This window comes from Lissotriton helveticus, chromosome 2_1, assembly GCF_964261635.1.
Source record: "Lissotriton helveticus chromosome 2_1, aLisHel1.1, whole genome shotgun sequence".
Classification (NCBI taxonomy): domain Eukaryota; kingdom Metazoa; phylum Chordata; class Amphibia; order Caudata; family Salamandridae; genus Lissotriton; species Lissotriton helveticus.
Window position 1 is genome coordinate 233,236,254 of NC_136059.1, and position 72,089 is coordinate 233,308,342.

General features: G+C 43.9%; 1 protein-coding gene and 1 long non-coding RNA gene across 2 annotated transcripts; one reads left to right on the forward strand and one right to left on the reverse strand.

Moving 5' to 3' along the window:
• Positions 1-34,998: 34,998 nt before the first annotated feature.
• Positions 34,999-38,058, reverse strand: LOC144819285 (zinc finger MYM-type protein 1-like). The gene is made up of 2 exons (XM_078677249.1): positions 37,929-38,058; positions 34,999-37,228 (listed from the first exon to the last, which is right to left on the reverse strand). The coding sequence occupies exon 2, from the start codon at positions 37,191-37,193 to the stop codon at positions 35,082-35,084; it is 2,112 nt and encodes a 703-aa protein (XP_078533375.1). The 5' UTR covers positions 37,194-37,228; positions 37,929-38,058; the 3' UTR covers positions 34,999-35,081.
• Positions 38,059-60,775: 22,717 nt separating this feature from the next.
• LOC144819286 (uncharacterized) lies at positions 60,776-65,013 on the forward strand. Its single transcript, XR_013607261.1, has 2 exons — positions 60,776-61,843; positions 64,187-65,013. It is a non-coding gene; the product is annotated as an uncharacterized LOC144819286 (long non-coding RNA).
• The last annotated feature ends 7,076 nt before the right edge of the window (positions 65,014-72,089 follow it).

Below are 72,089 nucleotides of genomic sequence, written 5' to 3' on the forward strand. Positions count from 1 at the left end.
AGGGTGCGGCGGTCCTGCACTCCTGATTAGTATGCACCCACCACACTGGCGGGCGCATGGAGCATCTGCAACATTGCGGCGGGCGGTGCAAAGAGCACGGCCTGCCGCAATGCCACAGAGGCAGGTTGTGCGTCTCGATGCACAACGTGACAGGCACCGCGCGGTGCCTTCCACATTGTTCATTGAATGGCATGGGGGTACCTTAGGTACCCCCCATGTGCACCCCCCACCCCCCGGAGTCCCTGGGGGCCCGCAACAGGCCCCGCAAGCAGACTCTGCATGCCTTTCCGTGGCAGCAATGCTGCCATGGGAAGGCATGTTCCCGCCCACATTCTAATATGGTTGGCGGAGTCTAACACTGCATCATATTGAACCCTTTTCCGCCCGGTCGACTTGTTGACCGGGCAGAAAAGCGGCGGACGGTCTTTCTGTCCGCCGCAGACCCCCCCAGCCATTGTAATATGGTTGGGGGTCTGGCTGCAAAGAGTGCGGACGGAACGCCCCGCCGGCCCGGCGGGGGCGATCCGCCCGCCAACCTAATGGGGCCCCAAATGTCTTGCGATTCTGGCACTCGAGAGCTTGCAATTGTTTGGTGCCTGAGTAAGATAATACAATTCTGAGTCAAAGGGACATGAGTGTAAAAGTAAGAGGCCTGGGGGCATATTTACAAGAGCTAACACTGCGTCATTTATTTAGCCGCATCTGTGGCGCAATCAGTGACTCCATATTTACAAACTGACTTATCGGTATCAATCAGTCAGTTTGTTGAGGGCTGCATCACATTATACATGCACCCGGTATAATGTATGCAGGGTAGGCATTCCCACATTAAAAGCAACTTAGAACTGAAACTGTTAAATTTACCACTTTTCTGTGTCACTCTATGACTTACTTGACTCCATCAAAACCCCTATGCCTTCTCAAACCAAGCGCAAGGATTAACACAGGACTTTTAACATGTGATTCACCTCTGTGTTCTGACGCATTGCTGGAGTTGTGTCATTCTTATGACCAACTCCAGCAATGAGTCACTTTAGCACCAAAAGATGCATCAACTTCTGACGGATCTGTGAATCCTTGCGCCATGAAGCACTTTATTGGAAATACAGTACATCCCTGGCATCGGAGGGGCATTTTTGGCAGGTGCAAGAAATCAGAAGCAGTGATGTCAGTTCTTGCAAATAGGCCCCTTGATTTTGAAATTGAAAGACAAACCATGATTCTGAACTAGTGATCAAGCCATGATTCTTAAGCTGGTGGACTGAAGAAAATGTCCTGTCTCAGAAAGCAATAAAGATTTTATTTTTATGAAATTGATTTTGAAACCTTTGGTCTGCATTTACTTGGAGTGGCATTGCATGTTTCTGAAACTGGAACAGATGTATGTTTCTGATACAGGTGGACATGCCACGACTCTGAAACTGGTGTTCATTGCACATTATTGAAATGCATGCATATCTTTAATTCTGAAAACTGCTGCATATATTGTGATGTAGTCAAGTATTTATTTCTTAATGAATTTAATGTTGTTCTATAACACATTGAAGGCTAAGAGCAACAGGGCTCTAGTAAAGTGCAAATTAGTGGCGAAGCAAAGCAGAATGTAAGAGTAGTGTTCATCATCAAATAAAGTAAATAGCCATCATAAAACTAGGTTAGGACTATTAACCTAAAACAAGAAGGTTGGATTAAAGAGTGAGCAATTGATACTAGTGAGAATATGACCCGGTTCCTTACCAGTTATCTTCATTACTTCGAATCCTGGTCTTTGTCGTCACAGTCCAGTAACCTTACGGCCCATCACTAGGTTCATTGATCTTCATTTTGAGATTGATTTTTGTTAGCTGCATAGTTATTTCAGGAAGTTTACTTACCTCATATCGGGCCAAATGTACTAATGTTTTTTGCGGGCGCAAATGGGTTATAGGCCAATTTGCACCCGCAAAAAACATGTGGCCCATGTACTAATCCTATTTTGCGAGTTTCCTAATAGTGGCTCCTTAAGCTATATATGACTGTTTTGCGACCGCAATTACGATAGCAAAACAGTTGCAGTTTACCATCCTTCAAAGAAGGGTGGTAAAGCACTCGCAAAAGGGAGGGGACCCCTTCCAATTTGTGAATGTATGCACAAATATATTTTGAGGGCAGGCAGTGGTCCCAGAGACCACTGCCTGCCCTTAAAAAATGAAACTGGAAAGTTTCAGTTTTATTTTTTACAAGCATCCCGTTTTTCTTTAAGGAAACCGGGCTACATATAAAAAATAAAATAAATCTGCTTTGAAAGCAGTCCCAGACATGGTGGTCTGCTGCCCCCAGCAGGCCACCATCCCTGGGCGTGCCAGCCATTCCCAATGGAGATGCAAATTGCGCTTGCCTCATTAATATGCATGAGGCATGCAATTTGCGACCCCATTGGGAATCGCAAACTGTGTCTCAGACACTATTGTATATCCCAATTTGCGAGTCGCATATTGGCGGGTCGTACATCTGGCCCATCATCCTTTATCTTCTTCTGGGGGTCTGGTGGCCATCTTGGAGGTAGGAAAGTGTGGTTGGGCTAGATAATAATGTCTGGAGGTCCAGAAAACCTACTCATTCAGTAAGGAATGGACGAGAAAGATGGATGAGGTTGTAATAGGAAGTTACACAAGAAAGTTGTACGCTTGTATGAAGGGTAGAAAAGTTCAACACAGCTAGAGTAATAATATTTACACAGTAAAAAGTTTACACCAGTAGCCATCATATAGTAAGATAAATAGTAATTCAGTTATGCCCATTCCAGAACTCCATATTCTGCCTTAGGGTTTAAGACAAAACAGCCGAACAAGAACCAGTGAACATGACATATTTCTGAAAAACTTTGGACATTTTAAGATTGTGGAAGGGTTTAAACAGAAGTTGGTGGTAATGAACTACATGTGCATTTATTTATTCATAGTTCTTTATTTTTGCAGTTTTACAGTTTTATTTAGTTCTACTGTCCCACTGAGAGCATGATGGTGCTTTACAAAGAACCCTTCAAATTGCATAGTAAAGCAGTCTGAGAGAGACCGGTGTAAACGATATCAAGCAAAATAATAATTTAATTACAATTATAGCTTGATTGAATGAATGGAAGGAGATCTGTTACAGGTGAAGGAAGAGCAAGTGATAATGGTCTAAGGAGACATTAAAGTACATTTTGTCTCGGGCAGCCACAGGCTTGAGGAGAAATGAATTATGGCAACAAGTTCAAAAGGGACAGTGCATACCAGAAAACTCAAGGTGTAGACAGCAATGCAATACTTGGTTGAAGTTTGGATGAAATGAAATGAAATGAAATGAAATATGAAATGAAATGAAATGAAATAAAACTTATACCGCGCAGACTTTGCCCGAAGGCATCAAGGCGCCTTTCAAAGGTTTACCAGCGCCTTGCAAAGGTTTACCAGCAGCGGATGGCAAAGGTTTACCAGCATTTACCACTGTCAGACATGGTGTTATTCTTAAAAGCTTAATCGTTTAGTAAAATGAATATAGGAAAGGTAATTTTAACCATGGGAAAGTTTTGAAGTTATAGACAAGGTACGTAGAACTTATTCGAAATAGGTACTGGGATTCATGTATTACTCTCTGCAAAATGCCAAATAAAAACAGATGACATTTGTGCCTTTCGTTACTGTATTTGTCAAATGCTGCATTAAAACACTACTAGGCAGATGAATATAGAACCACCAGCAGTTGGCAATAGATTGCTAGTAGAACAATAAAGTGTAGACCCTTTTAAAAATGGCAAGAAGACCTACTTTGGGAAATGCATATAAAAAACATAATTGCCTTCATATTTTACAATAAATGAACTGCCCTATTTTAGCTCACTTGAATCTTGATATATATGCAGGTTATAATACAACAAGACTGAAAGTGTGTTATGTGAATTGCATGAAAGATATCTGAGGCCTAGAGATAGCTGCCTGGAATTCAGTCATATGTTCTAAGTGTGTTCAGTTGGAAGAAAGTAAACATATCAACCACTCTCACAACTCCTTGTATTTGAATGCAGCGCTAACCTTAGGCTTCTGTGACCAACATTACCTCTCACGGATCACAATACTATTGCATTCATCCCTACCTGAAGTAAGAAATTATTTTTGTTCATAATTCACAATCTCATGACCAAATTCTACATGTTTATTATAACCCCTCTCCGCACCTACAAACATTTTGTTTTATCAGTCTGTGCCCAAAATCAGATGCCTGACTGAGGTCTTGTGTTTCTTTTACTGTGCATTCTTCATTGTGTTGGGGTAATACATTTTCAGACCAAGCTCAGTTGGTTGATTCTTTCTGTTGCCTCCATTCAGAGGGCTCTATTCCATGATATGGCAGAGCCTTTCTCATGGCGTTTAAGGATCCCAGTCAGTCTGGCACCACACATCTCTGACACCTGCAACTTCATAGGCGGAGTTCTGCGAGGGCCCAACCTGATCCCAACTCTCTTCAATGCAGACATGATCCCTCTAGCCAGCATCATCCGCTCTTACAATATCAAAGTCCTCTGCAACACCAATGGCACGCAACTCATTCTCTTCCTCACTTACAAGACGCCCAGTACCTGGATCAAGTTCAAATCCTGCATGACTGACATCGTCCACTGGATGAAGACCAACTGTCTAAAGCCAAACACCAACAAGACCAAAATCTTTATCTTTGAGAAGGGCACATCAGCATGGAACTCCACCCGGAGGCCAGAAGAGCTAGGACCAACACTCACCCAAACCAAGAACCTTGGGATCATCATCGACAGCAAACTCAACATGATCGCCCAAGTCAATTCCGTCAATGCCTCATGCTTTCATACCCTGAAGATGCTGGGGAAGATTTTCAAATGGTCCCTAATCGGAACTATCACGCACACCCTGGTGACGAGCAAGCTGGACTACGGGAACCACCTCTATGCTGGGATCAATAAAAAAACTCAGCAGAAGGCTGCATATCATTTAGAACTCAGAGGCCAGAATCATTCTCAGCCTCCCATGCCACACACATCACACCACTCCTGAAGGAACTCGTCTGGCTCCTCATTCACAAATGAACACAAATGAAACTCCTCACCCACCTTTTCAAGGTACTACATAGCAGTTGCCCAGTAGCCCTTAACAATCGCATCTGCTTTCACAAGCCTTCCATACAACGTCACTTGTCCTGATTCCTACTTGCTTTAAGCGCATGCATATGGAAAACAAGATATGGCAATTGCACCTTTACCTACATCTCTCCTAAAGTGTGGAATGACCTGCTGCTACACATAAGAGCCTCCTCCTCACTTCTTCAGCTCAACACAAAACTGAATACCTGACTTTTTAACGAATTCCACTAGGCCCTAGGTGTGCCTAGACTCGCACCTGCTTAACTCCAGGAAACCTCCGTAGTGCTGCGCACATCCGTTGGCCATCACGGTCCCGCCCACTGCGCTAAACCGCTGCACCGCAATGGAATTGACTCCGCGGTTAAGCGGCTAAAATATCTGTGTTTGTTATTATTTTTACACAAATGTTAATATTGTTTTTTAATTATTTGTATTTACTTTAGTATATAATGTAATTATATATGTTGTAAATTGTTTGTAAAATTATTGTTAGTGTTTTTTCATATAGTTTTTACATTTTTAGTTGTTGGTATATATTTTATTGAATAGTCTATTATAATTTGTAGTGCCGTACTGGGTTGTGGGATTTATAGGGGTACAAGTTGGGAAGTAAATTATTTATAATTGATTAATATTTACATTTTAATTAATATTCATTATTTAATTGGTAATTATGTTAATCGTGTATCTTTATTTACTATGTTAAGATTTAGGTGCGGGTTGTGAGGTTTGTGGGCGTAAAGGGTATTTAATTGATTACTAATCATGTTAGTTGTGTAATGTAATTCTTTATTTAGAGTTTTGGGATGGGTTGCAGTTTCTGTAGGGGAAAGGAGTGTGAAGGAAATTAACGATAATAACTAATAATTTAGGGTAATTATTAATTATTTAAGTAGAGCACTCCATTTGGCACCATTTTATATTTATCTTTATTATCTATTGGCAGTATCGGCTGCGTGTTACCAAAACTACAAAATGGCGGCCCACATGATTACCTTTACTGTGGGGTCCACCTCCAACTTGCTGTTGCTCTAGGGAAAGTAAAACTTCGAGCCTAGTTGGAAGCTAACAATAATAACTGAAAAAGGACCAAAGAAAACCCAATAGGAGACACAGAAATTGAAATAAGACTTCTTCTACACAGCCCGATTAATGGAAATAGACACAGGACTACTCTGATGGATATAATGCCCATTCCAAAGAGATGGCCATCTTGGACTGTCTCCATCTCTATCTATACAGATATTCTTGCTCTAATGCTGCCAAGTTGGAATCTGGCTGTCTAAAAAGGGCCGAAAATCAAAAGGCAGGTGTCCTTGAGCAAACAGCTGCAACCTGGGCCCAAACTACTGCAGATGCTGAAACGTCTGCATATTGGCAAGCTACAGATGTTCACACTGGCAATGAGTTAAACTTGAAGATCGATCACTACCTCTGCCTCAATGCGCTCTTCCCTTATCCTCACGTTCTCTCCTCCCCTACCCCCCCACTACTTTCTCTCCTCCCCTAATGTATTGCGGACTGTTTGATTTAATGTTTACTTGTTGTTCTTTTTCTGGTACATTGTTGAATCACATTGTTGCGCTTCCTTTCGTCTCCCCTGTCTTTTCCTCCTGCATCCTCCCTCTATTTATGTCTCTCCTTCCCTCCTCTCTCAATGTATTGAGACCGAACTATTTTGTCTGATGCCCGATGGATCTACCTGGTTTAGCTATAGGGGAGATGGGCCGTGGATTCCCTCTTTGGTCGTCACCTGCCCAGTTAGTCTTTAGACAGACTTCCTTTCGTATCTACAGTTGTATCTTCCCTTATCTTCACTTTCCCTCCTCCCCTACCCCCCACTACTCTCTCTCTCCTTTCTCTCCTCCCCTAATGTATTGCTGATTGTTTGATATATTGTTTACTTGTTGATCTTTTTCTGGTATATTGTTGAACCACATTGTTGCATTTCCTTTCGTCTCTCCTGTCGTCTCCTACCGCATCCTCCCTCTATTTATGTCTCTCCTTCCCTCCTCTCTCAATGTATTGAGACTGAACTAATTTGTCTGATGCCAGATGGAGCTACTTGGTTTAGCTATAGGGGAGATGGGCCGTGGATTCCCTCCTTGGTCGTCACCTACCCAGTCGGTCTTTAGGCAGACTTCTTTTTGTTTCTCCTTATTGTCTCTTCCCTAGCTCCTATCCCCTCTCCCCTGAACACCTCCCCTTGCCTGCTACTCAGCCTACCCCATGTCCTTTGTGCCCTTTGACTAAGCACTCCTCCTCCCCTTGTTGGGGAAAGATCCAATATTTATACTCTGGAGTCTCAGCGAACCCACTGAGTGAGTCCACTGCGCCAAGGCAGCCACTCACACTTGAGGTATGGTATGGCACCCCTTGCCAAAGCACTCCTTCTCCCCTTTATGGGGAAGGATCCAGTGTGTAGGCCTTGGAGTCTCAGAGACCCCTCTGAGAGAGTCCACTGCGTAAAGGGAGCCTCTCGCAACAGAGATAGGGAAGTGATACCACTTCCCCTGGGATCACAGCTTACTGGACTTTGGACGTTGCCTTGACTCGTCTACCGGTTTGAGTCCAGGTCACCCTTCCCCTCCTCTTCCCATGCTGTGTCTCTCATCCTCCCCTCCTCTTTACCGCCTTCATTATCTGTCTACTTACCCTGCTCCAACCTCCACTCCCCTGAATCTCTCACCTTGCCTGCTGTTCCCCTTACGTATTTGTGCTTATTGTTTATCTCGACCCTACATTTAACTATGTTGCCATGCTCTAAGAACTGTGTAACCTTTGTAACGATGTTACCTGTAACTATGATCTGATGCTCATGTAAAGTGCTCTGATACCTCCGGGTCTAGCCAGCGCTATATAAAACTTTAAAAAAAAGATATGTAAATTGGGTAATTATGATTTTTTTTTGTTATATATTATGTGCAGGTTGCTGGGTTTGTATGGGTAAAGGGTGAGAAGTTAATTAAATAACATTAATATATTTTTTGTTCATTGTTTAATTGATAAATATTTATGTAAATAAGATTTTTTCATTTGTATGATAGGTGCACATTCTTGCATTTGTAGGGATAAACGGTGGGAAGTTATTTAAATGTAAATATTGTATTATTAATTAATGGGCGTGTGTGTGAAAGTGTGTGGTAGTACGGTACATTCATCTCTGCCTGGATTGCTGTTGACGGTGGAAGCTAGAGGGAGCTCGCGAGCTGCGAACTGCGAACGCCAGAACGCCACTGCCTCGCGGCTGACACAGTCCTTACCGCCGCCGCCGCTGAGCTGACTGATAACAGAGCAGATTGTCGGCTGCTGGGTCCTGCCCAGTCCCTGCTCGGTCCGTTGGTCCGTTGGTCATCAGTTGTCGGCAATCGGCTCGCAGCCGGTGCTGGCGGGGGCATGGGGCCGCTGACGAGGCTGTTGGACTGTCGGGTCCCTTTGAGAGGCGGCGTGGGTCGAGAAGAAGCTGACAAGGAGCGGCCGCTGCGGGCTGGCGGGCGCCGAGCAAGGCAGAGTGAAAACGGCAGAACCAGAGCCTCGCCTCGCCTCACCTCTCCTCTCTTCTCTGCTCCGGTCTTTCCACAAGACCATCAGTCTACCATTTCCTAGGAGCAGCAGAAATTGCCTCTGCAGCAATAAGGACAACTAGCCACACGCCACACATTAGAGAAGCAGCAATTGCAACAACTACAGGTGAGTGTGAGCGCTGAGTGCATAACGGTAAACCTGGTGTCTAACGCTAAACCTGGTGTCAAGCGCTGCGATAACAACACCACCGTAGTTTTTGTACCATGACGATAACAACACCACCGTAGTTTCGTACTGCGACGCCTGGCCCCCCCACCAGTTCCACAGCTGACGACTCACAAAAACTCAGGGACAGGATTTCTCGAGAGCAACGTCAGAATGTTCAGGGGAGTGTTCCATCTGTCATAGTCCTCCCAGTCCTCCCAGTCCTAGTGCAGTTGTGCAGTTGTAATTCTCGGTTGCACTGCATTACCCCAACGAGTACTGAGGGAGGAGGCACGGACGGAGCACAGAGATCACATACACCAAATACAAACACCAGGCGGGGGCGGGCTCGCCGCTAGAAACCACCAGATACCGCGGCACAAACCAGGCTTAAAACCGCGCTGCATCTATAAGTTACTATGCGATCAGGCAAAGTGAGAAGGGCCCCAGGAGATAAAACCAACGTCCCAAAGGGGCCTGCTAAGCGTAGGAGGATTGATAAATCTAACGATAACAAGGCAAACAACCCCCGAAAAATCCACTTATCTCGCCAATCGCATCCTTATTTGAAAAATAAGCATCAAGGAAAGATACAGCAATGAGTTTGCGATTTCAATTTTTAAAGGATCCAGGATCAGTACTGTTTTCATCAACAGGTGACGTTGAAGGGCTATCGTCCCCCTTAGCCCCTGTTAAAATATTAGTAGCGAAAGACCAAAGCGAGGCGGATGCAAGAGATGCACCCCCTGCAGAGAAATCACACCTCCATCACAGCGACACAATAACATCCACAAAAGGCCCGGATCAACAAGTCAACACAGCCAACAAAAAAATTCTCCTGAAGCTGACAGGCTAGTTACCACATCAGCAATGGTTCACTCAGCCACCGGTGATTTCAACTCCACCTCTATACAACCGACATCACTCACAAAAGCAGCGGATTCAAGTGCAAGCCAGGATCATATACAAGTAATGCACTCGAGCCTCGACGAGCTCTCTCACCAATGGCCTGACCTTAGCCAGATAGATTGCCACAGCAAAGAGAATGATCGTTCGGCCAATATAAAGTATATTCAGGAGGAGGAAGACACTCCAGCTGAAATCAAAAGCAGCGAACCGGACCCGCAATTTCCCAGCCTGGGAAACAGCGAAAATCACGCGTCTACATCAAATGAGAGAAATGCCAACACAGATACCAATAAACAGCTTAATAAAGATAATGGACCTTTGGCCCTTGCAGCGCCTCTACTACAAGCACTTCAAACTTCTACAACAGCACTAACAATGCAATCCGATAAGCTGGATATTCAAATAGACCTAATGAACGTATTAGCTTCTTACATAGCCGGTATTAACACAAAATTGGATAACCTAAATATTCTGATTATTAGAGCACAAGCTAATGCTTTCCAACTCGAATCGTCATGTACCTGTGGTCCAGTACTTGATAAATTAAGTACATTACATACAGTCTTAGACCAGATTCTTACGTTAAACAAGCGTCTCATCTATCCAGCCATAGACCAGTCTGGCAAAGGTAACACTCAGAGCTAGGAACCTAAAGATGACAACCTCTCATTAGAGAACGCCAGTCCAAAAAAATCTCAATCACTTAAGAAACTCATAAAGTAATTAAAACTGATGTAGTTCCTACAAAGCTAATGATGACAAAGCGACAAAGGAAAAAAGAACGGAAAGAAAGGAACAAAAAAAGTGAAGTTGGTTCACAGTCAAGCCTCAACATATATCCCATTTTTGTAAACTCTAATACAAAGGCACTAGAACAGGACAGCACTATGGAATCTTGTACAGACGAAAGGGCCAACGCTGACATGTCCACCAATACATCACGGATGACGACTAAGGCTCTCAAAGGCCAACAGCCAGTCGATAGCCTGACAAGTTCGAAACAAATGACTGATAAACTTTATAATATACCGCAAACAACAATCAATGGGCCAACCACAGGAAGCGAAAATACTTCTGAAAAATCATCTCACAGTGGAAATGACAAAGAATCCCATATAGATCAGAACCCTTACCCTCATCAAGAAATCAACAAAGAAATTATTACATCGCAAGTCACCACTTCAGTTTGGGCGAATAACAACAAGCACAGTCACCTACAAGCTCCGGGATCAAAAGGAAACTGCATTTTCCCTAATCAGCAAGACGCAAACCTCCCAGCTGGAGACAATAGGGCAGTAAATGATGATACCATTCAAGCACAAACAGCTGCCCGAACAGATCTGGAGGAAAAGGGTCTTTTCGCTTCTACTTTTCAGGCATTGTCTGAAACCGGAACACATAATTTAGAAGTTAAAGTTTGCCACGATTCTCAAAGATTGATACTCGAAACCCCAGTAGCCTTAAATCAAGGCAAACTAAGTATAAGTATAACAAACAAGGACATTAAACATACAAATGGAGAAATGAGCAAGAACAGTAGGAAAGGTCCAAACGAGCCTGTAGATGTTCACTGTCAACTAATTTTCACTCCCGAATATAAGACACAGGGCAGGTATGATACACTAAACAGGAGTAACATCTTGAAACTCATGGCAGAAATTAAAGAACTAAGTAACATAAAATCCACAGACCTGGAACAGGTACAATTTCAGAGAGAGTCAAAGGATATAAGCAATGAGCAAACATTGACCACTTGGAAAACCCCAGGGATTGTCCAATTAATATTAGGGAGCTCAGACCGGTTCCTATCATGGGGCATACAATTATCACAACCCACTGCCCCGCGTTATCCGCTGCCATTAAAAAAAGAAAATGGTGCACGGTTTACCAGGAAATTTACAGACCATGCAATCCAGAAACCAGTCTACTCAATCTTACACAACGCCAAAGTTAGAAGCAACCTAACGCTTAGGGAGTAATAGTTGAGGAATTTCAACACTCAATGGATCATTGGAAGTGGCTTTCCAGTATGCTAAACGACAAGCAGAGGTATTGACCAAATAAAGAAAGGCCGAACCAAGATGCATACGGGGGAATACACGTAATATCATGGAATATCGCCGGAGCAAAAAGACTGTTGGAGGAAGGACAAGCATTAGATGAATGGGCAAACTGCGATATCATCGCTTTGCAAGAAACCTGGTTGCAAGAAGATATCGCATTGGTAGGTTTCACCTACTACACAAAACCCATGGACGAGCCATTGGAGGCCTAGCAGTTTACGTGTCAACCGCCCTAAACATTAATTCTGAGCAGCTTAATTCTTCCGACCCAAGCATTCAAATAATTAAATTATCAGGACAAAAGGCAACCAACAACAAGACAGCAATCCTGATTAATTATTACACACAACCGAACTCAAAAGTCAAAAAGGAAAAAAACGTAGTGCTGTGCAACGCAATAATGGGACTTCGCACCACTGAGCCCTCATGGTATATAATATTAACTGGCGATTTTAATTCGAATTTGATATACTCCCCTGAGGAAGACGAAATATTATCTGCAGACAACATGTACTGGAGCGTTCCACAGCAATTATGCAGCGTGTCGAGAGCTCGTAAGGATCTGCTTGGCATACACCTTGTGACAGAACTAGAGTATCTAGGTATGCGGGTTTTGAATGGCAGGACCAACGAAGATCGTCCTCCGAAAAAAACTTACTACGGTCCACATTCTCATTCAACGTTGGATTACACAGTTGTAAGCCTACCACTAATTCATTTAGTAGAATCCTTCTACATTGAATACACGCCCTTGAGTGACCATGCGATGCAGCACATTAAATTTAACCTCCGTACGGAAAGATTCCAACCATCACATATACTGGAGGGTCACCTAAGCACAATTAACCAAAAGCGCATTAATTGGTCGGAAGCAAATAAAACGGTCTGGTTTTCAACAATAAAGGCCACAATGAAAGATGTGGGTGACGAGCCAAAGAATAATATCCAGGCATGGAATCTCTTTCTGGATAAATTGATGACAAAAATGAAACTACCGGGTAAACAGGCTAAAACAGTAAGGCTCAACAATAAACTACCGAAATCACTCCTAGAACTAAAGAGGACATTGCGAAGAACTCAAAAGAAGCTACAGGTGCAGGATAAAGACGCGCAGCATTGGGACACTTTTTACGCGCAAAGACGACTATATAAAAAGATGGACTGGGAACATAAAAGAAAGTCTAACGAAAATTTCTGGACTAATTTGCTGTTTAGCTCAAAGCTTCCGAATTCGAACAAATTCTGGAAAATTGTAAACGAATTAACAAGACCGCGCAATGTATTGACCTCAAATGTCCAGGAATACGAATGGGTCACCTTTCTCTCCTCCAAGTTTAAAGTTCACCGAGCAATAGCCATCGGGAATACACAGCTATCATTGCATCAACAAATAGGGACATTGGAAGAAGCCTGCACCAGTCAATCACCAATTACTAGCCAGCCTAAATACCCAACTTCTGTCGCATCACATGGAAAAAAATCTGTTGAGGAGATAATGAAAATAATCAAAAAGGGCAAAAGTAACGGGGCCCCTGGGCCAAACGGTATACCGCAAGCTGCTTTCAAACATGCACCGGAATACTGGGGCCCATTGCTTGGGAAACTCTTTGCAGACATCCAAACATACAACTTAGTGCCTGAAAGATGGCACCGATCCAATACAACGCCAATATACAAGGGCGGTGAGAGATCCAACCCTGCTAACTACAGATTAATCGCCCTGCAGGACGTAGAGGCCAAATACTTTGCATCGCTATTATTACTTAATCTGGTAAAGTGGTCAGGAGAGAGGGACTTGATCCCACTTAACCAAACAGGATTCAGAGAAGGGATCGGAACTATAACAAATATTTTATCCATCTCCATGATCGCGGAAAAATGTAAGCGCATCAAACAGGATCTGAATTTGTGCTTCATTGACCTCCATATTTTTAAAGAAAATGGAGTTAGGTCCTGGGACATACAGTGGGTTGGACCTTTAGAATAATAAGTAACTAGTGAGATACCCGCTGTATTATTTCTTTTCGACTCAACGCTTAAGAAGCACAAACTAGTTTAGTATAGTTTATGCGGTATTATTTATTTATACCTTTTTTTAAATTTACTTTGTCAAAAATGTTTTTAAATTCATTAATATCTGATACCAGATACTGTCACAAACAATTACAATACAATTAACATCACAATTCAACATACATATTTACAAACACATTTATATACAATCAGTAAATCGAATTCAATTGTCTTTTCGGCAGACATTCATTAAGGTAAGAGTTATTTGATAACATTAGTGACAATGCCATGCAGCATTAACCTGAACAGTCCGTTACTTTTGAACCAATATCAGTAAATCAAAAATACATGAAAACAAAATCTATTTAAATTTTCAGAAAAAATCAAATAACAAGAATTATTTGTTGAAGACCACAAGTTAATTTCTTGGTCAACTGGACACTCTAGGTATATTTTTTGAAATGCCGACGCGTTTCAAACCCTGTCACTTCAATTATTGGGTTCTCATCAGGGCTCTTTCCTTTTTAGTTGTCTGTGGAATATATGGAAAAGAACTTAGTTTTAGTATTTAGTTCTCCTAATCGCTTCATCTTTTTGCTTTTACCTTTAGCCTACTGAAATTTACCTGGCTTCCAACTTTTGCCAGTCCGAGGGCTCTCTCAGTTAAAAAACGGTTCAACCTTCGCGCTTCCTAAAAAACAAGTATTTAGGGTAAGCCTTCACTCTTAGGGCGAATAGGTTGATCATCCAAATGTTTTAAGCTCTCTTATTTTTAGAAGAACATACCTTCCTGTGTCCTCTGATTAGTGTGGACACTTTTGAGTACTTGTCTTTTGTTTTTCTGGATTATCGGCGGTTTATAGCGACTTTTTGCCACCACCTGCAATTCACAATACGAAAAATATTTTCAGTCAGATTTCCGTATGTTTAAACTTGCCGCGCTTGCGGAAGGAGAGACATACCTTCTTTCTAGAAGAGTGAACACCTCGTCTATCGTCTTTCCACTTTTAGACTGGAATTACTTTCTCACGCCCGTCAAGGCCATCTTTCAAGCTTGCCTGTGTATACAAGGACGGGCGTTTAGTTAAAGTCTTCCGTTTCCGAGTGTCTTTCTGGTTTATCTCTAACGCTACGTTTTTGCTTCTTACCTGTTCGATTCTTGCTCCGAATTCAACTGGATCGAGCGTTAGGTGTGGCGGCCATCTTTTAGTGTGTTTTTATACTCGTTAGTTTATTAAGGCAAAAGTGGCGGCCATCTTTTAGTATAGTATGCCGAATTAATAGTATGTCTACAGTCTTGATATTTCAGATAAAGTGTTCAACCCAGTCATGGCGCTATCGAATTTTAAAATTAGATAGGCTTCTGTTTTCAACAGTAGTGTTTCAATATCTGTGCTTTTTTTCCGATGGTCGGTTGTGAACAATATAGACCATTTGAAATCATTTTCTCCGTGTTGGTTAGCAATAAAGTGCTCGACCATTGGGGCAGATGCAACTTTATTTTTAATTCTCGATCTGTGCTGCGTTATTCGCACGTTTATTTGCTGAGTAGTTTTGCCTATGTATAGTTTTTGGCAGGGGCATAAAATACTGTAAACCACATTGCGTGTCCGGCAATTGGAGAATCCAGTATGTTTCCATTTTATGTTTTTGTGCTGGAAATCTTTTCCCACAATTGAGGGAAAAGATTTCCAGCACAAAAAAACAATTGAGGGAAAAGATTTCCAGCACAAAAACATAAAATGGAAACATACTGGATTCTCCAATTGCCGGACACGCAATGTGGTTTACAGTATTTTATGCCCCTGCCAAAAACTATACATAGGCAAAACTACTCAGCAAATAAACGTGCGAATAACGCAGCACAGATCGAGAATTAAAAATAAAGTTGCATCTGCCCCAATGGTCGAGCACTTTATTGCTAACCAACACGGAGAAAATGATTTCAAATGGTCTATATTGTTCACAACCGACCATCGGAAAAAAAGCACAGATATTGAAACACTACTGTTGAAAACAGAAGCCTATCTAATTTTAAAATTCGATAGCGCCATGACTGGGTTGAACACTTTATCTGAAATATCAAGACTGTAGACATACTATTAATTCGGCATACTATACTAAAAGATGGCCGCCACTTTTGCCTTAATAAACTAACGAGTATAAAAACACACTAAAAGATGGCCGCCACACCTAACGCTCGATCCAGTTGAATTCGGAGCAAGAATCGAACAGGTAAGAAGCAAAAACGTAGCGTTAGAGATAAACCAGAAAGACACTCGGAAACGGAAGACTTTAACTAAACGCCCGTCCTTGTATACACAGGCAAGCTTGAAAGATGGCCTTGACGGGCGTGAGAAAGTAATTCCAGTCTAAAAGTGGAAAGACGATAGACGAGGTGTTCACTCTTCTAGAAAGAAGGTATGTCTCTCCTTCCGCAAGCGCGGCAAGTTTAAACATACGGAAATCTGACTGAAAATATTTTTCGTATTGTGAATTGCAGGTGGTGGCAAAAAGTCGCTATAAACCGCCGATAATCCAGAAAAACAAAAGACAAGTACTCAAAAGTGTCCACACTAATCAGAGGACACAGGAAGGTATGTTCTTCTAAAAATAAGAGAGCTTAAAACATTTGGATGATCAACCTATTCGCCCTAAGAGTGAAGGCTTACCCTAAATACTTGTTTTTTAGGAAGCGCGAAGGTTGAACCGTTTTTTAACTGAGAGAGCCCTCGGACTGGCAAAAGTTGGAAGCCAGGTAAATTTCAGTAGGCTAAAGGTAAAAGCAAAAAGATGAAGCGATTAGGAGAACTAAATACTAAAACTAAGTTCTTTTCCATATATTCCACAGACAACTAAAAAGGAAAGAGCCCTGATGAGAACCCAATAATTGAAGTGACAGGGTTTGAAACGCGTCGGCATTTCAAAAAATATACCTAGAGTGTCCAGTTGACCAAGAAATTAACTTGTGGTCTTCAACAAATAATTCTTGTTATTTGATTTTTTCTGAAAATTTAAATAGATTTTGTTTTCATGTATTTTTGATTTACTGATATTGGTTCAAAAGTAACGGACTGTTCAGGTTAATGCTGCATGGCATTGTCACTAATGTTATCAAATAACTCTTACATTAATGAATGTCTGCCGAAAAGACAATTGAATTCGATTTACTGATTGTATATAAATGTGTTTGTAAATATGTATGTTGAATTGTGATGTTAATTGTATTGTAATTGTTTGTGACAGTATCTGGTATCAGATATTAATGAATTTAAATTTTTTTTTGACAAAGTAAATTTAAAAAAAGGTATAAATAAATAATACCGCATAAACTATACTAAACTAGTTTGTGCTTCTTAAGCGTTGAGTCGAAAAGAAATAATACAGCGGGTATCTCACTAGTTACTTATCATTGACCTCCAAGCAGCCTTCGACAGCGTGGATAGGAACCTATTATGGGCGAAATTAAGAGCCTGGATGATTCCAGAAAACTTACTAAGGGGTCTGCTGCTATTTTACTCTGACACCTGGACGCAAGTAAGGCTAGGGGACGGGTCACGACTATCAAAAAAAGTGCGTACAACATCTGGCTTAAAACAGGGATGCGTCCTGGCTCCGCATCTGTTTAATCTATTCATTTTGGACCTCTCAGCAAAGTTAAACGGATGTAACGCCCACCCGCCAAAACTAGGCGACTTACATTTGACACACTTGGCTTACGCCGATGATATCGTCCTCATGAGTCAGACAAAGGTTGGCTTATCAAGACAGCTATCGGTTCTATCAGCTTTTCTGTCCGCAAACAATTTGGCCCTTAATTTTTCAAAATCTAAAATAATGCTAATTACTAATCGGCATATAACATCACACAATGTTTGGCTAGAAGGACAACAGCTGGAAAGGGTGACAAGTTACAAATATTTGGGATATTACATCGACGACAAGCTCACCTTAAAGGCCCAGAAAACGTATTTAACATGTAGATCAAGAGCACTAACATTTGCACTAAGAACTCTATCGAAAAAGCTGGAAGGTCTCTCTCTAAAACCTTTACTTACGGTGATTGCCAACAAAGCTCTTCCAACCCTAGCCTACGCTAGTGCAGCAATGAATGGCAAGGACTCCGTTCTCCTAAACAGTTTAATTACCAAAATTTACAAACAGGTACTACAATTGCCGAACTCTGCTTCACCAGCGCAAATTCGCCTAGAGTTTGGACTAAAGAATGAAAGCTTGGAACGGCTTTACTCATGCCTAAAGGAGTGGTATCGGATCAAAAAGAGAGCCGCAGCTAATAATTTGAACAAATATCTATGGCAGGAACTAGAAACTCAAAAAAAATCAGAAGCAAACAAATATCTGACTAGTGCACTGGAGATAACACGTACCGCTAATCTTTGGGACAAAAACTTGCCATTTTCATCATTCAAACAGGCATTAAATAAGGCCGCAAAACTTCACTCTCTGATTATGGACAAAGGCATTTTCTCACACCGCTCACATTCTTGGACCCTGATCAATAGTTACAGATCTTTAACCCCAGCGGCTTATCTGGACGCAACATACTCTGTCTTTATCAAAAGAAGGCTGATGGCACTGAGGTTCGGTAAATTTCCAACATTGGCCGACGAGCCAGCCTGGAAACATACAGAATTGGCCTCTTGCCGCCTCTCTGGGCATGTAAAAGAAGATCTTATTCATATAATATGTATCTGCAAACCATTGACAAGGGAGCGAAGGCGCTTTCTAAGGAACATATTTCAGGCAAGGAAACTACGAACTTGTAGGACTGCAGTAATTGGATGTCTGGACGCAACGTCACCACAAACTAATTGCAAAATTGTAAAGTTCTTGCTGACTTTCGAAAAACTTGTGAACGCAACGTAAAAAATAAGTTTTTGTTTTATTTTCTTTGACTAATTTTCAGTTATTTGTTTAATTATAATTAGTAGGTTTTAAAGAAACGACTAAGCTCAATGATCAAAATTTTAATTTAAGTTGACATGATAATGAAAATGAGCTGTATCTGACCTTATTCAATGATTACATTTTATTTATGCTTAAGTCCGATAATGGGAATTTTTGTTATGGTTTTAATTAACTGAACAATAAATAATAATTACAGTATTATTAATTAATAATTTTTAATTGTTTATATGATAATTAAGTATGTAAACTGTGTACTTATACCTGTTAAGATATAGTTTAGGCATGTTTTAAGTTTGTAGAGGTATAGGGTAAGAAGTTATTCAAGTTATAATGAATGTAAAAATATAACTATATTTTTTTAAGTGTTATTTGTTATGGTATGTGATAATTGTGTTATGCTTTTTAATTGTAAATTACACTATATTTGTTGTTATGATTGTTAAATTACAGTGTGGTATTTAATTAGATTAATATTTTTGTAATGTAAAATATTTATTAAACATTGTAATACATATGTATAAATATTTTATATTTAAATATATATATATGTCTTGCAACTTAAACGAGTTGTTAAAATATGTTATTTGTTTGCAGTGAACACTGTCTCTCTACTGTTACAAAGACTGGAGTTTGAATATAAAATGTTTCCCCTCCTGAGTCCACCTTTTCCCTACTGTTGCACCGACTGGAGTGAGAACAGTGAATTGTTACCCCTCAATCATCCAACTCTTTCCCTACTGATACACCGACTGAAATGGGAATAGCAATTTGTACTCCTTCTTGCCCAACACTTTCTGTACTGTTGCACAGACTGGAGTAGGAATAGTAAAGTGTTACCCCTCTTCAGTCCAATGATTTCCATACTCTTGTACAGACTGGAGTGGGAACAGTACCTTTTACTCCTCCTGAGTCCAACCTTTTCCCAACTGTTACATAGAATGGAGTGGGAATAGTAAAATGTACCCTTCCTGAGTCTAACCTTTCTCAACTGTTGCAGAGATTGGAGTGAGAATAGTTTGTGTACTATTCCCACAATTTTAGAGTTCTCTTTATATTATGGATTTAAAATTATATTATTTTTATCTAGTAATGTTTGTACTATGTACTATATTTTTAGTAAAATGCATTTTTTTATATCGTTTCTCTTTTAAGTGTAATTAAATCGGTCTGGTTTTCAATGTTTATTACAAATAATTTCTGATTGTTTTTAATTATATATATATATATATATATATATATATACATATATGTATATATATGTATATATATATATATATAATATTTTATAGAATTTTAAATTCTTATTTTATTAAGAGTTGTAAGTTATGTATGGTAAAGTAAACATTCAAATATAGATACATATGAGGTTTTAAAAAAATATATATAAATATATTTTTTGTTTCTTATTTTCAATTGTATATATGTTAAAAACAATATTTTTGTCTTGGATAATTGTGTATAATGAAAATTTTTTTCCTCAATATTATTGTTATCTACATTATAAGTATAGGATAACAACTTTTTTGTGTTCGATATATTTTACCCAATTTTTATTTCCCATAATATATGTTGTTTCGATATTTTGTCACTGAATCCCTCATGTGTGAAATTGCACTCTACAAGTCTACATAACATATCAGCCTATGTGACGTGATGTTTACTTGAATACATTTGAAGTTCCTAATCTAATAGCTAACTGTTCTGTTCATTATGTTCACTGTGGGAAGACTTATCTCTCCCATTGACTAACGCTGGGTTACCTTATTACAAATAATACGTGCTAGATTTGAATTGGGAACAGATAGAGATATATTTTGTGTAATCAAATAAACTATCATTTAAAATCTTCTTTAATGGTAAAGTCAGATTATAAGTCACAAGTCTGAAAATGCCACTTTTAGAGAGTTGAAAAACAACAGCAGGGGGTTGGGCCCTTATCTACAACCAAAATGGACCTCTATATACAATCAAAAAACAAAACAGTTGGTGATTGTGTTTCTTTTCTTTTTTTTTTACTTTTCTCACAAGATCATTCTACTTAATAAAAATGACTTGTAGATCAATTGTGACATAGTAGCATCCTGACATAAATTGCTCAATATCATTAAACAGAGAGTGATACTAAAAAGAATCTCAAACCTATACACAATTATTCTATTTCACAAGATAAATGACACATTAATAAAAACAGTGACACAAATCAAAAAATTGAACAAATCAGTATTTCAACCAGTCCAGAGTTATAAATAAACCAGAGCGATCCCTCTTAACGCTCCTGGTGTTAACAATGGGTTCCAAAGTCATTCAAAATGGTAAATGAAACAAAAATAATTGCATTTCATATTAGTGTAATTTGAACATGGAAACCTAAATGTCTATGCCTTTTGAACCATAAACATTATAGGTTCTCCTCAGGACCAGGGCTGGATAATTTCTGGAATTAAAGAAAAGAAAAAAGAAAGCTTTCTTCATATTTACAATTATTTACAAAAAGAGTGAGGATCACACTTTTGGGAGAGGACCCTCGATTGGAAAGAATGTATCATACCTTAGATGTTCTAATATGATGTAAGAAGAGGAGTCTCTTTCATTAGTGTACCTGCTTTTCAATTTAGATATGATACTGTAACAAAGTAGAAAGAAAGAACTACATAAGCCTTCAAATAAAAAGACACTTCTTATTAAGCCTGGGCAGAGTTCGCAGACTTCCCCGTAGCGGAACTCCGCAAAGTGCAAAAAAACCTCTGCCCCGCTACACAAAGCTCCGCAGGTGGCAGAGTGGGTTAGATATATGCTGTTCGCAATGATTTTCAATGCCAGATGCTTGTCCGCCCTGTGCAATCATCGCAAACTGCACCATGCACAGCGCAAGTGGGCGCAGCTTCCTTTCTGCCACTTGAGTAGATTACTTGAGTGGCAGCTTTCTCAAGGCAAACGGACAGTTTCTCAGTGCGAATGGTCGCAAGCATACGCGACCACTCGCAATGAAAAATCTGAATGCTGGCATTGAGAAATCTCACATGGAGATTTTCCACGCCTGCAATCGTCAACTTGATGTTTGCGATCGCAAACGAGGAAAAAAACTACGCTACGCAAAGCAGAGTTTTTCTGAACTCCGCAAACTCCGCTTAGCGCGGTAAACTCTGCAAACTCCGTAAACAGAGCTGAGTTCACCTCCTAGACTTACTGCTTATCTGCTTATCTAATCTCTACTGCATTTTTAAGTTGTACCTGGGTAGCAGCGAAATGCAGTCCTACATATTGAATGTGTTTCAATCCTTCCTGGGGAAATCTTTTCTTATTGAAGAATTTAGGTCGTTAACTTTTAGCTATTGAAATGAAACAGGGCTGAATTAAAATATGGGCAAAAAGCTAACACAACACTTTTTTATTACGGTTTCAACTCGAGGCAAGGACATTCCTACATTGTTTACAATCCAGCGTGCACTTCTGATTGATTTCCAGCAAGCATTTGCATGTCATACACAGCGGAGTAGGTACATTGTTGCAAGCGTCTTTAAGCAGTTCAAGTCATTTAATATGCGGCAAAGACAAGTAAATAAATAACTTGTTGCCGGTCGCAAGAAACAGACAGCAGAACTCTTCAGAAACATTGCACTTTGGAAAATACTCTGTATTGTGGCAGTGCTGTACAATTGCAAAAGCCTGAAGTATTCTTTTTCAAATCGCCGGTTGCAACACATATATTTGCCAAACAATTAATTTCACAACACGGAAGCCCTCGCGCTTTAACCAATATTTATGACGCTGCTGCAAATTTCTTTTATTCAAAATGCTGATAGCGGTGCTTTTGTTACCACACAAATGCTTGAACAAATGCAAGAGACATGGTCAAAGGGGACAGTTGCTATGGTCTCACTGGTAGTGCTTTTTAGGATGTAAGTCTTGTACATTTATGCTTACTTGAAAAACGAGTGGGCGCGACATTAGTCTGTCTTCACTCCAGCTTCAGTTGAGTTTGAAAATGGCGATTTGCTGTTAAGGAGAAGAGTGGGTCAGGCATACTAATCAATGCCAGAGTGGGACCCAAAAGGATTCTGGGATTTGTAGTGTCCATAATTTGAAAAAGCGAACCTTGGAGTATATATAGATGTCACAACATATTTAACTCAGCCATTTCATTAAGGCCCATACTTGTAGTGTTGAATTTAAAAATTATGTCAGCTTCCGTTCGCATGAGTCTTTTTCGACATCACCTCCTCTAGGATCCATTTGGACTGTGCGTAATACAGTCCATTGCAGATCCTTTTCTGAATGCCCCAATTCTTGGAAGTGGTTAACCTTGGGAGCTGAGACAGTGTTAGTTTTTATTCTAGATTTATGTTGAACGATGCGCTGTTTCACTTCCTGATAGGTCTTGCCAATATATGTTTTCTTGCAAGGACATATTACTGCATAGACAACGCTTTTAGTTTTACAAATTTATGAATTCATTGTGAGTCCAACATATCTTACCATCAGCGGAAATGCGTCCTGCAATTGTCTGACTGCAGACGCTACAATGTCCACATTTGTTCTGGCCTTGTATCAGTTTTAAATTCCATATTGAGATAAGGTCACACTTTTTCTATGGTTGAATAAGGCTCGCTCTCATTATCTGCGAGCCAACACTTATGTTTTTTTTCAAGGCAAACATAGGCAGATCGAATCCGCACTCCAACTTTTTTTATCAGATGCCAGTTGTGTATTAGTTTTTTTTAAATTGTTCATGGGAGAGCAATTATGTAGAGATGAATACCAACTTGTTATTTGTCTTTCTTGATTTTTTCAGGAGCAGACTCTCTCGTGGTGTGAACCAGGCTCTTTTCATTGATCTTTTTAGCAACTTTTCGGGATAGCCTTGTTGTTTTAATTTTTTTAATAGTCATCTTTATTAGTGCAATTTCAGCGAATGTGCTAGAATGAGAGAGTTGGCATTTTCTTGTACCAAGCATTTGTTCCTTTCCGGTACTGCCCCGGATCATATGACTGTGATTTGCTCTTCTGTTGTGGTTTGTGTTTCTGTTGTGGTTTACTTCCACACACTAACTCAAAGAGGGATTAGGTGTGGACAGGATGGGCCATCTTGGCAGGATGACTGGGGAGGGGCTGTACCCTACCACAATTACACTTCAAAGGACTTTGCCTCCTGCACATACAAAGGAAGCTGACACTAGATCTGCTATTTGTCACCCACAGGCAGTTTGGAGCCTTGACAGGGGAAGGGAAAGAACTTTACAGAACCAGATGTGGGCAAAGGGCAGAAGCCCCTCACACAAAGGCTGGAATAAATATTAGACCTTCAGAGCCACTCATTGGAACACTCCTAGACCTGTGGAAGTTACAGAAGAAGGCCAGCCTTGCTGCCGGAGTAGTGCTTGCTGCTTGAAGGACTGCCTTGATGTCTGGGAAGGAAGACTGGACCTGCTTGCCTTCATCCCAGATTAACCAGAATTACTCCATGATGCAGTTGGCAAACCTCCTTGGTGAGCTGCAGGTATACAACAAGCTTCAGAGGCCTCCTTGCAACTGCCTAACTGACCTGCTGCAGCTGGACCACCCTGAACCTCAGATTGCACCTGCCTGATACCTGCTGGCCTCTACTGGAGTGAGTCCCTGATTCCCAAGAGGTGTCTCCTCAGGTCCTGAACCCTTGGCTTGCATTTCCTGAAGTAAAAGTGAAAATTCTGAGGTTTGGCCTCCTCTATACTGTGAACAGGTCAGTTTGTACCAAGTCCCTGCTGCCATTAACAACCACTAACGGAAGTTCTGGTGAGACATGCTTCAACCCAACAGCAAGTGCCAGTGCCGATCCGCAACACAAGCCCTGCACTTAGTGTTACAGAAATGACAACTCACAACTGCCAAAAAGAAACTACAGCAATGACTATATGCATTGCTAGATCGGTTCTTCATGCTAAAACAAAGACCATTTGCGATGATCAGCCTCTTTGTTGCTGTTTCCTCAAGTGTGAACAGAATTCTTCACATTGCACTTCTCTTTTGAAGGTAACCCTTCACTGAAACTGGTCTGGCCGCTGTATCCAACCTGCTGGCCAATGTGGTCAGTTTAAATGTCTGACTTTCTTCTGCTCTAGCGTGACCAGTTAACTGTGAGTGGCACTTTATGCTTTTAGGTGCTATTTTCCCTCAGACCTTTATTAATTGAATATCTCTTGTTCATTTTATTTATTAACATGTAGTCTATTTCTTTAATTTGGTTTGGGATTTTTCTTGTCTTATATTTTCACTTCACTACTGGTTGTGTGCTTTATAAATACTGTCCACATTGTCTCTGAAGTTTAGCCTGACTGCTTTGTGCCAACCTACCAGAGGGTTAAGCGAAGGCTAATTTACTGACTTTTGTGGTTTCCCCAACAAGAATTGTAGTTGTTGTCCTAGTGGGTCTTCTATCCCCCTCAACCAATAACACAAATTCTTACAGTTAGATGCATTGACTGCGACCTTTGTGCCAGGGGACCTAGAAAACTGAACCCTGAATTCTAGAGAATTCTGGCAACAGTAACAGCCCCAGCAACAGCAAGGTTGGTTTGGTAGGTGTCCTTTTCATGGGTGGAAAATCCTGATAACCCCCGCTCCTTTATGCTACAGCCACCTAAGGTGTGACTGTGCTTGTTAGTCCGGTGCCCCAGTAAGTGGATGTTTGTAGTGGTTTGTGATACGCGGCAAAATTTATGTTCAAGATGATTTGGTTCTCCATGTGGTGGACTTTGGCTATTAAAGAAGTTCCAGTCTCTCTGACCTGAACCTTGGTTCTAGGCCATCATCTGGCCAACACAGGTGAAAAGCCAGTGCCTCTTATCGAGGGGGTGCAATGGTCCATCTGCTGCACCATCAGCTGGGTACAGACCTGTTGCTGAAGCCTTTGGTCCATACCAAGCCTTCAGACAATGCCAATTATGGACTTAAAATGTTTGAAGAAGTTTATCCATCTGGTGACTTTCAAGACAACATAATCACAGACAGGTTTTTCCCTTCTTAACCCATTGGACTTTTTGTTGACTCTCGGGATACAGGATGCTTATCTGCAACTTCCTGTATAACCAGAATCCCAATGGTACCTTCTGTTGCAGTGAGAAACAATCATTATCAGTTCATCAACTAGCTGCTCAGATTACCTTCCATTCCCATACCCTTTAAAGAGCATTTCGCCTCCTTGGATAGCTTTTTATAGGCTCAGGGGATTTAGTTGGTTCTATACTTGGATAACTCGCTGATTTGTGCATTCTCTTTTTTCCATGTGTCAGCTGGACATATCAACAGCGTGTCAGGATCTGCAGGCCTTCGGACAGTGTCATCTTGTACCAACAAGGATAACTTGTTCATTGGACCTGGTTCCAGGTTGATCAAGGATTGGGTTTTCTGTCTCATAGTCATATTGCCACAGTTCCATTTTGCTTCTACACCCTTTTGACCAAGGATTGGAAACCTGCTAGAGTGTGGCTATAGGTTCAGATAATTACATGTTCAACAATGTAATGTAATATAATGTGTATATTTGTAAAGCGCACTGTTGCCAGCCGGCGTCCTGGCGCTGTATACCGCTGGGGAACCCGTCCTGGCTTTCCCTGTGGGATGGTCCCTGCTGGGAATCCCCATGGTGGAGCCAGGCATCCCCGGCGTTGATGGCGCCGTTGTGGAGATTAGGCAAGCTAATGCCCAGAGTTGCCGAGTGCGACCCCTGGTTAGAGTAGGCACCGGGGCGAGAATTATCGAGTCCGCTGACCCTGGTCCACGACCCTGCCGCGTCGGGAATCGAACCCTGGTCGCGGGCCAACCTCTGCTTCCTGGCCTGCCGCCTCTAACCAGTGAGCCACACCACTCCACTAGAGTGGCAGTGGCAGTGGCAGTGGCAGTGATTCCTTGTGAATATATACACTTTGAGCCCTTGGTGTATCTCCTTTTGTTTCTTTAGCACCATGATTGCCTACACCTGAATGCTCTGGTGTTTGTATCACCTTGTATTTGGGAGGAGCTGGCTTAGTGCCTGCTGAAGTGAAACCTTCTGGTGGAACATCCCTTGATTTCCCCCTCTTTCCTATGTTGTCACTGCAGATTTCAGTGCCCTAAGATGGGGTTCAACTCTGAAGGACTCTGGGGCAGATTTACAATGTGACGCAAAAGTGGCGCTAGGGGCTTGGACATCTGCCCCTCTGTGTTTTAGGGTCAGTGGTCTCGGTGAGAGGCTTTCCACCTATCATTTTGGAGCGAGCTGCCTATTGTCTCTTGGTATCTCCATTCATATTCTCCCCCATTAATGACCATGTGAAGCTAGCCCACACAATAAACTAAATTGCTTCTACAGCAGTCTAACAAAGAAAATGTATTGACTCACTAGTACTTTAAAGGACGGGGGTACACGTTTTGTGGTTAATATACATTTATTTCCTGGGTTGTGGGTAGAAACCAACCTGCTTAATTGGCTGTCTGTCACCTGGCAAGTCCCTACTGTGTTCTGGTAGATGGTGGAGCATGTTCTTTACATCTTTCCTTAATTTCCACCTTCTTCTTGAACCTCTGGCTTCTATAGCGTGATATATGCATCTAGGTCAGATGATCTTGCTCACTGTTTTTGAAGACAAACTTTGTATCTTGAATGATCATGAGGGGGTCCTTTCAGTGGCTCTCAGGTTTATATAACGAATGCCCTAAGATTTTGTCGAAGAAGGTCCTTGTAACCCCCTTTTGCCACCGAAGGCAGGAGTTCCTGCTTTTCAAAGGGTATCGCAGGTTCCTCCAGCACACTTGCCTTTGTAATCAAGTAATTTCCTGCATCCATTTCTTCCCTGTCTCTTACTTATCCCAGGCCTCTCCTTCCTCGTTTGTTCTGCTAGCACCGTTATCTAGGTATCTGCTGGGTGTTATTTTGAGCAAGCCCAGGTTAGGCGTAATGGCTCATAAGTATATGTAAATGGTTCACAAGATGGAGTTTTGAATAAATAAATAAAAATATTTAAATAATGCAAGACTTCAACACAGAGGGCGTCATTAACAAGAGGCCTGCGTCGCGGGAGCGTCTCTTTTAATAACACTCAATCATATCTACGAGGCCACACAAAGCCACCCTGAGTGGCTTATCATGCCCTCATGGATATGGTGTAAAGCAATGCAGGTCAAGTTGCTGAGGAATATGCATGCTATTATTATGCAGTTATTACTTAGCAATAACCATTACTACGCAAGTTTTTACTTCTCATACCATTACATTGAAAGTGTTAATGTATGCGAAGTTGAAACTTGCCTAGTAATAGAAATGGTATGCGGAATAACGCGTCATATTAAAAAAAGAAATGTTTAAAACACAACACTACAATAAATAATAAATAGAAATACACTATATTACACATCTAAAACACTACCAAAACACTAAAACACTACACTACCCTGCAATACTGAAACACCACTACACTACACTAAACCCTAAATCACTACCCCCTGCACGAACATACACAATCCCCTACTCCGGTCCCTACACTCATTCACTACCCATCACAACCCCCCAACACTACACTAAACCCTAAAACAATACCCTGCACTACACTAACCCCACAACACTACCCTAAACCCTAAAACACTATCCCCACACGACCCTGCCCCTAGCCCCAGTCCTGTCTCTACTGCCAAACACTATCCTGCACAACCCCAACACTAACCTAAACCCTAAAACACTACCCTAAACCCTAAAACACTACCCCCAGCACAACCCTAACCCTACCCCCAGTCCATACCCTACTCCCAAACACTACCCTTCATGACCCCCCACAGTACCCTACACCCAAATACACTACTCTATACTACACTAACCCCACAACACTACCCTAAATCCTAAAACACTACCCCCAGCATGACCCTGCCCCTACCCCCAGTCCATTCCCTACTCCCCCTACACTACCCTACACCCAAATACACTACTCTACACTACACCTACACCACTGTACACACAGCCCCACTTACCTCTCTCTCCTCGTGGATCACCTTCTACTGCTCCAGCTACCTGCGTCTTCAGAGTTGTACTACGTTATTTAGAAACGGAAGCGCCTAAATAAAAACAACAATGTAGATATCCTGCGAAGTAATGGTCATGCGCAGTAAAACCATGCAATGTAATGGTTTCTGCGCACTAACAATACGAAGTAAAGGCAATCCGAAGTAGTGGCTGCGTAGAAAAAGTCACCCACCGTTGCTGAGTTCCATCACACCACGTCAGAAGAGTGCCATGGACATTGGGGTGGGTATTATGACCATCTACCACTACGCCGCGCTCGCGCTGCTACTAGCGCGGAGTACTTTTTAAAATCTCCTGTTTTGTATTTGGGTTCGTTTTTTGTTTCATTCATCCCTGTTTTTAGCCTGCCTGTCTGCAGCCAGCGCCCCCTTCTCCCCTTACCTGCACCTTAAAAACGGCATTTTCTGCCTGCCAAGCACCACCACTTTGGTGGGTCCGGGTCCTGGGGGTCATTTTGGGCGCCATCTTTGTTTGGGCTACTTCAGCTAGCGGCGGCCGCCATCTTGGAGCGGACTCGCACGCTCAGGCTTGATTGGAGCGCCTACTTAAGGCGGGCTCTAGCGTGGTGCTGGTCAGACCATCTACCACTTCGCCGCGCTCGCGCTGCTACTAGCGCGGAGTACTTTTTAAAATCTCCTGTTTTGTATTTGGGTTCATTTTTTGTTTCATTCATCCCTGTTTTTAGCCTGCCTGTCTGCAGCCAGCGCCCCCTTCTCCCCTTACCTGCACCTTAAAAACGGCATTTTCTGCCTGCCAAGCACCACCACTTTGGTGGGTCCGGGTCCTGGGGGTAATTTTGGGCGCCATCTTTGTTTGGGCTACTTCAGCCAGCGGCGGCCGCCATCTTGGAGCGGACTCGCACGCTCAGGCTTGATTGGAGCGCCTACTTAAAGTCGCTACCTCACGCGCAGCGTGACGCGCAGGTGGACGCCCTCGCTTAGCCTGAGTCGTGCCGGAGTCCTGCCCGTCTGCGCCCGTCAGCGTTCCGGAGGTGTCGGGGCGGCGGGGGACCCCGGTCCGGCGATACTTTGGCTGAGATGATTTGCTATACCTCTGCGTCATTGCGGGACATGCGGGGCCATTCTAGCTCCTGCCGCTCCGTCTTCCCTGGGCGGTTTAGGGGCAAACGACGCTGCCCAGGCTGTGGCTGGACGCCTTCTTGGACTCGTGTCACAGTTCCTCGCCCGGCAACAGCTGGCGTCAAGCATCTTTGCCTGCTGCTGAACACGAGGTCGGTAGGACGCCACGCCCTGCACATTTACGATCTTCTGGTCAGGGAAAATCCCCTGTGTTTGCTATTGACCGAAACTTGGCTGGGCGAGGCCTCCAATCCGGAAGTCTTCTCAGCCATTCCTCCGGCGTACAATATCTTCCGGCAGGACAGAGTTAAGGGCAGGGGAGGGGGAGTGGCGGTAGTGGTGAAAAAGAGCGTCTCCTGCTCAGTGCTTCCCCTGAACTCCATTGGGAACGCCGAGTCGCTCGCCTTCACGCTCAGACTGTCCCCGGGCCAGGCCCTGAAGGGGTTGCTGGTTTATAGACCACCAGGCCCTGTGGGTTCCTTTCTGGAAGATCTGCAGACAGCCGTCTCTGAGCTGGCGCTGACCACACAGCATTGTGTCGTGGCCGGTGATTTCAACTTCCACCTCGACGCGGCGGATGACCCTGATGCGGCCAAATTGCTGGATGTTACATCTCCGCTGGGTCTTATACCGTTCGTGTCAGGGCCAACACATGAGAAGGGGCATACCCTGGATCAGGTGTTTTCGTCTGTTCCACTCATGGAGGTTGATACCCTGCAGATGCTCTGGACCGATCACAGGTTGATCAGATTTTCGGTGTTGGAGTGTGCGCGGCCGGATAATAGAGCGCCTACCCTGCTTAGACCGGCCTCGAGAGCGCTGCATAGAGTGACACCTGACATGCTAGAGCAGGCGCTGCTGGATCACCCTTGTCATCTTTCGGGGGATTTGGATAGCGACACTGAGACTCTGCAGCGATGGCTCACTGACAGGCTGGACGATCTTGCCCCTAAGGCAGCCCCCCGGTCCACGGCGGCACGGCAATCTGCACCGTGGTTTACGGAGGCGCTTCATGTGGCTCGTAGTCAATGCAAGGTGGCCGAGAGGGCCTGGCGCCTTCTGTATGATGGGGAGGCTAAACTCGCCTACAAGGCGGCGGTGAAGGCCTACCACCGGGACATCCTGGGTGCCAAGAGGGATTATCTGGCTAGGAGGATAGAGGCATCTGCGAACTCCTGTAAGAAGATCTTTAATATTGTGAAGGAGTTTACGATCCCCAGCTCCCATCCGCCCCCACTAGCTTCATCGGATGCATGGACGTGTGATCTTGCTGGTTTCTTCACAAATAAGGTCAAGGCGATTCAGGCCACCTTCGTGGAGGGACCGGATGGAAGTAGCGTCATGAGGGCGGACTGTGGACTTCCGCATATACCTGCGGCGGTGCTGTCCGATTTCCCTGCTGTTTCCAGCGATGTGTCTTGGACGCTGCTGGCCAATCTTAAATCTGGCTCGCCACTTGACCCCTGCCCTGCCAAATTCCTGGCCGGGATGGCGGCAGTGGTGAATCCACTGGTCAACCCCATCCTCAATGCTTCCCTGAGGGAGGGGAGGGTCCCTAGTTCTTGGAAAAGAGCGATGGTGATCCCCCTCCTAAAAAAAAACGGGTCTCGACGCCGAGGCTTTGGCCAATTACAGGCCAATCTCGCTTCTTCCGGCGCTAGCGAAGATAACGGAAAAACACGCCCACGGTGTCCTGTCGGGCTTTCTGGAAGCTAACAATCTGCTCCATATATCCCAATCTGGCTTCCGTCCTAATTTTAGCACGGAAACGGCTCTGTTGGAGGTGACTGAGATCATCAGGGAGACCTTGGATGTCGGCTTTCGACACCGTCCCCCATAAGGCGCTTTTAGCTAGGCTTTATGACATCGGCCTTAGGGGGACGGTGCTCAGGTGGTTTACTTCTTTCCTTGAAGGCCGCCGCCAGACGGTCTGGGTTTCCCAGAGTTCCGCCGAGATGCCGCCATTGGGAGTCGGGGTTCCACAGGGTTCTGTGTTGAGCCCCACGTTGTTTAACATCTTTATGTCCCCTTTGGCGGCCTTGGTGGAGGCATACGGGGCCCAGATCGTCTCTTATGCCGACGACACGCAACTCCTCTTCACATGCGGGAAAGATCAAGAGTTTGATGGAGAGAGAATTCGGGACTGTCTTGCATTGGTCTTCGACTGGTTCCAGCGGAACAGTCTGAGGGCCAACTCAGGCAAGTCTGAGGTTCTATTCTTTGGTTGCGTTGCCGATTCGGAGTGGCAACAATGGTGGCCGTCCGACATGTGCCCTCCGGCACAGTCCTCCTTGGTGGCCAAAAATTTGGGCGTCAAACTAGACAACCAGCTGTTGCTGCGAATTCATATTCTCGGCCTGGCTGGCACCTGCTACGGAATCCTGAAAATGCTCCGTAAATTTCTGCCTCTGCTGTCTGAGGAGCACAGGAGGATTACTGTGCAGGCTCTTGTCGGCTCAAGGCTTGACTATGCCAATGCCCTCTTTCTTGGCCTCCCTGACTACCTGGTTCAGCGCCTTCAGGTGGTGCAGAACTCTGCCGCCCGGGCTATTTTTGGCCTACGCAGACGAGCTCGAGCTTCCGGGCTGCTTCAGACGCTTCACTGGCTCCCTATCAGGAAGCGGATCCAGTTCAAATCCCTGACTCTGATGCATAAAGCCCTGTATGGATCAGGGGCGGGATATCTGCGGCGGAGACTGGTTTTCTATCGTCCAGTCCGCTCCCTGCGTTCGGAATCCCTCTTTAAAGCGGTGGTCCCGCGGGTGAGGAAGGCCCGCGTGGGAGGGCGGTCTTTCAGCTGCAGAGCTCCCCAGCTTTGGAATCTGCTTCCTCTTTCGCTCCGCAGCACTGCCAATTTGCTCCAGTTCAGGAAGAGCCTCAAGACCAGGCTTTTTAATCTTTAGTCTGTTTTACTGTTTACTGCTTTTATTGTTTTCCTCTGTTGTCTCTTGTCTTATTTTAGCTGTGTTGTGTTATTTCTACTCTGAGTTGCAGGTGGAAAGCGTCGGGACACTCATATCGAGTAGCCGTACGCTATAAAAAAAGTTACATAACATAACATAACATAAAAAAAGTTACATAACATATTCCCATGCAACACCAACAGATTTTGACACATTCACAGATTTGCAACATAGCGTAAATGTGCCATTGCGTCAAAACCCACACTTTATTTCTCCTTGTTTAATCCTCCTTCAATATATGCCCGCATTCTGCAGCACACATTGAAAGAGGAAACCACCTTCATTGATTGCTTTTGTACAGGAAGGTGCCCCTTCTTGCACAAACACAATAATTCCTACAACATGCACACCCATGCACGATTGTGTCGGGATGCCTGCATTGGCGTAAGGCAACCATTTGTGCATTTTGCAGTGAAAGAGTGCATGAGTGTGCCCTAACTCATGGATGAGGTGCAATCCTGCCCTTTTCTTTTGATGCAGGGCAGCCCAGCAAGAAGTTGTGCAACACCGCCCGGCTCCAAAATGTTGTAAAGGAGGCAGATTTTGGTGAGTCTGATAAGGAAACTGACACTGATAAAGACATTTCCATTACATTTTTAATTAATCTTTGGGCAGCGTCTTTGGGAACATCTTCCAGCTTAGTTGATGTTTTTTTTGGGGGGGTTGGGGAGGTTTGCACTGCTATTTACAGTTGTGCTAAACTTAACTACACGTTCTTTTTCCTCTCGATTTCCAATGTCTTAAAGACAAAGCGTGCACTGCTTTTTTTTGCTTTGTTTTTTTATGCTATACTTATTCACGCATTTTGCTGCCGCGATTGTCATATTTTAATTTGTTTTATACTGAAAAGTATTTATTTATGAGTAGTATGATTTAGAAGAGGAAATAAGTAATTAACATTGGCAGAAAGGGCGATGTTAGAAAAATGTCACTAATTAAAATTTACAATAAAGGCAGCGCCGCAAACCAATGGATAATGAAGGTTACCATGGCTGCACTTCACTCCAGGAGAAGGAGAGACAGTGCCTTTAATTGAGGCACACTTCATCCTCAGAAGCTTGAGTCACTGACTGAACATCTAATTAATAAAAGTTGCCGTCCACCCAAAGAGAAGAGTTGGGCACTTAGATGCTACTAAGAAAAATAGAATTATTAGTGCAGCAAGAGCTAAGAGGCTGAGGACGTCAATTATAGGGGACCAATTGATGGGTTAGTAGATACCTACATGGCATCTATTGCAAATTGCAAATATGTTTTTATGACCTTCAATTTATATAATCTGTCCAAATACTTGTGCAAGGTGAAAAGGTTTGTGCCTAACTTTCTATTGAAAACCAACATCAAGATCAATTCTTATGTTGTTGAATCTCACAGCGCCCGCATTCTCATGACAAGCTTAGCTCGTCATGAGGCACGGCGCTCCTGTGCTCATGACGAGCTGAGCTCGTCACAGGTGCACCGGCTCCCGTGGAACACTCTGCACAGCAGGGGAATTCTCCCCGCACCTGAGCGTTCCACGGCTCATGACGAGCTGAGCTGGTCATGAGCACCGGAACACCGTGCCTCATGACGAGCTCGTCATGAGCATGGAAAAGGTTAATGCTGCCTTGGTAATAGGGCCCCTTTCACACTAAAATTAGCGTGAAAGGGGCGTGCAGTGGGTATTGCGGTCGGCGTTCCACTGCAACATCCATTCACTTTGACGCTGCCACCTATTATCAAGAGAGGCGATAATAGGCGGCAGCGCCGAACTTAAGACCTGAAAAATCCTGGTCTTAAGGAGGAGAGATGCCTCATTTCAAGCAAAATGCCAAGGTTTGTTTATGTACAGGAAGGTGTCCCTTCCTCAGTGGCGGCTGGTGACATTTGAAAGTGGTGGGGCAGAAACTCGTCAGCATACTGCACCATAGCGAGCGAGCGTAGCGAGCGTGCCCGAACCCCCTAAGGAGGGTTCGGGGGGAATTCCCCCCGAGAAAATTTTGAAAAATTAGTGGAAAAATGGTGCATTTTCAAGAAAATTTGAGGAAGCAGGAAGGTTAATAAAGCAATTGTGAAAGTGCAGGTATTACATTATTAAAGAGCTGTCATATAACATAGGTAGCTGCTTATTCAGTATAACCACAGAGCTTTATAACAGACTTCAAGATACAATGCTGAGAACCTCACAGATTGTTTTTATTTAAACTGCAAACAAAAGAACCAACTAAACAGGTCACAAACTATCACCATTCAACATATTTACTTTTTGTATCTAAATTCTGCACGTCTGTCTTTAAGCGCAGCAAATTTTTCAATTTCTTGAATGTTAAAGTCAGCAATATTTTGAACAAGCTCGCTCTCTATAGAGAGCATTGCTAATGCATTGAGTCTTTCCTGAAGCATGGTGTTCCTCAGGAATGTCTTAATCCTATTTAAGGTGGAAAAAGATCGTTCTGCCTCTGAGGTGGTCATAGGAGTGGTAATTACTATTTTTAGTAAAGCTACTGTCTCTGTAAATGTCTTTTCCATATGAAGTTCATGCATTAAAGACAGCAAAGACCTGGCATTTGTGGCCTTCTGGTACACAGGCATTGAGTACATTACTGTCAACTCACTTTTCAGGTCCTCTTGGTTGAGCATCGGATAAGCCTCCACAGCCGCATGCAGAGCATGCTCAGGGAAGGAATCATTATATTTGGCAAAGTATGTACTTTCCAATAATGCGGCACTCTCCAAATGTTTTGTGAAAGCAAAACGGTCTTGTGCATGTACAATTACAATGTCACATATCTCTTTTGCCCTTTGTACCAGAGTGGTGATGTTTGTCCTGTGGTTTGAAAAAATTGAACCGGCTGGCAGTTGGCTGTCTAAATTGTCAACCTCATCTCTCACTTTGTTTATGCTTGCGACAAAGTCCGTGGTACATCTTTTCACAAAGACAGTATCTATGTCTCGTCCTTGTAACTGATTGTATAAACTCTCGACTTTTAACATTATCTTATCAAATAAAAATAGAAAGAACTGAAACTCTCTATCGTTTAATGTTCTAGCAAAGCCACGGGCTTCACTGTGACTTGTGTAATCAAAGGTTTCATTGGTTTCTATGGCTTGAAAACATTTCACAAGGTCCTCCCTATATTGAAATATTAGTTGGACTGTACGTACGTTATAGTTCCAACGAGTTGAGGCTCCCCTCGGAACCCTTTTGTCCACAATCTCCTGAAGTGCTTCCATTCTTTTTGGGGAACGTGAGAAGAATGCTGCCATGCCTCCTATATCCTTAAAGAAAATTCGTGTCTCTCGGATCTTCGATACTGCCTGTTGCATGATAAGATTAAGTTGGTGTGCATGACAGTGCACATAATGAGCATACGGGTAGACATCTCTAATTCTTTTCTGTACGCCACCATGGCTTCCACTCATTACGGACGCACCATCATAGCTTTGTGCAATAAGTTTTTTTCTTTGATGTACCTCTGGGAAAATAAAGTTGAGTTGATGCAGTAGAGCAGCAGTAATGGTTTCTGCAGTGGAGTTTTTTAAATGAGTGAAACCATAGAACCGCTCCACAACATTATAGCCTTTGTCCAGGTACCGAAAGACTAATACGGACTGCGTTTGTGTGGCCACATCAGTGGTGTCATCAGCCTGAATAGCCACAAAGTCTGTGTTTTGCAACTCTTGGACAATATGGCTTCTCATAATTTCTAGCATACACTCCAGTAGTTCATTTTGTATCGTTTTAGAGGTGCCCTTAAAGACTGTAGCACTTGCTAAATGTGATTCCATTTCCTTGTCTAGGCTTGCTACTAAATCTACAAGACCCATGAATATTCCAGGATTTGTGGACCCTTCCGATTCATCATGGCCTCGCAATGCCAGTTCGAAAGCACCACAGAAACGAATGCAATCAATTATTTTCGATAGTATGTGTCTATTTCTATCAACTGTTTGATTGTGTTTCTGTATTGTTTGTCGATATGCATCGCTGATGTGCTGCTCAATCGGTGCGTCTCCTAACATTCCCAGTCTCGTCACGTTTTCCATATGCTTTTTTGAGTGTGCATGCTTCTTTATTTTTTCAGACAGATGCTTCAAGTCCAACACGCCTTCTTTTGTCCAAGTAAATTCACCATTAAACAGCAAGCAGGGGAAGCAGAACAGTCTGTTTTTTGAAGGGCACCCTGTAAGCCAATCAGCTTTTGTGTACCAGGTTTTGGAGAAGGTACGATTGTAACATTTTCCTCTGTCCTTGGTAACTTGTTGGAGTTGAAGGTCAGGCTGATGAGGTCCTAACCTCTTTATCTGTAGTTTATCTTCTAGTGGGCGTGCATGGAATGACCGTGTAATTAACTCTTGTACCGTATTCATCTTGCTGATGCTGTCCGTACCAATATGAAAGAAGCCTGTCAATAGTCAAAGTACAACGTATAAGATTTGGTGCAATAATATCAAGTGTCAGTACAAATACATATATCTTGTGCATGACAGCAAGTGATATAGCTCCAACAGCTCATGTTAATGGCCAGCCAGGGGTGGCATAATACATGCTCCAGCCCCTGGTAGGCCTTGGGTGCACCTATGCCCTAGGTACCTATGGTACACTATACAGGGACTCACAAGAGTGACCCAATACCCAATTGGCAAATGCACCTAAAGTACATTGTGTGAATTTAGAGAGAGAACAGCTGTGCTGTGGGTCTGATTAGCAGGCCCACAGCCTTTCTAAGTCATAAACCAGAAAAGCAAAAAGCAAAGAAATGGGGTAACCATAGGAAAGCAGACCCTACTCTCCTACATAACGCTCCCCTTTGGACAACAGGATAGGGAAAAAAATACAGCCTGACTGCCTGCTTCCTCTGTGTGCCATAGTGGCACTGAAACAGACACAGTTTGAGGGCCTTTAACAAGGCAAGGATAGATAGTGCCTTTAACAACCATTATTGGCCAAAGCACAGGGCTAAGGGCAGGCTCAGTATTATTAAATTCCATCCAGTCAGGGTACAATGTTCAGAATGTGCACCTACCCCAACCACCATGTAGAGTGAGTGACCACAAACATAGCCCTATCTCCAAGCTACAAAAAAGTATCATCAGTTTCCTTACCTTGAACACGGTTGTTTGCTGGGTCGTAGCCGGGATGAAAGAGCAGCAAGGAGGTTGGGCCTCTTGTTCTTTCTCCAAAAATTGCCCAAAAAGTTGGGTAAAGGTTCAGGTTGTCAGGCTTTCACAGGTGCTGGAAATAAAAATATAACAAATTATTTTTGAGACATTAGGGTAATCAAACAAAGACTGGGGGGGGGGACATAACAGTACAATTTTAACCTTGCAGTTTTCAATAGTTCACTGTTGTATGTTAGGATTTTTACTTACGAACTGGAAGTGACAAAATGATTTAACTGAGAAATGCAGTGACTCACTGACCTATTTACAGCATTTTGTGATCTGCATCAGGTACATGTTCTTTGCAGCAGGCGCATTAACCTTATCCGCTACCTTTCCATGAGTCAAAACTTTCATTACACAAAACTCTGATCTCTCTCTAGGAAAAACATTAACAATATCCTTGGTGCAACAACATTTATAAGGTCCCAAAGGCGCGACCTGTAGGCTATGCCAATGTAAATACTGGCTGACAAATTCGAATAGCGGCTGCCCAAATCTATCTACAAGCCACAGGTAAGAGTGCTGGAAAATTCAAATGCTTTAGACGGTGGGCGAAAACATTGCGAAGAGAGAGAAATTGCACCCCTTATGCTAACACCTGTTTGGCACCTGTTTATGAGTGCCCTAAACTTAAATTGCTGTCTAACGTTTGCTCCTCACTTTGCTCACCAGTGTTATTTTTGTAAACTGCCAACTACTCACATTTCCCACCAGTAAACACTCTTACCTGTGTTTTCGAACTGGAATCAAATGTGACAAGATAAACACACAATTTAAAGAAATCTATTGAACTACAGCATGATTATTTCTAGGAGTTCTGCAGCATCCCTTCACGCTCACTTCCAGCGCCTATGCCTTAAGGATAAAAGATGGACAGTGAGTCAATGTTAAATCATATCTAGGGATGAAGGGCTCCCGGCCAGTAATGTTACATCAGATGTAGGGGTAAAGGGCTCAAAAGGCAGCGATGTTACCACAGCAGGAGGGGTGAAGAGCACACATGGCAGTATTGCTACATCATATCTAGGGATGAAGGGCTCACAGGGCAGTAATATTCCATCAGATCAAGACATAAAGAGCTCACGGGGCAGTAATGTTACATCAGATCTAGGAGTAATGGGTCCATGAAGCAGTTATGTTACTACAACTGCAGGGGAGAATAGCACACATGGCAGTAATGTTACATCAGATCAAGACATAAAGAGCTCACGGGGCAGTAATGTTACATGAGATCTAGTAGTAATGGGTCCATGCAGCAGTTATGTTACTACAACTGCAGGGGAGAATAGCACACATGGCAGTAATGTTACATCAGATCTGGGGGTGAAGAAGGGCTCATAGGGTACTAATAGTCCGTAACACTCGAAGTGAAAGGCTTACAAGGCAGTAATGGTACTTAACACTAATAGTGACGGGCCCAGAGGGCAGTAATGGTTTCTAGCACTTGGAGGGAAGAGATCACAGGGAAGTAAAATGTAACTTCAGATTTAGGGGTGAAGGGCTCAGAGAGAGGTAACTGTACCCCAGCTCCAGGAGGTGAAGGGCCTTCCAAGGCCGACATTTTACTCTGGCTCTAAGTGATGAAATGCACACATGGCAGTAATGTTACATCAGATCTGGGGGTGAAGGGCTCGCAGTGCGGCCCCAGCACTAAGAGGGAAGGGCTCACAGGACAGTAATGGCAGCCCAGCTCTAGGAGGTGAAGGGTCTTCCAAGGCCCAAATGTTACTCTGGCTCTAAGAGTTGAAAGACACATTGCAGTAATGTTACACAAAGGACGACAGTAATGTTACTCCAGTACTAGGCTCCTGGTGCTACAATACCTCTAGGAATAAAGGGCATCAGAGGTAAGCATGGGCGGATTTTGCGGATCCACGATTCGCGGATCCAGCGGATTCACGGATCGTGGATCCGCAAAATCCGCGGATTCAGCGGATTTGCGGATTTTGGGGGCGGGGCTTCCTCGAGCGTGTGGGCGGGGCCAAACGGACGGGGCTTCCACGCGAGCGCACATGCCTCTTGTGTGTCTAAAAGGTGACAGACCGATCAGAGCAGCAGATTAAGAGACAGAAGCCCCTGGTCACAGGAACAGCACGGGGGTTGCGCTCGTGAAAGTCAAAGATGCCCAGCCTCCCGTTTTGTTTTGGGCTGCTGAATGAGTCACTGCATTTGCGCTTCAACTAGTTCCAGCGACCAAGTGTGTGTCACTATGCAATCGCGCCGAAGTGCGCAGGGGTCCCTTGAGTGAAATGTCCATCATAGTGGGTAAATGGCGGGAAGACGGTGCACACCTCGAGTGTGTGGGCGGGGCCAAACGGACAGGGCGTCCATGCGAGCATGCCTCTTGTGTGTATAAAAGGTCAGAGACCGATCAGAGCAGCAGATTTATTATTTAATTGTGCCAGGACCGTCGTGCCCGAATGAACCCTGCCCTTCATATTTATTCAAGAAGACACCACTGTTGAAGTAATTTACGATGGCGCCGGCAAGCTGCCAGCGCCATCCTGCAAAAGTTACTTAATTAGCTTCAACAGGAAGCTCCAACTGCTAAAATAAAGCAGGCGCTCGAGCCCCTGCTGTATCTTATCTGTTAGAGCTTCCTGTTGAAGCTAATTAAGTAACAATTGCAGGATGGGCGCTGGCAGCTTGCCGGCGCCATCGTTAATTAGGCGCGCTTGAACTTTTGACCGCAAAATCCGCTCCGATCGCGGATTGCGGATTTTCGGCAAATCCGCGAGAGTTCGCGGATCGCGGATTTGCCGAAAATCCGCAAAATCCGCGATCGGAGCGGATTTTGCGCTCATGCTTAATCAGAGGGCAGTATTATTAAAATCACCTCTAGAGGTGGGGGCATGTAGACTGAGGCCTGCTGCACTGCACTATCTATACTAAAAATGGGCCTGGGAGTCGGGAGTCGGGACCCGTGTGCGTGTCCGACACTCAGATGGGCTGAGCTGAGGCCTGCTGCACTAAACGGGCCTGCACTGCAGTGCGACAGGTCGGCGACCATGTTTACAGAGTAGCAAGCTTTTTGTTTTTTTCTACTTCTTATTTTCGTGGAATATGCTTGCAACAGAGAAATACAAGTTAACCATCACACCAGATTGCCAAGGCTGGACTTGTTGCTTTAAAAATGCTCGGAAAGTTTTAGTTTTTCTCGGTTGAGAATGATTCAAGTAACGGGGGCTTTTTTTCGCCAGTTGTTCAGCAGCTAATTGAGCTGTAATGCGCACAGCTGTAGTACGCACTCCCTTTCTTAATCTGTGGTTACCTATGCATAATGGTCCATCTCCAGTGTATTGTATCATTCCTCTAGCGAGCTTCGAAAAGCAGACAATTATAGGTTTCTTTTTGTGATGAAACTGGAGTCTGCTTAGTGAAGCATCCGTAGGCCTTTAACGACACCCTCGAGAGGAGAACTACAAAAGCATTTGAGCTATAACCCAAATAAGCATGAAATGATTATTCGTTTTAATACCAAGAAGAGCACCCGGTCATCGACATATGCTAGGAAACACCCTGATTCTGCTATGATTTGAGAAATGCTTTAAAAACTACCAGCAATTATTCTCATGCATTCTTGTGTATTCATACATGTGTAATGATAAAAAAAAATAGACGAAAAAGAATAAGATGAAGGATCTCGCTCTACATCTTCCAGGGTATTAACCAGACTACATAAAAAGCGAAAAAAGTTAAAGTTATCATACATCAGTATGCTTCTGCAATTGATAGAAAATACATAGATGTATATGCAATCCTGAAATCAAAGCAGCTATTATATGTAGGAGGGTTTCTTCGAGCAAAGAAATTGAATTACTGCAACTTTTAAAACATCTGTTTGCAACAACCAATGTAGTCACGAAATTAAGTTTTAAAATAAGCATTTGCAATGCAACGGTCTCGCCTTCGCAAAAGTTAGAGTTATTGGCATTGTAAATGACAAAATGTTTATGTATGTGCTGGTTTTGAAAACAGATAAATAAATGGCATTGTTATATACAATGGCAATAGCTTAAACTTTTGCAAATGTGCGACCTATTGCATTGCACACCTTGAACCCTCACCGACATAACTGCCTAGGAAGTGTTCAAATCGAGAGAACCTGCTTAAATACTTCACAAGTCTGCGTCTATGACAGACTAGCGCTTTCCTTTGCTCGCTGCATTGCAGTTTATGCAGCAGCTGTGTGCAGGGTGGTAGTGCCTTCATATGCATGTCTCCGTTTGTTAAGTGTGCATGTATGGATGCGGGTAATTTAGAGGAAGTTACCAAAGAGACATACTTCAATCCTAACACATATCCCGCCCTCCATGTGGCACATGACCAGGGCGATTATTTCTCTCCCCAGACATTTCGGGAAGGAGGCGGAGGTATAGTAGGCCATGGCAGTTTTGGAAAGCCCGGGTCCGCTGATGGCACCTCTGTCTCAGGGAATGGAAGGGAACCACCTTTATTTCCTCCCCTCCTCCCCCCACCCCTCTTCAATATGAACCACTAGCCACCATACAAAGTGAGAGAGGGGCAAACGGGGGGCACCGCAAAGACACTGCGCATTTTGGGGGTGAGGGACTCCCAGACGTGGGGACGCTGATGGGGACAATCTCTCTGGCTCCCCTGTGATGTGGCTTTCTCACCGACTGCTTCCTTCTGCCTGAACAAACCCCCTACTACATTGCTGGTACAGGCCCCAACTGACCTCTAACATAACCTTACCTTCTGCTGTTCCTTTGCCTCTGTTCTTTTCTGCCCTCCTCGCCCCTCTCTGCCTCACATTTCTCTCATTCCCCCACTCTCCAGGTACCCAGCACCATGCCCCATCCTGCTGAGTTACCTTCCTTCAAAGCGCCTTGTCTTTGCTGATTTCTAATAAATGCCCCCATATTGTGGCGCTTCCCCCGTTTACCTCCGGTAAAGTATCTTGGTGGCGGTGCCTCTAAACTCCACGTCTAATACACATTTAAGCCTTGGTGTAGCGGCTTGAGGCCGGGCTGGCAGCGGTGTTGGAGAAGGGGTCGGTTTCACGTTAATCATAGTTGTGTGTCCATCAGGCATTATTTCCTAAGTCATCGGGAATTTAAATAGGGTGCCCGTAATTGTTATTATGGGATACAGGAGGCATCAGGATTATTGGATGACAGGCAGCGACACAGTAAGGGGAGGTTTGACTAGGTACACTGGGTGTGCAGGAGGCCGGACCAGTGGGGCCCGCCTGGGATATCTGTAGGTGGTAGATCCTGGAGTTTGGCGAGACAGAGTGACCCACACGCACACCGGGTGTGTAGCACTAGCACCAGGAGCCTGCGAGTCAGGTCGGACAGGAGAGAGAGGGTGTAAAAAAAGACTACGTACTAAACTGCATGCATACATACTCCATAGTACTACACTACTAATAGATAATAACGTTGCACTAATGCACTCACTTACATTAATTTGCCATGATGATACATACGACGAGACGACGAGTCAGCCAGTCAGGAGGAGTCAGTCACCGTCACGCGCTTGGAACTTCTAGAACCTTCCTTGAAGTTCCTGCGTCGTCACGTCACTGCAGCTTTCAGAAATGGCCAATCACCTCAACTTGGCTTGATATAGCCATATGTGATTGGCCATTACTGAACTAGCAGCAAACACCCAGGCGCGGCACCATGATCCTTCCTGACCCTGCCTGGCCTGCTCTACTCAGCCAATCCTGGCGCAGGCTTAACAGCGCCACTGCGCCAGGATTGGACTACGAGCAGGAGAAAATCTGCCCATATTAAGACCGGGGCCCCGGGTCCCTGCCATGTCTTTCAGTGCTACACGGGGGGGGGGCAGGTTTATTAGGTACTACGCATGCGCAGGCCAGTCTCAATTATGAGCACTCCTGGCTGTTACATGCGTAGTCACCAGTGACCCCGCTGCAGCTGCAGTGCTTACGCTCTGGCTGCCTGCCTGTGTGCGCTGTCAATCACTCTCTGCCGGCCCACTTCCGATTCTGTCGGGCTCGTCCCGGCCCTGTAGCGCTGTGCGCTCGGCTTTATTTATTTTTTTACAGTAAACTAGGGACTTATAATTTACAGTATTTAAATGTTGCTGGCACCAGCAGCGGTCGTCCATGGCTAGTGGGGCAACGCCCCAACGCCCCCAATGGACGAACCGCCTTAACAAACCTTTTTTTAAAACACCATTTTGTAACTTACATCTGTGCTGCATGAAGCAGCACACATATGGTGCAGCCTGGCGCTTCCGAAGTGGCGATTAGAGGTGTTAAGCCAAAGAAGCTAATGCCTCTCACCTCCACTTCCTAGATAATATGCCCTAGAGTGTTACTTGCTGTCTCTAGGGTGGGTAGCACAAGCCTGCAGCACCATGAACCATTTACAGCCAGGCAGCTTAAGTTATTACAGTTAATCATCGAATGCGAAGTTATTTTCTAGCTGAACAATTGGTATAATTTGTTTTTCAAATTTATCGGTGTGTAACCCATCATGATTCACTCTCCTATGGTCCCCAAACGAACAAGTTTATGAGCACCTTTTCAACAGTCTGCATTTTCTCAAGTGCCTTGATAATTCCTCTTCTCAAATTCGGAAACATTTAGAAAGCAGGTTTAACTGACGTTTTGCGCAGGTTTGTGTCACAAAAGTCACAAACCAGTGCAACATCTTTATTTGGAATTAATTTTCCAGTGCAAAACTTATTTAGCGCTGGAAAATTGCCGGAAAGTAACACAAAGCAGGCCATTCCTCTGTATTACTTTGTGTCAAGGTGGTGTACCAAGGGTTGTAAGTACAATGGTGTCAAGGTGGTGTACCAAGGGTTGTAAGTATGGCGTTCCCACCATGGTTTTGAAGCAAAGCCTTATCTACCGACAAAGGTAGATAGGGTTTTATATAAATGTAGCGCGGGTGGATTGAGGGACCGGACACTTTTTAGCTTTGGATAAGGCTTTATTTTTGATAGGGTCTTTCTCGTGCGGACAGACAGTCTTTTCTTGGCAAACTCTGCTGGATCCACTGAGATGGGCTTTTCTTCTTCTTCCTCGGACCCCACTGTGCTTGATTTCGTGTTGCTTCCTCTCGGGGAAGTGGTAAAGGGAAAAGAGAGAAAGAGGAGGCCGTCAGGACTCTAAGTCTCATACAGGGGGTCCCCGGGGAAACCAGGAAGTGTTGGACACTGCTGCTCGTGACTTTTTACACTCCGTCTAGGTGCTAGGTGTACTTGGTGAGGATAGGGTGTTTAGATAAAGGTAGGGGGTGACGAGGATAGAAGCGGGAAGGGATATTTACACTAATAACAGTTATTCACAATGTTTGGTGGCGACTGCAACCTTAGGGAGGAGAGACTACCCGCCTCCCAACCCAGCCCGAAATGCACTCCCGTACCTGCTTCAGCTACACTCCTCCCTCTGGAGTGTGGCACGGGGCTTCATGGGGACGTTGGCCTCCTGGCTCACCTTTCGTCTTCTCCTTCTCGTTCCTTTCTCGGCTCTCCTTCCTCGATATTCTCCACCACTCTCCTGCTCCGTCCTCCGAGGTGTCGTCACCCGCCGCCTTCTTCTCTTCCGGGTTTTTCTCCAACTGTGCTAGGCCGACGTCACGGGTGGGCGTGTTCTCGTCTTCTGTGTACGCCCAGTTAAAGGCGCCTTCCTCGTTGTTGCTCGTATCATCCAGGAGTGGCCAGGCAGACCAGTCGCCCTGAGGAGAAGGAGGGGAAGGTTGCTCAACAGTCGCCCATTCTCCCTTTGGGGTCCATGTGTCCTCCCTCCGACCCTCCGGGTTACAATAAACAAATAACTAATTTTGAAGGATGCATTAAAAAGAAGAGTGGTTGTATTTCTCCAAACTTTGCTCGTGTGCTGCACTGCACGGGCCACATCCAAAGTGGAAGAAATGTAAAAGTTTCTGTACGCATAGTATTTTGTACTTCAGGAATACTTTTCCAGTACAAACTTATTCTGGACATAATGCTTGACCAGTTCATTATGATGCAAACCTGTGCGCATGGCGTTAGGCAACATGATTGTGCGCAAGTTCTAGGGAGAAAGCAAGTCAGTGCCATATCTCAGTAGAGAGGGTGGTGTCCTGATCTCTCCCTCTCATACAATGGTGTGAAGCAAATTTGGTTGCTGTATTGCGTTGTTTGAACCTTTATTACATCTACCCCCACCATCTTTGGTGAAAGCAAAGCAAGTCAAGTCTAAGGCAAAAAGAGTTTTAGCTAATTTTGTATGCTCTGTTTTAGTTCTTTCCTATCTAAGAAACAAAAATTACCCCAAAGAAGGTGAATCACAAAGAAGGATGTTGAGTAAACTTAGGTTCCCTCCTGCCATCAAGAAAGATATTCAAACTAAATTATTCTGAAAAAGTATTATCAAAACTCAACCCAGCAGCAGTCTCCTGTGATTCACTTTTGGTACTTTAACCATTGTTTAATCCTGCCCCACTTCTAGGGGGATAAGTAGGGCATCTCCTACGGCATGCCCTATCTTCGGCAAGCCCTCAGCAGCTGGAATTCCTCCTTTTACAATAGCCCATTTTTGGTATTTGAAAACGTATTTGATGATGACGATTCTATTCAACCAATAAATCAAGTTTATACATTATCAATATTGCATTTTATGCCAAAATTAAGATTAAGAGTTATAGTAAAATGCCTCTTTTTGTATGATTACCCTCAATGTCTTTAGACTGATGCTGCTGTGGTCTGCGGCAAGTCCTAGTGCGTGAGCTCTGACCCCTAAAACATGTAGAAAGTGTCTATACTCCCAATGGGCATATTTGACTTACCTATAAGTCCCTAGTATATAGTACAAAGTATAGCCAGGGCCTCTATGCTTAATGTCACTAGTAGACTGCACAACTCATTGTGGTACCCACCAGATTGCTAGTACAAACATGACTGCAGGCCTACCACTGTAGCCTGCCAATGCCGTTTAAAACTGCAGATTAAACCTGTGAAAATAACCCCTTTTAACAGACCTAAACCATCCTTTTAAATATTAATATTCCCCCATAAGTAGACCTTAATGCTTAAAAGGCAGGATGCATGAAACTTAAAATTTGGGCATGGAAAGGTTTAATGTTAAACATGTACTTACAGTGACAACACCCCAAAGGCTATGTTCACTGTCGCAGGTTGAGCTGTTCCAAATCAGAGAGATGAAAAACTAATATTTTAATGTTATTTCCACTTAAAAATAGCTACAGTATTCATTCTTAAAATATTTATTAAAAGTAAATTTAAATGTAAAGTCTATTGGCAATACATATTCTGGTGACAATTCTAGAAAATAGTTGCCTGATCCATGCCTAAAAACTCTAGAAGCTCATTTGCATGTGTCTCCAACTGTCACTCAGGAGCTGAATACATAGCCCCTTAGATGAAGTGTGAACTTGCTCCAAGAGCTGTGACAAAGGTCTTGGGTTTGGTGAAATGTTCAGTTCCTCTGACGGGATAACCAGCTGTGCAGTGCCCAGGAACATAATTGTCTTCAAAGTATCCTGCCCTGTCAGAGGCGGATGAAGCTAATTCCCAGGTATGCCCCTTCCTTTGTCCCTCGGGTTAGCCAGGCACAAACTCGAGTGGGGGAGGAGCTGCCTCCAGAACTGGTGTTAAGTGGCCACAGAGGAGGTTTGCTCACACACCTGCGGAGTGGGCACAGGAGTTCTGCACAAAAGCTCCACCATCTTTGTTTTAGGTAGAAAGGGGCACTGTAAGATTGTTTGCAGTTTAACACACTGACCCAAAGACCTCAGGAGGATAAAGGAACACCTGCCAAGTCAATCTTATGAAGGTGAATATCCACTGAGCCAAAGATTCAGGTTGCTCCTGATGTGAGCTTTTTCACAGCAGAAAATCCATTACAGTGGGACATCGCAGAGATGCTATCAATCCTTGTGGGGTCTTTGTTCGTCTACAGCTTGCAGACTTGCCCACTGGAAGATTCTGAGCTCCAAAAAAGTTACTATATCTGAATGTTGAATTCTTCACCAGGCAAACGTGCCAAAACAATGTACTTGTTAAGGGACCTCCCTTTGGCCAAATTCATGAAGACCTCATCCGACATCCATCCGGCCTCATGGAGCCCTACTTGTCCACAGCCTGTTACCTTGCCCCAATGAATAATTTTGACTTCTATTTCAGAGACTAAGACAGAGGGTACAACTTCCAGCTGGGAAGAACTTGTTTTCTCTGTCTGACCCATGCTGCATCACGATCTGCCGTTAGTCACACTCAGGTTCTAGTCAAGCGTAACCAGATGACTGAGGTTGGTGCTTAACCCATTTTACCACTATTTTTATTTAACACTTAAAAAATGAATGTTTTGGTTGCGATTAATGGACTTTTATAGTTTTTTTTGTCATTTTGTTCATTAAATTATTCTCTATTTTTATAAACTGGAGTGGGATTTTTATTGTTCTGTGTTTTTGACACTTTAACTGTTTTAGTACTTTTAAATGCTTTGCACATTTTCTGAAGATACGTCTGTCTGCTCTGTGCTATAGCTACCAGGAACTTGAGCTCAGATTTAAATTACTGAAGCCATTACTGGACCTAACAAGACTAAAGACATTACCAGTGATGGCCTACTATCCATCCTAGATACCAATAAATGTTCTCACAAGAGTAAAGAGACATTGCTCTTGGACAATTTTCAAATCATGACCTCCACTTGGCATGTAAATGTTGCTTGAGTTACATTTTCTTTTCCTACAGTTTACTCCATCACCTGGATTATGTTAATGATTTTCATAGATGAGGCATAGATACTTGCATCCACTCCATTATTATTTATTAAGGCATATTAAGACTACCAGAGCCTCTGTAGTAGAAGGTCATCATGGAATACTGATATCCATATTTAAAGTTAATCCTGTTGTATGAGTCGGTATGCTATATTCCTTATGTAAATATTGTACTATTCTGAGAACTATTCCTTATACAAAGGAAGGCTCATTATTGTTACTAATGTATTAGAAAGGAAATCATGAGTTGCCTTAAAATAATGTCATATCACCCTGCTAGTTATTGTCGGGAAAATGTTTGCTAAAATCATTGTGGAGGGATTAACAGATTTGGTGAACATCTAAAACTTAATTCATTTTCAGCAATTAGGTTTTTACCCAAGCAGTTCGACAATGGATAACATCATAGTGTTTTATACTATTATAAAAAGATATCATGTTTTTAACAAAATTAATTTTTAAGTAGCATTTATCTATCTTTCCTCGGATTTCAACCAGGTTAATCATGCTACACTCTGTTCTGAGTTATTTCATTGAGATACTCCTACTGGTTTGTTGTTCATGCTGATCTAATTGTTCTCTCATACTTGATTTGGGGTGCTTTTGGGCACTACTGATGAACACTCTAACATGATTCCCTTGAAAAATTAACTTAAGCAAGGTTGTGTTTTAGCCCTGCTGATATTTTCATATACATATCAGATAGTCTTCAATATCTAGATTCTACTGAATCTCATCCACATAGTTTAAGTGGGCGAACAATATATTTAATCAGGTATGCTGGCAATATATTTTTTTTTATCTTACTCCAACTGGTTTTTAAAAACAAACTGAATACATTTCTGAAGTATTTGGAAATATTAAACTTAGAATCAAATGTTGGAAAACCAAGATTAAGGTGTTCTAGCAGCAAATGTGCTTTCATAATTGTATAAGGGCTATTAATAATCACCATTGTACCAGAATGTACCTTTCTAATTGTTAATTTCTACTTATTCATAAACCAAGGATTTTGCTATGGCCCAGGCAGCTAAGGCGGCTAATGTAGGAAATGGGGTTCTCTGATTTTGTAGCACCGTATGTAGACAGAAGGGTGATGCACTTCTAAAAGTTGAAATTGCTAAGATTCCAAGGATTTTATTTTATACTTTAATTGTATAAACTTTCTGATTATGAAATGTTGTTATTGGTTTAAAATACACTCTGAAAGCACTATATGATGGTAAAGAGTCTTGTTCAATTGAAGAATTAAGGTTAGAGCTAGACATGGTGGGTAATTTATATTGAGGACATGAACAACTCATAAATGTGTGGTAGTCCTTAATATAAGGTGTGTTAATAATATATTTAACACACCTTATCTATGCAAACATATTAATGCTATGTCGTTTTTCTGCTCTAAGTTGCTGTTAAAAATGCTGCAAATATTTTGATTCTTAATCTTGATCTAGTAAATATGACATGCCTAATAGTTTTCAACAATGGATCAAAAGATGGGGCTATTATGTAAGTTTTTGCAACCCAAGGAATGGAATTTTATCTTTAGGCTAATGAAGATTTGCATGTTCATCATGTTTATGCTGGAGGAAATTTTACTTATTGTCCTAGTTTACAATTGCATGTAAGCAATATAATACACCATTGACGACTAAATGTGGGATTCTAACATGGTCTGGTGTAATTGTTTTATTCTATTCCAGATTTGGTTAATATATGTTATTGTGTGTATACATTTTTCAAATGTTTTATTGATATTTAGGATTTTATTGTAATTCATTTTAAATACACAATTTTATATATAAATTAGAAATAAATTAAAATACAGTTCATGCACCCAAAATGGAACTCAAACTATTCTTGACATATGCTGACTGTAACAGGGAGCACAACATATAAAACAAGTGGGAAACAGGCAGGCAAACCTGACTTTAAATATTAAATATGTTCCCTCTAAGCACATCTTACAGCCCCCAAGGTAGGGTGCATAATATTTAAGAGGCTAACATGTGTGGCAGTAGAAGTGGCATGTTCCCCCAGTGAGTAGCCACAAACAACATTGTTATTTGTCAGGTTGTGTAACTGTCACATAGGAAAAATTGAAGTATAGCCTATACACTTTTATCTATAGCTTTGGACTTGTACCCGTGACCAACTCAATTGAAACACTTATTAATACATTCAAGGAAGGGCCAATCTAACAGTAACAACACATGTTTAAAGTCAAATGTTTATTAAATATATGAAAAGTGTGTGTTTACCCTGCCTGATGCTACTGTAGGTTAACTCTCATTAGCTCTTTATCAACTGCTCAGCCTGTATTTGGTCTGAATGAGGTGTGAAAGAGGTATGACAACTGCACATAAAAATGAAACACTGGCCTGGGAGTGGAGTTGTGTGTTCTTCCTCTGGCAGGATGGCCAGCTGGGGTGGCACAGTAACCAAATGTTTTTCAAAGGGGCCTGTCCTGCCACAAGAAAATGTTGTCTCATACCTAAAAAGTCCCAGATGCTGTCCACATAGTCAGGCTGGCAGCAAACCCTGTGCAAGGGAAGCTACTTCCAAAGCCAGTTTTTAGTGCTCTTGGAAAAGGGGACTGCTAACTGACTTGGCCACACTTCCTAGCGGGCATACATACTAGGCACAAGGGGAGAAGGAATTCCTCATTTTGGATTCTTTTTTAATGAGGGGCACTGTGGGATTGCTTATAGTAGGGCTAACTGGAACTTCTGGAAAAGTGGATATAGTTTTCCCTGGTGACATTTACCCCATTGGTTAGCGACGGGGCAAGGGTCCCCCCCCCACTTACTAGCTAGTGGATGGCATAAATGTGGCATCTACAGGCACCACCTCAGAACACTTCTAGACCTGTGGAAGAACTGAGTGGACTTTCTGCTTGTGTCCCTGAGATACCGGACATGCTCCCTCTTGTACCCAGAAACTGAAGTGGAATCCAAAGGTTAGTTGACTACAAAGACATAATAAGCCACAAGAGGCCTTTTATCTATAGTGCCCTGCTGATGAATGGCCACTGGACTTGGACTGGACTTTGCTATTGGTCTATACATGGCACCATAGGAGTATCTAAGTGCCGTCCCCTGATGTCCAGGAGGGAATAGAAGTGTACTCCTGTGGTGGTTGGGATACCAGAAGAAAGTTTGGAAACTTGAAAATATTTACTTCAGAGCTTCAAAGGGACCTGCTGCAAAAAGTATCCGCAGCATCTGATTTAATTTCATCTCACTCAAGGCACCCAGTACCTCTGAAAAAAAAACATTGATGACAAGATTGGGCACGAAAACATTAATGACAAGACTGGGCACGGAGGGGGCAAAAGTTATACTTACTTTAGTGTGACGAAATATAGATACTAGAGGTAACAGTCACTGGTACTTTCTTCTTTTTTTTTTTAAACATTCCCTAGACACTAAAATGTTCACCTAATTGCTTTAACTTTTGTTTTTGTTCTTCCCTTTCACTCCTTTACAGTAAGGGCTTGGTACTCTGTTGCTCGCTCATCAAAACCCATTTTATTTTAACAGTGCTGAGGTGCATAGTAGTATCAATGTGTTTCGGCTTCACAGTCCTGATCATGACTCTGACCATTTTCTGTTTACATAAATCTTGATGTGAAATATTGTGAACATAAAATATGCACGACCCGGGGTAACAGAAAAGTCACCATCTTGTTATATCCAAATAACCATTCCATTTGATTGTTGTTAACATATATAATAATTTCAAAGAGGTGGCATGAGGAATAGCACCATACAAAGTTATCCATATCAAAGGTTTACCTCAGTATAATTTGGTCTAACTACTGGTGATGTTTTGATATCAATTCACTCTGACATGGTGGGCCCTAATATGCACATTGGTCTCCATTCTGTAGCATCCACTCATGTAAATAAAGTTGATTTCGCCCAAACAGTAAAGAAATAGATTTTCAATTGTTGCCTGAATCGCTTCATTAATTTTCCACTCGGGACATTTTAATTTCATTCCACACAATTATGTCCCAGTCGGGTTTAACTATGTATTCATACCATCCCCACTTAAATCCATATGTGAGTACAGAAATGTAATAAACTCATGTATGTACATTCTTCTAATCATACTCCAAAAGTCAGGCCCTTATCGATTCTTGAGTCTGATAGCCAAACCACTTAGGTAGTGAATCTGATAAGAGATATTTAAAACTTTAAAAAGAAGCTATGGTATTAATATTAGTAAGGTATTAGTAAATAAGATAATCATAAATGAATATGAATTTCCTGATCTACATTAAGTCTGAGGTTCATTCAAGTCCATTTCCAAAATACAGCGTGACATAAGCCTTCTTAGTTCTTTTTCTCTATCTCCGCATCTCACCCTTTTAGGTATATTTTCAATCAGACTGTAAATTATTAATTGTTCATCTCCTTTACGGAAATTCTAGGCCACTGGATAGCTAGTGTCAGTTTTTTAAATCACTCTACTAAGTTGTAGCACACTTAAGTGTGAATGAAGAATGATATTTCCCCTAAGAAATTGGGTGAGTTTTTGGTGGGTGGGTGTGAAATTCCTACTCAAGGAACAACATTAATCCTTGTCAGGGTGAGTTACAAAAGTCACTGAATTAACCTGTGGTTAGTCCTTTAGTGGGCTGGCACAAACGTTGTCAGGTTTAACTTAGAGGCACTGATTAAAGGTTCTATACAGCACACAAGCAGTAATAAAGTGAAAACACAACACAATACAAATCTCAGAACAATTTAGGAAAACAGAGTAAATTTTAATAAATAAAATAACACTCAGAAGACCAGAGTTTATGAAGTTTTACATTTTTTAGTGAAATGTAGCACCTAAATGATTAAAGCTCCAACCGTAGGCATCTGGTGGCTCTATACCAGGGCAAAGTCAAAAGTTAAGGCCGATTGCAACGGAATGCTGGCGGAATCAAGAGGGGGATTAGGCACGGTGTTGGCTTACCTTTGCGAAATTTCTTGAAGAAAAGTCAAGGAGAAGATAGATTTCAGCAGAGCAACGTAGAAGGTGGTGTCCAAGGAGGAGTCACTGCCAGGGTAAAGCTGTATTGATGTCTTGTAAAGCTGTCAACAATGGCATGAAAAGGCTCAGAGCGGGAAAGTTGGTTTTCCAGGCCGAAGAAGTTGTCATCGTTAATGGAGAGCTAGTTGCTGTTGAGCCTGGTGAATATTTCTACCTTTTGACTTAGACAACTTTTTGGAAGTCGAAAACCTCCAGTGAGATGAAGATGCAGGTCGTAGTCAAAGAGTGCTCCACAAGGCTCGATACCATGGCAGAGAGGTCCTACTGAACAGGATTAGCTGCTGGTGGGAAGCAAGTAGTGGGAGCAACTGGGAAGTCAGGCCAACCGGCAATGGCAGTCCTTGGATTCACTTCTGGCGGTTTTAAGTTTAAGGAGACGGTACAGTGGCAAGGTGGGTCCTTCCTGTAACAAGCAGTTCTCTAGTAATAGCAGGATAATCCTCTGGGGGATCGAGTTGTTCCTTCTGTAGTCGTTTACAATTCTAGGAGTGTATTGAAAAAGCATTCTGAGTGTTCAGTATTTATACCTGGTGTCAGCCTTTGAAGTGGCATATTCCTTATGCCACCCACACATCTGGTTCTGGAAAGTTCTCCCCTTCCCTTGACAAGGCTCCGATCAGTCTGGGGTGAAAAAATATGATTGTCAGGTTCCTTTGTGTGTGTTGGAGGCAAGACCTTTGAAGTGTTTGTTGGACAAGGACCTTCTCTACTCCCAGGCATCCTAGCAGAATGACCCATCCTGCTAACTTTTAGACCCGTTTTCTCTCACTGTCTGAAAGGAATATGCAAAGCCCAGCAGCAGAGCGATTCGATGTCATGAGACCCAAGACACTGGCTGCAGGCATCAAATGGTCAAGAAAAGAAAATTACAACCTTCTAAAAGTAAAAAAACAAATCATGGACAGAATGCTGAATAATGCAAACATTCACCCCAGTCACAAAGATCTGGGTTGAATCCATTGTTCTTTTGCTCACCATGCCACCCCAGTTTGGATCCAGCCACATGCAAATCAGTCTTGACCTAGTACCTCATGGGAAGAGTCCAGCCCGAAATGCCAAGCCAGGTCCTCCCTGGACTGGAAACAAGAATCCTTGAACCGGTTTCGAGGGTATCCCCCCTTATCAGCCAGGCTAGCTTGAATCAAGTAGTGCAGTGAGCATGGGAATATGTCTTGGCATGCCCTTCCCACTTAGAGCAACAAAAGCAAAAGTAACAAATGATGGACGGAATGCTCACAGCACTACTTGATTCAAGCTAGCCTGGCTGATAAGGGGGGATACCCCGAAACTGATCCCAGGATTCTCAGTACACCTGTAATATTTTACTTTTTGGAACACCTGGTTTTGGACATTTTACTGTCGGTGAGCATCAGTACATATGTTTCATGCATGGTAATCACATGGAAAATTGACTATGTTTGTTTAGCACTAGTGTCTGCCTTTTAAATGTAGGCCACTGTAAGGCAGGCAGCTTGGGTAAGGGGCACATGGCTTGTTACATGTGAACTGGTGTGCCCACCAGTGCACCACAGATGTGCTGGCTGCACATGTGGGACTACCATCATGCACAGCTTGGTAACTGCGCACAAGTAGCCTGGAGCAGAAGGGACTCTTCAGGAATAGGTATTGACATGGGATAGGCTTTTTAATGCTAGTGTGCACTAATAGGGAAAACCAGTGTGATTTACTGTTTGTCTGTGATGACACTTTATTATATCAATAGGGAGAAAACTGCCTTAGAGTGCAGTTTTCTTTCCCTTTGGCCTACAGAGACCAGTGGCATATCAAAATGGGGTGCAATCTGTGTGGGAAAATGTTGTCACCCTGCCACACCAGGTTAATTACATTTCTGTTCAACAGCAGGAACAAAGGCCTCCCCACACAAAAGGGAGTACTTAATAGTGCTTCATTCAGCTCCCGAGGGGGAATGTGGTGGATCTGGAGGATCAACAACCTGCTGTCACACTGTACCATGGATGGGCCTACCCAAGCCCAATGAATAAAGGACAGGGCCTAGATCTCTGGAGCCTACACTGGAGGGGGCTCCTCTTTGAAAAACTAGTTAGGAAGTCCCTGGCATTGATGTTAGTGAGGAGCGGAGTTGAGGCCCCAGGGGGGATGTGACTAGTAACTTCTGGATGACTCCATTTTAAACTGTCCAGGTGGGTTGGGACAGGGTGGAGAGGTGACTTGGCACACCAGAACTGGCCAGGGGTGCCTGGCTTCTGGAATTTCCCACTATCCTTTAACAACTTTTGCACAAGGAGGAGCCTCACTCTAGCATGGTGACTTCACTGAAGTTTAATGATGGACCCTGGGCCTGCCATGCAAAACTGGAAGGAAGAACCCCCCGATGCCCACAAAGAACTAAGAAATGTTGTAACTGCTGCTGGTGACTAGAACTCGCCCTCAGGATTAAAATTAGCCATGGTTGTCAAAATTGGCACATTGCCAAAATGCTAGAAAAATCAGTTAATCAGCAAATGTCAACATTCCTGGAAAAATAACTGTACTGCATGCCTCTCAGTCTGGGTTTGACCTATGTATAGCACAAAATCTGCTCTTCTATCTGTTTTGGAACACATACACCTAACTTCAGACCATGAAGACCCGCAGGATTGGTCCACTTGGACTTTTCTGCACCCTTTGATTTAGTCCTGACTCATATTCTGCTAAAATGTCTCTATCAGCTTGGAGTAGAAGAATCCACCCTTCGATTGATAGCTTCCTTCCTATATGATTATTACTAGACGGTAATGTTTGATTATTTTCATTCCTCTTCCAGATCATTAAAATATTATGTGCCTCAGGGCTCTGCGTTATGCCCCACACTCTACAATGCATATACTAGTCCTTTGATACAGCTGGTTCAATATTTTGGCCACAAAATAATATCATATGCTGATGACACACAGCTGGTTCTGTCCATAGAAGACAATCTTCCAAAAAAGACTCAATACTTGCCTAATAGATGTCACAACTTAGATGCAACAAAGCTGTCTGAAACTAAATGGAGAGAAAAGCAGAAATTATTTTAATCTGTTAACTTAATTCAATCTGGTCCTCTGCTAAGTGGCCTAATGAGGTAGGCATTGCCTTTCTCCAACCTGATCCATTAGAAATCAAGGTTTTAAATTTGATTCTGACTTATGATTCGAAGCTCAGATTACGTCTCTTAATGCTTCATGTCTTACTTTACTAAACCTGAAGGAAATTTTTTAGAAATGTTTCCAATATCACTGCTAAACTGGCAGTGTTTTAATAATCTTCTTTGTTTGTTTGAGTGATGCACCCTCTTGTGAGATATATTTGCAGAATAAAAGAATATCACTCACAACTCCAAAATCCCCTATGTCCATAATTTCTGTTTCATCTCTTTTTTCTCTTAAAAAGAGTCTTTCAGTTTCCTTAATTAATATTGGTAAGATCAGGATACAAGACACTGATGAAAACCTTAAACAACTCAGGCAGCCCCTCCTGATGGTGTTCCAATCAGTTAAAGAATACCTTGTCACTATATCCCCCATTCACCTTCCACCTCATGAGTCATCTAACTCCTTTGACCATTCCCCAAACCCCCACACCCTCTACATAATAGACTGTCCTCTCGCCATAAGAAGACGGAATTGAGAGGAAGCCTACACCTACATGGGAATTTGTCACAATGTTAGCCTCCATGAATCCATTGCCATTAATCCCACATGTAACATTAGGATCCCCCTCTAAACCATTCCTTGGCAGGCTACAGCTCTCTGCCTGCATCCTGTGACATCCCCTAACGGGTGACATCCCTCCTCAGCTCTTCCTCGTGGGTTGTAACTTATAGCTGGACAAGAAGCCAACCTACCAAGACATATCAAAGAATTTGCAAAGGGTTCTCAATTGCAACTAAGACTCCTCCAGTGATTCAAACCTTTTTTTAAATTGTGATTCAAACTTTTGTATTGCTGAGGCTACACTAAACAAACTCAACTCACAGAAATTCCAACATTGCAGCTATAACCCCTTAAATAGCCTTTCATCAAGCAGACAGAAATACGATGGGATGCATCGTTCCTGTTCTGGTCTCTCCATTAAACCTCGGAGCGTCTGTAAACAAGCTTTCACCACACATAACACCATGTTTTAGGAACCCCAAACAATCTTGCCAAAGGTATGCATCTTGTGTGCCGCATCCTTCTTTCCACTGGACATTTTGCTACCTGCTCCACACCATGTAAAACAAATAATGCAGAAGATTCAGGCAGCAAAATTCCACCGCAGGGTGGCAGGTGCACAGTGCAGGGAGGCACCCCCATAAGGGTGCGCGGGGCTACAAAAACAAAGAGGACCATGGAATTTCACATCTTGGTCCCGTCCTCCAGAAAAACCAATCCGGCTGCTCTTCCCCAGTAACACGGAAGTGTGAAATAAAAAGCAAAACAAGCATTTGCAATGCAATAGGTCTCGCATTTGCAAGAGTTTAAGCTATTGCCATTGTGAATGACAGTGCCTTTTATTTATCTGTTTTGCTAATTAACACATAAATGAAAGGCTTTGTCATTTACAATGCCAACAGCTCAAACTCTTGTGAATGCGAGACCTATTCAAAGAAGCGGCCTCCATTGTCCCGGCTGCTTGGAAAGTGAAAGCACGCATGGTGCGCTAAATGTTGCTGGAAAGCATGTCGTGCCTGCAGTAGTAGTAGCTCACTTTGCCACTGGATTCAAGCTAGCCTGGCTGATGACGGCTGATTAGCCAGAAACTGGTCCCAGGATGCTGGTTTCCGGTCCAGGGAAGACATGGCTTGGCAGTTCGGGCTGGACTATTCCCATGAGGCACAGGGTCAGACTGATTTGCATATGGCCATGTCTTAACTGGGGTGGCGGAGTGAGCTAAAGAATGATGATGGATTAGATCCAGATCAGTTGACTGGGGGTGAGTGCTTGCCATGTTCAACACTCCGTCCATCAGCCCCTTTGGTTTTGCTTTGTTCGCCCTAAGTTTGCAGAGTATGCCCAGACGTGGGTCCCTTGCTTACTTTGCCGCTGGATTCAAGGTAGCCTGGCTGAAGACAGCTGATTATCCAGAAACCAGTCCGAGGATGCTTGTTTCCCGTCCAGGGAAGACATGGCTTGGAAGTTCGGGCTAGACTGTTCCCATGAGGCACAGGGTCAGACTAATTTGCATATGGCCATGTCTGAACTGGGGTGGCGGAGTGAGCTAAAGAATGATGATGGATTAAACTCAGATCAGTTGACTGCGGGTGAGTGTTTGCAATGCTCAACGCTCCGTCCATCATCCCCTTTGGTTTTGCATTGTAGTAGGAGAAACTCATTAGAAAAAATAGTGCTTACAGAGTAAAAAATATGTACCGGTTAACAACAGAAGAAAAAGGGCCAGTCCTTATGGCAGTTTACAAATGAAGACAAGGAGGTACTAAAGAAGGACTAACAAGCCTATTAAGGAATCAGAAGCCATCATTTATGAAGGACTATGACATAAGCCAGTAACAAATATGGGCTGGACTTCTGTTCCATACTCCAATACAGCATGCCGCAGAGCAGGGTATGCGGTGCCCAGGCTCGACCTAAAAAGGAATGGGCGCAAGGATGATCTAGAGAGAAGAAAAACTGTGAAATCCTCACAGGGCAAACGTACCACAGTACCCCAGCATTTTTCCCTCGGCGAAATATCTGCAAACCGTTGCCAAAGAGCTCACTATCTGGGTATGGCAATGCACATTTCGGACACCAGCATTTAGCAAAGGAAAAAATCTCTCAAACAGTCCTCACCATTGTATTCCTGGTGTGTGGAACTCAAACCACAGAACATTTGCATCCAAGGATTCTTTTAAGAAGTTGAGAAGCCTGACTTCCAGGGCCATTTTCAACTATGACCGACCTCCCTCTCGCTGATGCAACTTTTGAAACTGGGACTGTATCTAAGAACGAATGTTCTGTGCTGCCTTACCTGACTATTCACGAAAGGTAAAATATATTGTAATTGATTTCCTCCGTTTTATCCTATTCAGTTATCATAGTCTTGTTATATCGCATGCTACTGTTTCCCAGTGTTGATAAGAAACTGGACCTAAGTACTGCAAACAGCCTCCCGATGGTTCTTGCACGCAAAGTTTAAAACTGCTAATAAATTCATAAATATAAAATAAATAGACTGGTATCTTAAGGGCGCTGTCTGTTTGTACTAGAATTGCGGCACACCTTTTTTTTTAATTGGGCAAATAAGAACTAAAAATCAATGAGTGCAGGAGCTGACATTCAGTAACTGATTATGCTGAGCGAGAAGTCTCTAAAAGGCAGGGGAATGTTTTCTTTAAAGCCAAACTTCAAAATACGCGCCTCCCCTCTGCACATGAGCTCTCTGCTGGGCTGCATAAACTTGCAATCCTTTTATTAAATAATGTACATGCTTTGCATAGTGGCAGCATCTTTCCTTGTTTCCCCTTCAGAGCTCGTGAAGGCTGAGGGCTGTGGAATAATGTACAAGTATCAGTGGGTTGAAAACGTTCTACTTCGCCCTTATTATTTTTTCTCTCTAGTCTTATAAGAAATTGATTCTCCTTTGATCTTTACTTTTATTAATTTTGGGGGGATTTTATGACAAAAAACAAAGCTTAGAGCGTGGCTGCCTGTTTTCCAAACAGCCATGCAAGAAATAACACACTTAGGGGACAGGTGAATTCAGACTGATCATAAGTTTTTGTCTTTTATCAAAAAAGCTGCACGTTTGCAAAACAAAAAAAAAGAAAACAAATTTCCACTTATACTGTAAAATACATGCAAAGGCATTGAATTCTAGCCCAATTAAATATCAGAGACTCCAGGCTGCTCCATTGTAAGGTGCGGCATGAAAGAGTGTCTGAGTGGACTAGTGGGACTGTAAAAGCCTTCTTATCGTCGGTTGCCATGCCAGTGACGTGTGGCCATCTGTTGACGTAGGTTGGCTAGCTTTGTTTTATAAACAGGAATTGGGTTTCCTTTCAGAAACCTCTGCAGTGGAAACCCTCTCACCTAGGAGCCCAACACTGAAACACCACAGCCGGTCATGCTGCCTGCAGCAGCCCAGCTTTCCATCAGGAGTGCCCTGGACAACATGCTAACTTGGACAACATTTAAGCTCCATAAGCCAACTGCTGGGGATAAGATGACAAAGAAGAATACGGACATTTTCAGTGTTGTGATGACTCCAGATCGCATCCCCAAGTTTATCATTCCCTCGTTAGACGTAGACCACGTGTTTCTACCAGTCGCAGCGGCCGATGAGGTTGAAGGATCCCCTCGAGAGAAGCAGATCACTTTTGAAAAACGATTCACACCCAGATCAAACAGATGTCATTCTGATTCCCACATCAGAGAAGAAAGTATTTGTGGAAGAAGGATTTCAAGTAAAAAGACACCCTTGGGCAGCACAGACATGAGCGTCCTTCCCTACGAACTGGAGAGCGCCAGAGAGCACGCGGATCCAGCCACTAGAGCTGCCCTGTCTCTGCCTCATCTCTCGAAAATTACAACACCATACGGGTTCCTCGCGTTGGGCGAAAGTCCCAACATCCGAAGAAAAGAGTCCCTCTTTTTTGATCAGGACCCTGTTGACCTTCGATTTTTGTTGTCCCAGAAAAAGAAGAACAAACCTTTGTCAAGAAGCCCTTCAACTCCTCTGAATGATCGCAAACAGCAAGGCTGCACTCCAGAAGTGTCCCTCCCGAAGAGGGCTGGAAGATCAGCTTCTTGTGAAGCAATCTGCCTTATCTCACCTCAGCCTGTGTCCTCAGGTTCAGAAAGCTGCCCCATCAAATCAGACAAGAAGCGATTCCAGTCCCTCATGAAGAAGCATTTATCTGGCATTAAACGCATGCGATCCAACAGTGGGGCCGTAGAGAAGTATCCCATGCGGGTGGGAAGAACACAAAGCAATCCCTTTGCATAACTTCAGATCAGAACCGAAAACCAAACGTCTTCCATGAACTGGTTCAGTGAGTGTAGCAAGCACTCACTGGATCTAATTTAGACCTCTGAACTCTGCAAGAAGAGATGGACAGGAAGACCATCACCAGCTCACCGAGCTTGCCAAACCAGGGTAAATTTCACTGATTATATCTGTTTTCTTGTATTTGTGTATGTTGACTAAAAGAAAGCTTAATTAGTGTATATTCTATATATATAATGACAAATGTCAGTAGAGTATTGTGCCTCTGTCTCAGGTAAAGGGTATTGAGGAACTGTGGTGGTTTAACACGCAATGATACCGTACCACAAGTTTTCTGCACATTAGTACACGGTGCAATTCCTGACCTTTTCGTCACAAGTGAATGCGTGTGTTGGGTGATCATAAGCGAAGGTACCTGTGGATGTGCTACGCCTCATCATAGTTTTCCTGTGCCCCCCCATTACCACAGCCACTCTGCCTAAGCAGCTTTGAAGAATAGTGAATTGTTTTGATACATGAGAGGTAAGAGAAAGTGAGGATTCCTCCATTCTTCAAAACACTAAGGCTTTGATTTACAATGATTTTGCTTCGGGGTTGCATCACAATTTTGGTGAGACCTGACAAAAAAATCAATTTTAGGAAATAAAAAGCCACGCAAATCTCCGATTTACATGGCTTTTGCCTGGCTTTGTAAAAAAACAGTAATGCAAGGTACCGCATAGCATTGCCCTGAATTACCTTGCATCAGATAGTCATTGCATGGTGGGGACCCTGCGCATTCCCATGCAACCATTTTGATGCACATCTATATTTACAATTGTGCACCTACCTGAGTCTGCACCAACAATGAGAAATCATTTTATAGCTCATCATTATTTCTTCTTTGCGTGTGTGCTGCATTCTGCAGCACACATGCAAAGAGGAAATAGCCTAAAATTATAATATTTTTGCAGGAAGCTATCCCTCCCTGTACAAAAACGACCCTGACCTAGAAACCACAAGTGCAGCGGCACTAGCAAAGAGCACAACTGCACCATATCTTTGAAAATATGCCACTGGTCTGTTGTCTCCCTTTCATAGGACACAGCGCAGCAAAATCACCCACTGCTCTGCCTTGCGTGCAATGTTTGCAAATATGCCCCAAAATGTTAAGGCACAGAAAGTCACTTGGAAAGCAGGAAACTGGTGTACAGTGCCACTGGGAGACATTCAGTTGTTTCCAGTTCTCTCTCAGTCTTCTCCGTACACACATTTCACAAGCAAGTGCTGAATGAGACATTCACAAAGGGGCTAATAAAATGATGTTTGCTGCCAGTGCCCTGATACACTGCAGGAAGGGATTCCATTCGGTGAACTGACAGAACGGCATCAGCAACACAACATAACACCTGCAGTTGTAAAGCGCTTATCCAGCCCTTGGGGCATATTGGCGCTGAAAACAGGGATGACTTAGAAGCTCTAAGAGTTGTTTGCAAGTTTTCTAGTGCTGATACAAAACATTATGTAAAACCCAGCAATAAACAGCATATCTTTAAATAATGTAAAGCTTACAATATGTACACTGGACAGAGGGTATGTTCCAAGAAATGATACAGGATAGTTTTCATGCATACACATTTTTATTGCACATTACCCGCTCCGGGAAATGTGGAAGGGGAAAACAAGGGATGCAAATAGAAATCGAGAACGGGAAAATGGTAATCGAAGCAGGTGGCAGAGGAAGATGACAAATCAAAAAATACTTCAGCCGTAAATTATGGATCCAAAAAGTTCAACCAAATTCGCTCTCTCCTCTCCATATTTTTTCAGTACACTTCTCAGAAGGATTCCTTCAGGCTGGGACGAAATAATGGATATCACAATTTGTTTCAACACAGCTAACCAGCAGGGCCCTAATTATGACCTGAAGTGACATGGGGAACATTGATGAGTCAGATTTTCTGCCAAACTTGTTACCTGAATTTAAGAATAAATGCACTCAAAACCATGAACGGAAAATGTGTGCCATGAGTCGCTTGGTCAGATTTGGGAACCAAAAGCATTCGCATTTGCAAAAATGCTTAAACCTGCCCACTCCCTGTGTGTATCCATCTATCCATCCATCCACCCATCCATCCACCCTGCTTCTCTTCTCTCTCTGAACGCCTTCTATCTACCTTGCACCCCCCACACACACACACTCTCTCTCTCTCTGTCTCTCTCTCTCCCTCCCTCTCTCTCTCCTTCCCCCCACACTCTCTCTCCCCCTGCTTCTGTTCATATGGGGAGCTGTGGAAAGTGACTGAGCGGCCCTTGGCTTTTAAAACCGGCCTCTAAGGGCTCCAATAGACTGGGGAAATGTTAAGTGGCCTGTCCGACCCTGGCTGCACGCACTGCAAGAGTGACTGCATGCATCCTTTGCAGTAGGCCTGACTGGCATGTAGAATATGTCACGTAAGTGTTACAAATTATGTGTAAAATTACTAACCCGTGTTTCCTTCTGATTTCTTCCAGGGTGAAGCTAGCATCGCACCCCTTTTCATGCGTCCCCAGATTTCAAAAGACTGGAGCCTCGTGGCTCGCTGACGGAGACAGGATATATACTAAGTAAAGATCGGATTGCCGGTTTCGTAACCTGTCTGCTTATGTTCCTTCTGCACAAAGGCGGTCTGTGTCCAGTGTTTGCAATGCTCCCGATAAGAGTACAGAGAGCTGTGCCCGTGATGGAAGCTCTGGGCGCCGGACTCACTCCCCCGAACCCGCCCTTACAGCCTCACTCGTATCCGGCTTCCTTATGCCTGCATAAGGTGCTCTTTTACACAGATGGCCGCAAATGTGCCAGTAGTGTTGCAAGGAGGCCATGGGCGCTGGGGTAAGAAAGGAAAAGCCCTCCCCACGTTTCCTTGATGCGTATAAAATGCACAATTCTCACTGCTTATTGGACCATTTAAGGGCTCTGGGCGCCGGTGCGACTGCACCTGCTACACCATTAGTATCTACGCCCAAGAAACGTGCATTGTACAGCCGAGTATTGCATGAGAGAACACCTCAGCTCTGTATCCTGTCTGAATTCAGTGTCAAACCTCAAGCAATGTGTTGATACTTTATTTACAAGCATGGAGTGGCGTCTTGACCATCAGCACATAAAAAAATCACTCTAGTGTTAATCTGTTTATTGTTATTGTCAACAGTGTGCCCAGAATCTTGCAATCCTGACTGTAAATTGCTTATTACGTGAAATAAAAGTGCTACTAGTGCCAACAAGTATACGCTATAGGTCTAAATGTAAATGTTCATGCTGTTATAATGGTTTTCCCGGTCCAAATAAAGCCACTACATATGAATTTCTGAGTGTGCTGTAGTTATCAATAAGAGGCAGTAAGAGATCTATATGAAGCCTATCAAATAAAGCAAAACATAAATAAAGGTGATGCAGAATATATAATTCAAGTTTTGCTTTCCTTACTTATATCGTTGTGTTTCTAGTTTTCTTTCATGCCAAGCAAGTATTTACCTATTTGTAACCCAAAACAAAACTTTACAGGATTTACGGCAATACCATTACAACCCCAGGTGGTGCTGTAACTCTGCTCTGGCTGTTTTTGCCCTGTTACTTTTTTCAGCAGCAGTCAATGGTGTTCCGTGGCAGCACAAATCTAGAAGAAATAGCATACCGTGTTGAAATGTGTATCATGGTGGTTAATACCACTGTGCAGATTACTATAGGACAAAATAACCCGCACTATGTTATCTGACCCCGACTAGTTTGCTCCTTTCTGATTACCAAATAGTTTATATAGGAAATATGCAGTGCTTAGCTAAACAAAAATTAAGTGCCTTGGCCCTTCACAGAAGGCCACTGCATCCTGCACCACAAATTGCCCCTGCCAGCGTTGCCAATGACAGTACCAACATAAAACCTAACCATCACAATTCTATAAGTATGACAATTCAGACTATTAAGGCCACGCCATGCTACAATAAGGGTGTGAGAGGCTAGTATTATTCATTTTCAATGCAATTTGACTTGATAAACACAGTTATTGTGCTCATCTCAGACTGTGTCACCATGTGCTGGGCTGTCACTAGAGCCGGTGTTGACCATTAAGTGCCGGTGCCGAGCACCGGAACCACCAGCTCAAATTAAGCACTGGAAATATGTGCTTCTAGGGAAACCACTGCTGTGCAAAATATTTTTCAGATATGCGATCAATCAATTGACCAAACATTCACAGAGGCTCTAATTATTAAAGAGACAAAGTACACTCTCAGACACTCTATACAGGAAATAGTCATAGATTATGATTAGTAATTACTATATGGGACTTAGCGGTACAGCTAAGATTAGTAATTACTGAAATAATTGCTTTGGGATCAAGAACATAGTTTACTGGTAGTCAATGCTCCTCCAGAAAGATTGATCCAGCATCTTCTGCACTGCCAGTTAGGAACATGTCTTCACAGTTTGGTCACAATAAACTAATCTCAGGATCTTGGCCCAGGCTAGTTCTTATCCTGAAAGGACAATATCAATAGCAGAGTGTAAGAAATTTGAGTATTGGCTGAGGGAGGTGAGTAACCACCCCAAATAATAATCACAATTCTTGTCAGGGAGAATCACAAAATTCAGTAAATAAACCTGTGCTTAACCCTCTGGTAGCTTAGAGCAAATGCAGTCCTGCTGAAATTAAAGGCAATGTGTAAATGTAAGAAATTGGGTTGCTGATTGACTGGGATGTGAGCTCTGACCAAGAAGTAACCACAATCTTTGTCAGGGTAAGGGACAAGCAAACCCCAAATAAACCTGTGCTCACTCCCCTGGTAGCTTGTCCGAGAATAGTCAGGCTTAACTTAAGGGCTATGTGTACAGTATTTGTGCAACACTTTAAACATCAACAGAATGAAAACACACCGCAAAAGGAGCCCACAACAGTGTTAGACACATAGGGGTCCATTAGGATGTCGGGCGGTGGCGGGGCGGAAAAACAGCTTTTTAAGCCCGCGAGCAGCGGTACTCACGTCCGCCACATTAGGATAGCAAAACATAGGTCAATTCCCGTCAGCCGCGGAGCGACGCGCACCGCCATCAAAGTGCGCCCACCACCGCGGCGGCAGGAGCCAATCAAGACTCTCCACCGTGTCGAATGACGTCCCCCCCGCTTGACAAATTAGGATGGCCCAAACAAGCTGACGCACCGCAGCAGAGACACCGCCCAGCCTGAGCAGGCGGAAAGTCGACAGAGGAGCGCGAAAACCGAGACCCGGTCATGAACGCCATGGACCCAGCCCTCCATATGCATCCGGTGATGTACAACACTACCGCCAGATGGGCACCGCGGACGACGCCGCAGGTACACAACTACACATATGCAACACACAACACTCATGCCGACACAGGGCCCAAACACCACACAGACACCCTGCTGGGGGACACAACACATCCACACGGGCACCCACACATCACCCACCTGACAACAAGGCACGCCTTTGCATCCGGAACACACATCATCCGCCAACCAGCAGCAACGTCCTGGTCCCGGTCACGTCACCGCCGCGGTCAACACATGTGCACTATGCAGAAGGCAGGGCCACTCCAAGGCGTGGGCAGGGCACAAACACCATAGGGATACACCACCCCCAACCACATATCAACACAGCCAAACAAGTCACAGGCCAGGTGCCAATCCCATGCACCACCCAGGCACACCAACAAGCACTGCAACAACAAGCACAATGCACACCCTCTGCACCACACAACCAGGGACACAGTCACTGCAGGAGGGGCTGACAAGGAACACACAACACCAGTGCCACACACACCAAAGGCTCACAATCCCTCACATTACATACACACACAAACAAACACACACCCTGGGTGTAGCCTGGGTGTAGCCACAAACACAACACACACACTGGGATGCCTCAACAGATGCCTGTACAAGAACAACATACAAAGACTACAGGAACACATACTGAACTCCAACAGAAACAGACATACCCTGTCAGCCAAACTGGGGAAAAGCAATGGGAGCACGGACACAACAGGAGTACACAACAACATCACTCAGGAACAAAACACACACACACCATAACACTAATCACACAAGAAGTGCATCTGGACAAACACACACTGCCACACCAAACCGACCACAGATGCACATGAAACCCCAATCAACAAACACCACAAGACATCAGGGGATGCACATCAGGCAATGCCAAGGCCACATACACACAGCACTGCATGCACAACAAGCAGTGTGTGCATAACAAGCACAACAGCCACACACACACATGATTGACACAACCGCATCACACACACCATAAAACTGCACTGCACAAATACAACAGCACACCCGGGAACTCAAGCAATACCACAGACAACATCCACACATCCAACACAACAACTACACATGGACCATTCTGGGATACAAGAGCCCAGCCACCTCCACCAGAGCACTGGCCAGCACACACAGCTGAAGTGCACATGACCACTACAGAATGACCAATAGCACAAGGACAGCACACATAAACCATTGGGGAAATGTCCAGAGTGGAATAACACTCATGTCCCAAGAACTGCACCACAAAGCACAAATGTAGTGATATGGAGGCACACACACATGGAACCCAAGGGGACAGCTCACATCAAAGTGGAACAGCCTGCATGTCAGCATACATGTAAGGGGTGTACCACACACAAATAGAGGGAGGGAACACCCACAATGGCCAGGCACAAGTGGAACAAACAACAGGAATACAACTCCTGGGTGACACATGTGTTTCCCCCACAACACAGGGGCACACATACATCCACTACAAACTGACACCCTTCACACTGCACACTGCTGCTACACCCAAGACAACGCATCTCATGTAGACCATGGTACCGGGACCAAGGGCCAACACAAGATGACCATACACATACAAGGCTGGGAACACAGAAAGGAAACCACACACCTACGTCATGACATATCCCAGCCAGCTCCTAAACATTTGCACAGCATCACACCCTGTGCTGGCAGTGTCCCCCAACCAGACATGTGAACAGTGTAGGCAACAGTAGCAAATCACTATCAAGATGGCTGCATGGCAGCTAAAATAGCCATAACACATGACAACATTTGCAGGGTCAGAATGGACTGAAGACCCTGTCACCCGTGTCCAAAAATATGATGCCTGCAAAGAGCTTTGCAATGTTGAAGTTATACATGGAGCATGGTGCACAGGCAATCAAATGTGAACAGAAACAGAACTTTAATCAGCAAGGACACTGACAAAACACACAACAGAAGTAACTATTTATTCACAGATTGCACAGATGTAGCGGTACAACAATTGTAGACAACAGCAAGGCTCAAAATGATGTACCCATGCTAGGTACCATGCACAGGTGGAACACAAACAGGAAGGCCAGTGTCCATAGCACAGGGGAGAGACCAACACAGCAGAGCAACAGGGCCAGTGTCAATGGCAGGGGAGAGTACAGCACAGAAGAGCAAAAGGGCCAGTGTCCATGGCAGGGGAGAGGCCAACACAGCAGAGCAACAGGGCAAGTGTCCATGGCAGGGGAGAGTACAGCACATCAGAGTAACAGGGCCAGTGTCCGTGGCAGGGGAGAGGCCAACACAGCAGAGCAACAGGGCCAGTGTCCATGGCAGGGGAGAGTACAGCACAGCAGAGCAACAGCACCAGTGTCCATGACAGGTGAGAGGCCAACACAGCAGAGCAACAGGGCCAGTGTCCATGGCAGGTGTGAGTACAGCACAGCAGAGCAACAGGGCCAGTGTCCATGGCAGGGGAGAGTACAGCACAGCAGAGCAACAGGGCCAGTGTCCATGGCAGGGGAGAGACCAACACAGCAGAGCAACAGAGCCAGTGTCCATGGCAGGGGAGAGTACAGCACAGCAGAGCAACAGGGCCAGTGTCCATGGCAGGTGGGAGGCCAACACAGCAGAGCAACAGGGCCAGTGTCCATTGCAGGTGAGAGGCCAACACAGCAGAGCAACAGGGCCAGTGTCCATGGCAGGAGAGAGTACAGCACAGCAGAGCAACAGGGCCAGTGTCCATGGCAGGTGAGAGTACAACACAGCAGAGCAACAGGGTCAGTGTCCATGGCAGGTGAGAGTACAGCCCAGCAGAGCAACAGGGCCAGTGTCCATGGCAGGTGAGAGGCCAACACAGCAGAGCAACAGGGCCAGTGTCCATGGCAGGGGAGAGTACAGCCCAGCAGAGCAACAGGGCCAGTGTCCATGGCAGGTGAGAGGCCAACACAGTAGAGCAACAGGGCCAGCAACACACCCATGTTCCAAACAATGTACAGGACTAGCACACCTGTATGATGCACAGGTGTATAAGGGTGATGTCAACTCACTCCTGGTTGTCATGCCGACTTGTACCTGGCTGTGTGTCGGGGACAGCAGGCCCACTTGACTGTGGTGACAGAGCCCCAGGTGCTGTGGGGCTAACAGTGGCTTTGCAAGCTGGAGGGCTGTGTGGACCAGGTGGCATAGTGGCACGTGGAGGTGGAGTCATGCAGACCCTGTGTGGGTGGGGGAGGTTGGCGGGGTGCCCTTACACTTTTTGGGAATATGAAATGGCTTCCACGTCTTGGGGTCGATGGTAAGTGTCGATGACACAACAGGTACACCCCCCAAATGTCCCACATAAGGTGCAGACACTAGCACTACCTCTGGAGATGTGCTGGAACCCGTGGAACGCTTGGTCTGGCTACGTCTCTGGACCACCTTCCCCTCTTTGCCAGGTGTACCCCCTACAGTGCCCTCCTTTGCCTTCTTGCCAGGGGTAGTCTCTACAGTGCCTTCCTTTGACTTCTTGCCAGGGGTGGTCTCTACACTGCCCTCCTTTGCTTTCTTGCCAGGTGTACCCCCTACAGTGCCCTCCTTTGTAGCGCCTTGATGCCCTTGGGCTTAGTTGCGCTCGATAAATTCCCCTTCATTCATTCATTTATTCTTTGCCTTCTTGCCAGAAGTGGTCTCTACACTGCCCTCCTCCACCTGCATCAATGGACGTGGAATTGGGGTAGATATTTTTGGTGGATATGTCCCTGTGCTCTTCCTAGGTGTACCCCTGATATGCAACACCTCCTCAGTGGCCACAGACACGGCATGTGTAGGTTTGTGTGATGTACTACGGACAGGAGAGTCTTGTGCTGGCAGCAGGTGAGGCTGATGTCTGCCTCATTGCTCTTCTGGCCTTGCCCTTCCCTGTTTGGCTCTTGTCTGTGCATTCTGGGGTGGCAATGCTCTTCAGTGGGGATGGTGTCTGTGGGCGGGAGTGTTTGGTTTGTGTCTGTTGTGTGCTCCTGGTGCTGTACCTTTTCGTTGAGGCAGGCGAAGCGTGCAAACTGTCATCTGATGTGGCCACTGACTGGGGGGGTGGACAAAGGCACCTGAGCTGTAATGGGAGCATGTGCCTGTTGAAGGGCTGACGTGACTGTGGATGACAACGCCTGGACTGTCCGGTGTAGCCCACCCACGTCTGAGTGTATGCCCTCCATGTATGCAACCACATAGCCTAATTTCTTTTCATGGTCACTGAAGGCATTGAGCAGGGCGGTCCGGCCCACACAAAGCTGTCGCAGGAGCTCAACACACTCTGCACTGAGGGCAGGAGGGGGGACAGGTGCAGGGGCTGTGGTGCCAGGTGTGAATGTGACTCGTCCCCTCTTAGTGACACAGATACGGGCAGCACCAGAGCAAGTGGATGGGAGGCTGGGCATTGGCCGCTGGGTGGTAGATCATGATCCATCCCCTGTGCCTGCCAACATGGATGCATCCCCGCTGGCATCTGATGATGTGGTACTCTGTGTCTCTGGCACAGATTCATCCTGCATACTTCTGTCCCCCTCAGATGTGCTGGTGGGCTCTGTGTCACTGGCTTCCGCTGCAGCTGTAGAGCTACTCTCTCCACCACTAATTTCTGGCTCATGCTCCTCCGTGGTCCCTTGCGAATCTGCATGAGAGAGAGATACAGGGTTGTGTAAGTGTCATCATCTGGTCACACGTATTGCAAGCAATGCAGTATAGGAGATACTCAAATCTACATGGTAACCGCCACACCTGCAGTCACTGTGCAGCAACACACTACATAGACCACAACAGTGCCTGCAACGCACAAATTATGCCATGAATTAGCCATGTTTATGCAACACAGCACTACTCCCTGCCCGTAGATGGAGTGCCCCACCCCCCAACTCTCCCTGCCCTAGTGACATGATGTGGATACAACACTTATTACCAATGTCAGACCTTCAGGGAACAGGAGGGGACAACACACACATATATTAGGTCATTACAGTCCACAATACCAAGTAGGCCATAGCAAGCACCATGTGGTAACCTGGGGCACATTGTTGTCTGATGTGTGGGCCTCAACGTTCATGGTGCATGCAAAGTAG

Bases quoted from the DNA above. Each gene is read 5' to 3' on its own strand.
- LOC144819285 (XM_078677249.1), bottom strand. From the start codon at position 37,193: ATGAATACGGTACAAGAGTTAATTACACGGTCATTCCATGCACGCCCA.